We start from the raw sequence: 70,260 nt of genomic DNA, 5'->3' as shown, positions 1-70,260 counted from the left end.
AACCCTCTCGTTCACCATTAGGCCTGAAAATGCCCTCCCCACCCCCCTGCCAAGACACTCTGCTGCTGGGAGGCACCAGCACAGGCCCCAACAAGGGCTTGGACCAGAATGTTCCCTATCTTCCACTGGCAGAGGGCATCGTGCCTCCCTAAGCTCCCAACACTGGAAACATTGCTTTTTCTGAAGGCAGTGGAATCCTTTCCCCCACCGAGAATCCTAAGACAGCTTGGCCTGGGTCAGTTTCTTCTATTTCCTCAAGCAAGATCCACAGGGACATGAGGAAGTCCCAGCAGAAGCATAAAGGAAGCACCATATAGGGGTGCCTGTTGGGCTCAGTCAGCAAAGCATGTGACTCTTGATCTCTGGGTCACAAGTTTGAGCCCCACACCAGGTGAAGAGATTACTTTAAAAACAAAAACAAAAAAACCTACCACATAGGCTATGAAAATCATCTTTTCCTTACAATGACAGCCCACAAGAGTAGCCCAGGACCTGAAGGCCAAATCATACAGGAGGAATTCTTGCTAAAATACAAAGTTTAAATAGAACCCAATGGTTTCTAACATAATGTCCAAAATGTCCAGGACACAATGGAAAATCATCCTTCATACAAGGAACTAGGAGATTGTCAACTTGAATGAGAATCAAGTGACACTAACTCCAAAATTAATCAGATGTCAGAATTATCTGATAAAGCATCCATCATAAAAATAACCATTACATGTTCATACCAGCTTCTTTGTGATAGCCAATGGCTAGAAACAACTCAGATGTCCTTCATTGGGTGACTATTTCAACAAACTGATGTATATCCATAGAGCCATAAAAAGAAATAAATACTGTTACACAGAATAAATTAGAAAAATTGCCAGGGAATTATGCTGAGGGGGGGGGAGCCATTTTTCAAAAGGTTACAGATGATAAGATTCCAGTTATAAAACATTCTGGAAATGACAAAATTACATATAGGGAGAACAGATTGGGGCACCTGGTTGGCTCCGTTGGTTGAGTGGCCAACTCTTCGTATCAACTCAGGTCCTGATCTCAGGGTCCTGGGTTCAGGCCCTGCGTTGGGCTCCTGGGCATGGAGCCTATTTTAAAAAGGGGGGGATGCCGCAGGGGGGAAACAGATTAGTGGTTGCCAGGGGTCAGAGATCAGGGACTGGGTAAAAAGGGTAGATGGGCAGGACACGATGGGGGGTGTGACTCTGTGAAAGAGGGACAGGAAGGATTCTTGCCACGATGAAGGGTTCTCTACCCAGACTGTATTCATGTCAATATCCTGGATTGTGGTAGAGTTTCTGCAAGATGTTACCATTGGTGAAACTCCCTAAAGGGTAAAGGATACCTCTCTACTTTCTTCAATTACATGTCAATCTACAATAATGTCAACATTAAAAGTTTAATTTAAAAGAGGGACGTGCCTAAGAAATTCCTCCTCTTCCAGAAATATCCAAACCACCATTTCTAAGGTCCTTCATTGCAGCTTCCAGAAACTGACTTCAGAAACCCCCTCTTGTTAGCAGCTGTGACCCACCCCACTGGCTTCCGAGAGGCAGCTCCAAAGCCCTCCCCCCCTCCCACCTGCCCATACTATTCCTCACCTGTGTCCTTTACTACTTGTGGCTGCTTCTGGAGCTGAGGCCTCTGTGGCTATTGATGCCCGGGTCCCCCTGCGTGTCCACGCTTCAGCTTGAAGCTCAGCAACTTTCAAACTGTTTCCTGAATCAGAGGCTGCTTTAAAACCATTTTTTGCTCTTGGCCCATTGTTTGTGACCTAAAAGCCAACCTGCCATCACTTATCATAAAAGGGCCCAACGACAGCAAGGGAAATTATTACAAGGATCTGAAGGCAGAGTCCCCCGAACGCCATGGTCAGTCACTCTGGACACAACAAGAGGACAAGAATGGTTTAAACAACAGGGGTGAGTGAAAATGTGTGTATGTGGCTGTGAGTGGAGGGCGTGGGGAGACCCCCTTCCCAGGGCAACCCCCCCATCTGCTGTCCTGCACGCCCTCTTTCCCTCCCCCGCCTTTTCCGGCTGCTCCCCTGCCTCACTGCGAGGTAAGCTGACCTGGGGGCCTGGGGAGCGTGACCTCCAAGCCTCAGGGCCAAACGGTTTTTTCTGACTTCCCCGTTAGCGGAGACCCGGCCCCGCGGGCGAGACCAGACCGCTGCCCCTAACAGAACCGCAGCGAAGGCTGTGTTCGTTCCGGGACGGGTCTCTCTGTGCTGTCCAGGCTGGATGCGGAGGCTGTTCACGGGCAGGGGCCGCTGCCGGTCCCCACGCCAATCTGAACCCGCTCGGTCCCCGACCCGGGCGGCTTCACCCCTGCCCAGGCCACGCGGCGGCCTCCGGCTCCCGGGAGCTTAGCCAGAGCTACGGCGAACTTGCGCGCTTCGCCCGCACACCCGACCAGCGCCGCGCCCGCCGGCCCAGAGCTGCGGGGCTCCCCGGTCCTCCCGCCTCAGCCTCCCGAGGCGCGGGGGCTCCGGGCGCGGCCACCACGCCAGGACGGCCAAGTTGGAAGCACCAGCTACGCACCGGCAGCGTCGTCAAACGTACACGCTGCTCCCCTTTCCGTCCTCAAAACCTCCCCGGAGCCTCTGAGCCACCGGGAAGTGAGGCCCAAGAAGGGGGGGGGGCGCAGTAACCTGCCCAAAGTCCCACCGTCAGGGGCCGCGAGAGCCGGGATCGCGACCCCTGGGCTCCAAGTCCCGCGGACCGCGACGACTGCCGCCGCAACAGCGCCTCCCCGCGGGGACAGGCGCTCTTCGCGCTCCCTCTGCGCCCGGCGCAAATCTGGAGGCTGCAAGTCCCAGATGGAACCACGAAAACCAACTGGCCCAAGTAAGGTCGCCTCGGGGCGATCCAGAAAGCCCGAACCGGGAAGTAGGAGTCCGCGGTGCCTCAGTCTTCGGGACCAACCCAAACCATGGAAAAGCCCGCTCTCGCTGTCTGCCTGCCTGACCGATTCCCTCATCTCGCAAGCTCTCTGCGCCGACCGGGCAGGAGGCACAGCTTTTTCGAGGCTCTGCGGAAGCAGCTTCTGCACCGGACTGTGGATCTCCCGGGACAGGAGGGCCGGGAGCCGCTCGGACCCCAACAGCGCTAAGACCTGCTCCAGGGTGCGCATCTCAGGCCGAAGCCACCGAGCGGTGGCAAAGCTCCAGGAGCCGCCTGACGGTTCCCCGGGGCCCAGGGGCGGAAGCCACAAACGCAGGAGGGAGGCCACCAGGCTGCGCCCTGGGGGTAGGGCTTGGGGGGCAGCTCCTGGTGGCAGGCGCATTCACTCCTGGGGTGTCTCCATCAGGAGCCTTTTGCTCCTGGGAGCCTGGGCCGGACGCCAGGGTCAGGTTCCTGGACCTCCTGACCCCAAAACCAGCTGCGCCCCGGGCTACAATAGCCGGCAGGATCGGCGTGCCCCGGGATCCCCGTCCCCACGGAGCTGTCTCCAGGGCCATGGCCTCTGTGGGCTGCGGGCGGCTGGGCGCCTTCCCCTCGACCCGCTTCGGCCCGGGGTTGGAGGGCAGAATCGCAGGCGGCTCTCTCCTGGGTCCGGGGCCCACCAGGGAAGTCCCAGCACTCAAGTCTGCTGTCCCAACAGCAGCGGCACCAGCTGGGGACCAGTGTGAGGACGACGTGTCCCCAGTGACAGCATCATCTCTGGCCTCACGCCAATTCAACCAGGAGGGAAAATGTGACCCCCAGCGGTGGAGCCAACTGGAAGACAAGAGGCGGGCCGCGGGGGTGACCCAAGCACCCAGGAGCCCTCTAGTGGTGGCCGAGGTTAGGAGAGGAGTGGTCGGGGTAGCAAGGTCGAAGCTGGGGTCTTCGAGAGAGGAAACTAGAAGGGTAACTCTGGCCCAATGTGACCCGCGAGAACGAGACCAGAGTCCTAAGCTTAGGGAAGTTTATTAAAATGTGAATACTCCAGCTCATGCGAGATGCGGTGCGTCAGGAAGGGGCCCATTAATCCGAAGTTTTTCCAGGGCCTCTCCCAAGAAAATTTTCCTGCACTGAGAGGCATGAGAAGCAGTGACCCAGGAGTAAAAGAGTTAAAGGAGTGGGGTTACACCGGGGCGACTGTAAGAGAAGCCCTTGCTAGGATCAGGAACCGGGGACCTCCCACCCAAGCCCCTGGGCTCTGGAAGGGCCTAAGACCAGAAAAGCGAAAGCTCCCAAAGCGGCAGGAGGTCCCAGGAGGCCAAGGAAGTGGCGGCCCCTCTCACGTCAGCAGGCTCGCGGGCCCAGACAGCAGAGCGAGTGCCTCTGGGCCTGATGGGAACCGGAAGCCTGCGCTCTGCGCAGGGGCTCTGAGGCTCCTGGGAAAGTTGTGGGCCCAGACGCAATAAACCCATGGGCCGCCAGAGGGCGCAGCGGTCCCGCCGGGACGGGCGGCGGGGCTCCCATTCTGCAGGGCGACACCTACTGGCCGCCTCCAGCCCTACCCGGTGACCGCGCGTGGAGGAGCGACAGGTGGCGGGCCCCTATCCCGCCCGGGTCCCCGCCGCCGCTCCCTGCGATCCGGCCGGGCCTTTCCGGGGTTATCCCGGGCCAGAGCGCCCGTCGGGGCGCCGGGACATCCTGTGGGGAGCGCGCAGGGACCGTGCCCGCGCCCCGGGCAGCCGATTTGTAACCGGCTTTTAGACGTTCCCGCGACGTGTCCCTCCTCGCTTTTCCGCGAGTGCCCGCTTTGCACACACCCTCTTTATCCGTGGGCCGTGGGAGCGCGGGCTCGCTCGGGCCGGTGTGGGGAGAAGCCGTGAGTCCTGGGGTGCAGCGAGGTTTCCCTGCGGGAGGGCGGGTGGAGGAAAGGCGGGACAGTGAGGGCCCCGCTGGACGCGGTGGAGGGTTTGGGCCCCTCTGGGGAGGGCGGCGGGCTGCGAGGCTGAGCAGGGTCAGGGCGGGTCCACAGCCCAAGCCGGCCCGGGTCCTCGATGCCTTCCAGAGAAGAGGGTTCGGTGCCCAGGCGGGGACGTGGAGGCTTTCTAGGAAAGAGTCGTGGGGAGCAGTAACCTTGCTGGAGCGCTTCCTCTGGGCTAGGCCGGGCCATGCGCGCTGCCTTTGGCTTCCAGGCAGCTGCAGGCAGCACAGGACTTTTTCTGAAGCTGACATTGCAAGGAGAGACCCGGGTGTCCTTGGCGAAACTGGCACAGGGGGGCGCCTGGGAGGCTCAGCCGCTGGAGCTGGTTTCAGCTCAGGTCCTGATCTCAGGGTGGGGAGGTCAGGATGCAGCCCAGCCCCGAGTCCGCTGGACAGTCTCTCTGTCTCCCTCCGCCCCCTCCCCCTCTCTAGGAAACCAGTCCATGTTTCAGGAAAAGACACTTGCCCGGGGATGGGAGGGGAACAGTGCCGTTCTCTGTGACTGGGCCAGCAAGAGTCCTGAGGGTGTTTTCACTTGCTCCCCTGCAGGGAAGAGGCCAGGTCCCCGAGTTGTGGACGGGCAGCTCGAGGGAGAGCGTGAGGGTGGGTACAGGTCTGGAGACCTGTGGAGACTCATGTCACCACTTCTGTCAGCACAAGCATGGCCTCAAACGTTGCACGTAGAGCACTTGGATGTTTGTGGACATGAGCATCACCAGGTCTGTGTATTGTAGCCTCGTCACCGTTTCCCTCTGGCACTGACCGTGGGACCTGGCACAGCTTACTCAGTGCCCGTCAGCCTCCAGCCTCAGTCCCTCCATCTGTACCCAGGACATCGTGCTAGTCCCCACCTGCTCGCTCTGCGTGAGCGTCACGTGACCTGCCGCGTGCGGGAGACTTGGAACAGCACTGGGACATAGCGCCATGAACGTGATCAGTGTCCTTGGTTACTGGTGCAGACCAGTGGCTGGTGGCCTGCCCTGTGGCGGTGTGTTGCTGTCATTAAAAGGCCCCTTGACATGCCATCGCAGGACGAGGGTTAGGCTGATGTGGGCGGAAGTACATGCATGTTGAGTGGAGAAGAATGAAGGGTTGTGGATTGGCAGCCTGTGGAGGTGAGGCTCTAGCTGAGACACCGATGGCTGAAGGTGACCGAGGGTGACTTGGGGCCACATGGACTTTCAGGATTATTTGCCAAAGTTGTTAATATTGCTCCCCCATTTCTTTTGTGGCCTACCTATATTCTGCAACACAAGACAACCCATATTCCGGGCTCCTGGGTGGCTCAGTGGGTTAAGCCTCTGCCTTCGGCTCAGGTCATGATCTCAGGGTCCTGGGATCGAGCCCCTCATCCGGCTCTCTGCTCAGCAGGGGAGCCTGCTCTCCCCCTCTCTCTGCCTGCCTCTCTGCCTACTTGTGATATCTCTCTCTCTCTCTCTCTGTCAAATAAATAAATAAAATCTTTTTTTTGTTTTGTTTTGTTTTAAAAGATTTTATTTATTTATTTGACAGATGGAAATCACAAGCAGGCAGAGAAGCAGGCAGAGAGAGAGGAGGAAGCATGCTCCCTGCCGAGCAGAGAGCTGGATGCAGGGCTCGATCCCAGGACCCTGAGATCATGACCTGAGCCGAAGGCAGAGGCTTTAACCCACTGAGCCACCCAGGTGCCCCATAAATAAAATCTTAAAAAAAAAAGACAACCTATATTGGACTGGGATTGGAATTTCAGGCCACCAGATGTATAGGACTTCATTTAAGGGATGAGGTTCTTAGCCTTGTGCCCATGGATTTTAAAGCCAAGTTGTCCGGTAAACCCTTCTACAATGTTATCTTTGGAGCACTTGAAATGTGGCTAGTTTGAATGAGTAACTGAATGTGCGGTTTCAATGGATTTAAACTGAAACAGCCCCATGTAACCTGTGGCTACCATATCGGGTAGTGGAGCTCTAGAGGGTCCGTGTATGGTCGAGAACATTTTGTGAATTTTTGGAAAATGGATGCAGAATTCGATGTGTCTGTGTGTTTTTCTAGGAAGTGATTCCATGGTCTTCATTAGATTCTCAAAATCACCAACAAAGATTAAGGTCTGCTGCTCTAGGGCATGGTGGAAAGTGAGCAAGTTAAGGGAGCTGAGTATGGCCATTGGTAACCACTGCTGTTCCCCTTTCTCGTTTTGTCCTGTCCTCAGCTATGGGTGGCCCCTCACAATGAACCCCTGTGCTGTTTACTTCTTCGTCTCAGGCTGGGACCATTAGCCCGAACCCCACTGGTGTCACACTCAAACTCTCATACATTCAGTTGTTTTAAATAGTGCCAAAAAACCTATTTTCAACACCTTTTGGAGCCGCCTCATTTACATGCTCTGTAAAACTTCACCATCGCCTGCAAACCACAGGTGAGTCCAGTACTGGGCTGTATAAATGTCCCCAAACTGTTGCTTCTCTTTGGCCTGTCTGACCCGGAGACTCCCCACCAAGCTGCTAAGTGACATTACCCAGACACAAACATTTCCTCTCTCATTTCCCCTCCTTCCCTGAAAATGTCCTTGCTGTATTCCCCATTTAGGGGGTGGTGCCCATGCCTCTGCCTCTGGAAGGTTTCTTGTGGGGAGGAATTTCCCCTCCCAGACAGCCCTGTCCTTGTGCGGCCCAAATAAAGCTTGTTACTGCCTCTCATGGTCCTGTGTCTCCCTCGATCACCTCCCCACCCCAGTTCCTGAACTCACTACAAATCCTTACAAGAGAGAGACAGATGGAGCAGATGTGTAGTAGGAGATATTATTTTGGAAGCCAGTAGTTGGTGTGATGCCAAGAAGGGGTCACGAAGCAAAGAATGTAGGCAGCCTCCAGAAAGTGAAAGAGACAAGGAAATGGAGCCTCGCCTGAAGCCACCAGAAGGAATGACACTCTCTAACAACTTAAGTTTAAATTTCTCACCTCCAGAAGGCTAAGAGAAAAAAATAGTTTTTATTTTAAGCCACTAAATTTGTGATAATTTGTTACAGAAATAATAAGAAACTAACATACCTTGTATATATGCGTATCTATAAATATTTCTACATCTACCCTTCTGTGTCTGTCTGTTAAGATAAATATGACTTCAGACTAGTGTCTCTGGCTCTGATCCATTACCACGTGGATCATTCTAGCCTTCCCTTCCTGCTTATCTATAACTGTGCTCACCTACAGTGGCTCGCAGCATTCAGCACCCAGTATCCATGTAAGGCAGTTTCAGAAATGTTCAGCGATAGCCCCGTGAGAATTTATCACCGTGAAGACAGTGTTTTGCCTTTAGCTTAGCCCCCCTACTTTTATCTTTTATTCATCCCCCAGCTTTTTTTAAAGATTTTATTTATTTATTTGACAGACAGAGATCACAAGTAGGCAGAGAGGCAGGGAGAGAGAGGAGGAAGCAGGCTACGCTGAGCAGAGAGCCCGATGTGGGGCTCCATCCCAGGACCCTGGGATCATGACCTGAGCCGAAGGCAGAGGCTTTACCCCACTGAGCCACCCAGGCGCCCTGCTTGGCAGGGTTTTAGACCTGCTTGACCCTCACCTCTACCTGGTTGCCTCACCCAAGCCCCTGGCCTTCCCAGATCTGGATGACTCCTCTCCTGGTGGCTTTGTGGCTCCTGTCACATCCCTCTTCAACCTCCAGCATCTCCCAGGAGCTTGTCCCCGGGTATACACACTTGTATAATTGTATGCAGTGGCGCTGGAGAGACAAGGCTACGTGCTCAGAGACTTGGAAAAGAAAGGGAGAATATCAGGACAGGGGCGCCTGGGTGGCTCAGTCGATTAAGCATCTGCCTTTGGCTCAGGTCATGATCTTGGAGTCCAGGGATCGAGCCCTGCCCCCAAGTTATTGGGCCCCCTGCTCTGTGGGAAGTCCTCTTCTCCCTCTCCCTCCTCCCCTCCCGTTGCTCTTGCTCTCTCTCTCTCTCTCTCAAATAAATAAATAAAATACTTTGAAAAAGAAGACTGTTTGGAGATTTCAGTACTGATGGATCTTGTGCATTACCCACTGAAGGAGGGCACAGTGTAGAGTTCCCCAGACATCTTGGTCAAGGGAGTGCTTTGCTCACAGAACACTTACTCATCTCATAGATCTAGTACTCCCTGGAAGACTTTGGGAACTATGGCTCTATACTTTAAATTGGTGATCAATGCATCTGGGCCCAGGGCACAGATGGGAGGTGATGGGGATCCCTAACGGATGGACAGTGAGACGCTAAAGAGACTGCCCCTCTCACATCGGCTTTGAGTGCCCCTGGGGTGGTCATGGACTGAATCCCTTCTTGGGTTTTGTCTCACTGGGTCATGCCCCATTGAAGGAAAGTTCTTTCCAAGCTCCCTGAGCTTGTCTTACTGTAAACAGGGATTTTACTGGATCTCTTTTAAAGGGGACAACTCTACTAAAGTTAATTCAGAGGGCAAACAGCTGGGATCTTCCAGGTCCCTAGGGGTCCCCAGTCATTTCCATGATGCCCCCAAAGCTGCAGCCGGAAGTTGTGATAGCTCTAAGGCATTTTGCCAGTAGTAGATGACAGGTGGGATTGGTGACAGAAAGATAGCAAGAAACAGTGGTGCTGGGCACTGAAAGCCTATTCTGAACCACGACAGAGATCCACAATTGGACTCCCGCCAACCTAAAGAAGGCCCTCTGTGGCAACCAGTGGCCATGGTGGCGATGAACTGGACTCACCACCCAGAGGTGCATTTCTGAGAACCCGTGGGGCAGGAGGCACACATGATGGGGATGTCGTGTTAGGTGTGGTCATGGGTGAACCTGGTGGGGAGGAGCAGCCCAAGGGGTGGTCCATTGCTAAACACAGACAGGGTAACAATGGGGATATTGATTTATCTTAAAAATTTAATTTATTTATTTGTCAGAGAGAGAGAGTGAGCACACAAGCAGGGGGAGCAGCAGAGGGAGAGGGAGAAGCAGGCTCCCTGCTGAGCGTGGAGCCCAACATGGGACTCTATCCCAGGACCCTGAGATCATGACCTGAGCCGAAGGCAGACGCTCAACTGACTGAGCCACCCAGGTGTTCCGGATATTTATTTTTTTTATTTTTTATTATTTTTAAATTTTTTTATGATTTTATTTATTTATTTGACAGACAGGGATCACAAGCAGGCTGAGAGGCAGGTGGGGGGCTGGGGGAGGAAGCAGTCTCCCTGCTGAGCAGAGAGCCCAATGTGGGACTCGATCCCAGGAGGCTGGGATCATGACCTGAGCAATGCGGATATTTATCAATCCAGTTCCAGCTGCCATGGGAGACCGGGAAGGGAGGTGCATTGCCCTCTGCATGCTGAGGAACCCCTCCCGTAGGACAGGAGACGCTGCAGCCGGGGCCCGTCTTGACTGGACGCAAGAACACAGCTGCTCACGCCCACAGCCTGAGATCCTTATGAAATCCCAGGGAGAGCCCCGTGCCCCACTGCCTCCCGGGGGTGGGGGCGCATCTTCAGGCAGAGCAGATGGCCACAGTCTTGCTCTCCCTTCCCATGGTGGGAGATTGTAATGCCTACAATGCAAACGTTCTTTAGACATCTGTAAACTTCTCTGAAAACTTTCTGGGACTGGGGCTCCCAAAACCAGATTGAATTATATAATTATAAAGCTGCTTAACAGATTGAGCCAGCCAGGTGACCTGATCACGTATTAAATGTTTAACCAATTAGGGACTCCTGGGTGGCTCAGTCAGTTAAGCGTCCGACTCTTGATTTTGGCTCAGGTCAAGATCGGGGTCCTCTCTCCCTCGCACTCTGTACTGCTTCCCCCCCCTGCCCTGCTCATTCATGCTCTCTAATATAAATAAATGAGTCTTTTTTAAAAATGAGCATATGATCAGCCCTAGAGAAGAAATATAATTATACTTCACTGAAAATTTTACACAGTGGATAGAATATTGACATATTTAAGGAGCAGACAATGCCAAAAAGATTCTGACACTGACTTAATATATTTTGATTCTTGCCCTTCAAAGCCAGCTCCCGCCTCAATACCCACAAGGCTGCTGACTAGTCACCCATGACTCTCGGCCTGAGAACATTTTCTCACTCTTGAAGCATGCTGGACATGACACAAGGCCATCAGAAGGGCCAGAGATTTACTGCCCCTGGAAGCAGCTAGTCCTTCATTAATAACAGTTGGGTATTTCACAGCTACATGCTCCAGGGACCAAACCCCAATGATCTTGTTTCCTGACCCCTCCAAATACCCCAGCCAAATCCATTCTGCGGGGCCCCTTCTTCTCTGTTCCCCATCATCAGCCCCAGGGTCAACCTTGTGACTTTTCTGACCACTATCCGGTAACAGAACATCTTCAGTGAGCTTAGTATGCCACAAGGTCAGTGTCCTGTCCAAGGTAATAACCACAACTCTAATCTATTTTTGGCGCCTGTGCCTCTCCCTTCCCCCAGCTCTGGCTGGCCCCGGGCTGAAGCCTTGGGTAGGAAAGGGGAACAAGGTGTGGTGTGGCCTGGTCCTCCCACTGAGACTTGGCCAGCTCCTGCCTCCCTCCCCTTTTTGCAACCCTTTGTCCCGGAGGGTCTGTTCAGCATGGGAAGGAACAAGAGGTCAGGGTCATGACAGGTCTCCTTTATCTGGATGGATTTTAGCAGCTGTTTAAATCTGACTTCTTCTTCTTTGGTGGGGTCTTTCAAGGCAATTTGGAGACCTCATCTCTGGGTCTCCATACCCCACTTTCCCTGATATATGACCTCCACGTAGAGAGCTGCCCCCAACCCTCCCAGTCACTTTTTAAAGATATTATTAATTTATTTCAGAGAGACAGCCAGAGAGAGCACAAGCAGGGGGAGAAGCAGAGAGAGGGGGAGAATCAGGCCCCCTGCTGAGCAGGGAGCCCACAGCGGGGCTCTATCCCAGGACCCTAGGATCACAACCCTGAGCCACCCATGAACCCCACAATCACTCACTTTTATTTATTTTTTATTCTTTTAAAGATTTTATTTATTTACTCACAAGAGACAGAGAGAGGCTGAGGCAGAAGGAGAAGCAGGCTCCCCACAGAGCAGGGAGCCCGATGTGGGACTCAGATCCCAGGACACTGGAGACCATAACCAGAGCTGAAGGCAGACGCTTAACTGAATGAGCCTCCCAAGTGCCCCAGTCACTCCCTTTTAAAATGTATTTGTGAGGGGCTCCTGGGTGGCTCAGTGGGTTAAAACCTCTGCCTTCAACTCGGGTCATGATCTCTGAGTCCTGGGATTGGGCCCCGCATCGGGCTCTCTGCTCAGCGGGGAGCCTGCTTCCTCCTCTCTCCCTGCCTACTTGTGATCTTTGTCTATCAAATAAATAAATAAAATCTTTTAAAATTTTTTAAAAAGTGTATTTGTGATTTTGACTTGTTCCCACTGTCTCCCTCAAGCTTGGAGGGAGACCAATGGAGGCATCCCAGCGGCCTCCTTGAAGATCCATCCCCTCAGTAAATGTGAGGTGTAAGGTATTTTCCACTTAGAAACTCCACAGCTTTTCCATCCTCTCCCAAGAGGGCCCCTCTCAATTCCAAACCCCCAGACGCTGCCATGTCAGTAAACCTTCTCTAAGGGGGAACTGCCAGCCTTGCCCTGTTTGCGGCCACTGGGTAGCAGACCAGGAGTCACAAGGACAGTGAGCACGTGAGCAAATCACACCCCAAACCACAAGGGACCACGTAACTTCAGTTTTAATGGTGCCCTCAGGGGAAGGATTTGTTGATCCACATCATTTTTTTGGATTTTTCATAATCCCCAAGGATCGTGGGTGAGTAGGTCACATGGCTTTTTGGCAAAGGCCACGTCCACCCTGGTGTTTTCTGTGTCAGCGTCCACAGCCATTCCCTCAGATTCTCGTCATTTCTGTGCCTCCCCAGCTGCCTCCCCAGCAAAAAGCTCAGCACATTTTGAGAGGCCGTGGGTTTTAGGTACTCGTCTGCCTTCTTCCTGATGCTCGGCATGGGTGTGCCGGGACCCACTTCAGAATGTCCTTCCTCCATACCTGGCTGGCACTGCAGATGGCTCCAGGAAGAAGCACAACTGGAAAAAACCTGTGAAAGTGGATAGGATCTAGAATTAGTTATAGGAGAACTAACACGTGCTCCAGAAGTCCCTCTGAACTTCCATCTACTTGCACATGCATGTGCGTGTGTACACACACACCTAACACACACACATACACACATACACTGACTTAGTCATAAGATACCGCCTTGAGGTGGTATCTGCCATGAAATGCCAGCTTTATCATTTATTTGAACCCCACAGATATAATGAAGATACTTCTAGAATCTCTATTTTGTTCCATGGACATGTTTATCTATTCCTGTTTCTATCACTAATCCTATAGAGTATGTTTTAATAGATAAGATGATAACAGATAGATAATAGATATTTAATAGCTATTGGGATAATCCCTCACATTTTCTCTTCAAGATAATTGTATAACCCAGTCACCTAGTTCCAAATACACACTTAAAACTGTGTTGTGATTTCTGACTGGAACTGCACTGAAGTCATAGATTTAGAGGAGAATTGATATCATTTCAAAGATTAGTCTTCCTTCCCCTGCCCAAAAAAATAATTTAAGATATTATTTTAGTGTCCAAACAGGAAGTACATAAAAGGTTCAGGTATATTTTCCATAAGTTTCTTTCAAAGAATTATATTTGTAGGTGTTTCACAATGCTTGTGACTAATAAGAATCAGACATTTTATTTCTATTTTATTTCTTAGAAGAAGTGTATGCAAAATGTACTTTTTATGTGTTTAACTTGTATCAACTGACCTTTCCTGATCTACTTCCTGGGTGACGGCTTTGGTTTTTCTAAGAAGGAAATTCCTTTAGAGAAAGGCAGTTTTGCTTCTTTCTTTTGGTAATATAATGCACTAATAATAGTAATATAATGCACTAATAATAGTTTTTATCCCTTTGTGATGTCTTTTGGACACTGAACACCGTATCTAAGTGTCTTGACATGATTCTACAGGGGGTGGGAGGAAAGTGAGGGAAGGGGTGAGTGGGTCTTCCCTGCCTCTCAAAAAAAAAGGAGTGTGTGACCTGACATTCATTGACCTCAACTGCTTCAAGTGTCACATGAATGAGGATAATAACTGTCCCTCCTCTGGCACCCCTCATCCACTTACTGTTTTCAGCCCTGAACCAGAAGTAACCCAGGTGATAACCGCCAGTGTTCAGATCTGGCATGTGGCCTCAGGTTCTGAGAGCCATTGTGAGTCACCACGACACCTCTGGGGCTTAGCCAATGGGACCTCAAGGAAGAAGAAGAAGACAAGGAGAGAAGAACTTTTCCTCTCACTCCTCTCTCGACCTCTCTTCTGGACGGACCGTCGTCTCTGACCGTCGTCTACAGAAACCTCAGTGGTCTGTGAGGTAAGCCATCCATTTGTAATATGGTTTGGGGCCGTTGCCACACTAACCCACCCGATGAATCCCAGCCCTACTGGGTAGAAGGGGGAGGTTACAGGACTACCATTTGTTCAAACTGGCACGGAGTCGGGACTGTAGAGAAGTGGGGAGGAGCATGGGCTCTAGATCCGGGGCTTTCTAATTCCTTCCTCATCTCTTTTCAGGCTTTCTCCGTTGGGTTCCTTTCGTGAAGGCATCTGCGGTGTCGACCGGTCATGGAGAAAGAAAAGTCTGAAGTCCAGCCCAGCACATCCACACCCAGTGATGAGAAGAAGACAAGTGGCCGCCGCTCAAGACGAAACATGCCAACCAAAAATGTGCTGCACTTCCTGCTGGAAAGGCAGGTGGGCAGGCACAGGAGCGATGTGGATCTGTCCACATGGCTGTGGATGCTGACCTGAGCCACCCGGGGGGGAGGTGGCTGGCCCTTGCTGAAAGAAACAAAAAACAGGGGTCTTAACCTGCTTATGCCTACCCACAATTTTTGGAAAGTGCAAAACAAAAACAAAAAAAAATTGATTTAATCTGACATCCACCTCCCTTATTTCAGATACTACAATAAAAACTGTTTTCACCTCTTTCGGTTTGATATGCTTTTATTGCTCAAAGGGCGTTTTTCGCTTAGTTACCCTTAGTTACGCTTAGTTACGCTTAGTTACGCTTAGTTACGCTGGGGATTCCATGCCTGGTAACGCGGAATGCAGGGGCTCTTCCAGCCTGGGAGGTGGTGAGATCCCACAGCAGGTCCCATCTCGTCCACCTTTAACCCGAAACAAGAGCCAGGGAACAGTGATGCTTCTGCATCACCCTCCGGAACCGAGACTCCTGTCCCTAGGCCCGGCTGTGTCCCCCTGCGAAACCTCGTTGCTACCCTGGTGAAAGACGTTGTTGAAGAACGGGCCACGAGCGGGGTGGGAAGTTTAGGATACTGGTTTTGATTGTTATTCTGCCGCTCATGGGAATATCATTTTAGACACTATAGCATTGTGCCTTTGTTGGTTTTATTTCATATTAAAAAAATCAGGGGCGCCTGGGTGGCTCAATGGGTTGAGCCACGGCCTTCAGCTCAGGTCATGATCTCAGGGTCCTGGGATCAAGTCCCGCGTTGGGCTCTCTGCTCAGAGGGGAGCCTGCTTCCCCCTCTTTCTCTTCCTGCCTCCCTGCCTGCTTGCGACCTCTCTCTGTAAAATAAAATAAAATCTAAAAAAAAAAAAAAATAGAGCACACGACATTTTAATATGGGAACGTCACATCTTCAGGGCCTCCTGAAGGAAAGGGCTCTTCTCGCTGTCCCCCGGGGCCCCCCTCGGCGGGGTGGGGTAAAGCCTGGTGGGCGGCAGCTGGCAGCGGAGAATGTGCGGGGCTGAGTGAGGACGGGGGCGTGCAGAAGCAGGCGGTCGTGCGCCGTGGGGACGCTGCCAGCCCTGGGGGATGGGAGGGGGCGACGACCAGGGCACCCGAGCGAGGGCGGAGCCGTGGGAGCAGCGCAGCCGTGGGCTCACCTGTCCCGGGAGGCGGGGGACGATTCCGGTCCCTGTGCCCCCTGCCGTCCTCCGCCACCCCCACACGCGCCTGCCCGCACCTCCGGGCGCCCGCTCCTCCCTGTCCCTCCCGCCGGCGGTTAAGCGCAACCGCTGCAGCCCTCCACATCCAGTCACCTCCCCGGGCCTGTCCCCTGTGCCGCCGCCGTCTTGGCCTCCGGGGTCGCGGGAGGGGCGGCTTCGCGCACCCGCTGCGGCGCGGCTCGCAGCAAAGGGAGGCGCGACGGGCCAGGCCGCTTGGGATGAGTCCCACAGCCGCCACCTTGAGCGACGGGACACGCGGCGCGGAGGGCCGTGGCCATGGACCTTTTGGTGCCAGGTGGCGTGGGCGCACAACTGTGCGCAAAGGTCCCCGACCTGGAGCAGCGGGTGGCACTCGAGAAGCCCCAGAGCAGCTGGCACCGCCTACAGCTCATCTCCCTGGGGCGCCTGACCCTGGGCGGAGGCCGGTCCCAGGCAGCAACACACGCGGTGGCACCTCCGACCGCAAAACAGCTGAGGGCCGTGTTCATGGGGCAGAGGCGGTGGGGCGGAGGTAGGGGTGGGAGGTTGGAGGTTGGAGAGGCCTCGGCACAGAGCCTCCACCAAGTGCCTATTGATGGATCATGGATCGTACTGGAAGGACGTCCCCCCACCACAAAGTTACGGGGGCGGGGGGATGCATTTCAGTGTCCATGTGCAGGGCTCCATTTGTGTCTCCGGAAGTCAGAAGCACAAATAAGGCATTCAATAGCGCAGCGGCTGGCAGAGACAGAGAGGAAAGGGAGACAGAAAGAGGGAAAGGAAAAGGAAATTGGCCCCAGAGGTTGATCCTGGGCGCTCCCTGCACAGCACTGGCCACGTCCACACCCACCCTCCTTAAGAGCCTTCTGCCTTCTGGTTCGTCTAGGGGCCCACACCCTCTTCTCAGAGGAATCCTTCCCATGGGGCTTGACAGCATCCCTGGAGAACCAGCACCGAAGGTCCAGGGAAGAGGCTCCTTCACTTCCAAAGGCTCCGGAAAAGCGGACACAATGCCGAGCCTTCCTCCGTCTTCCTGGAGTGAGGAAAGGAGCAGGAACAAGAAGTGAAAATGCAACGAGGAAGGGGTGGGCCACCTCTCTTTCTCGACTTTCAGTTGGCTGCCCGCCTCTCCTTCTCTCTCCCCCAAGTCTGAGCCAGCTGGAAGGAAAGGGGAGAAAGAGGCTCCCTCATGTGTGTAAAGGAGTCTGTGCTCTGAGGGCCACCTGAACCCAATTAGTGGAAGGATAAATGGACACGCCGCTGGTGCGTTACATATACGTTTTTTTTTTTTAATTTTATTTAGTTATTTGAGAGAGAGACAGTGAGAGAGAACATGAGCGAGGAGAAGGTCAGAGAGAGAAGCCGACTCCCCGTGGAGCTAGGAGCCCAATGCGGGACTCGATCCTGGGAGTCCAGGATCATGACCCGAGCCGAAGGCAGTCGTCCAACCAACTGAGCCACCCAGGCGTCCCTACATTTTTTTTTAATAAAGATTTTTATTTATTTATTTGACAGAGAGAGATCACAAGTAGGCAGAGAGGCAGGCAGAGAGAGAGAGGGAAGCAGGCTCCCTGCGGAGCAGAGAGCCTGATGCGGGGCTCGATCCCAGGACCCCAGGATCATGACCTGAGCCAAAGGCAGAGGCTTAACCCACTGAGCCACCCAGGTGCCCCTACGTATACATTTTAATTGTAAGGAATCTTTCTAAAGAAAACATACATCTGGGGGCGCCTGGGTGGCTCAGCCTGGGTAAGCTTCTGACTTTGGGTTTCACCTTGGGCCAAGATCTCTGGGTTTTGAGATCAAGCCCCGTTTGGGCTTAGCACTGGGCACACAGTGGGCTTAAGATTCCCCTCTCCCTTGCCGCTTCCCCCCACCCGCCATGTGCTGGGGAGTTCTCTCAATCAATACTTTTTAAAAAAAGATTTTATTTATTTCTTTGACAGAGAGAGACACAGGGAGAGAGGGAACACAAGCAGGGGGAGTGGGAGAGATAGACGCAGGCTTCCCACTGAGCAAGAAGCCTGAAGCGGGGCTCGATCCTATGACCCCGGGATCATGACGTGAGCTGAAGGCAGCCTCTTAATGACTGAGCCACCAAGGCGCCCCAATCAATAATTGTTTTGAAAAAGAAATACATGTGTCTAGGAACAAAAGTTCAGGGGTCCATGGGTGGCTCAGTTAGTTAACTTCCAACTGGTCTGACTTCAGCTTCGTCTTGATCCCAGCGTCTTGGGCTGGAGCCCCATCAGGGGTTCCCTGTCCCATGGGAGCTTGCTTCTTCCTCTCCCTGCTGTTCCTCTTGCTTGTGCTCTCTCTCTCTCTTTCTCTGACAAATAAATATTTTTTTAAAAGTTCTATTAGTGTGGCGCCTGGGTGGCTCAGTGGGTTAAGCCTCTGCCTTCAGCTCAGGTCACGATCTCAGGGTCCTGGGATTGAGCCCCACATCAGGCTCTCTGCTCAGCGGGGAGCCTGCTTCCCCCCCCTCTCTCTGCCTGCTGCTCTGCCTACTTGTGATTTCTCTCTGTGTGTCAAATAAATAAATAAAATCTTAAAAAAAAAGTTCTAGGAACATCTGGGTGGCTCAGTCAGTTGAGCATCTGCCTTCAGCCCAGGTCATAGTCCCAGGCTCCTGGGATCGAGTCCCGCATCAGGTTCCTTGCTCCGCCGGGGACCTGTTTCTTCCTCTGCCTGCTGCTCTCCCTGCTTGTGCTCTCTCTCTCTCCTCCCAACAAATATATAAATAAAATCTTTAAAAAAATAAAAATAAAAAATAAAAAAAAGTTCTATTAGCATCAAGTACAGTCTCTAAGACTGTAACTTCTCTCTGAAGGCAAAATAGCCACTAAATCACTTTGTTCTTTTAGACATGCTTTTCTCTAGGGAGTGGAGCACAGGTCAGTGTGAGGCCGTCCATCCATCCATCAAACAAACAACATAGGCAAAATACTTTTGCCTGCTCATTTTCCCAGACATCACACAGTTATAGAAACGTTTCAAAAATGTGTCTCTTTTCCCTGAAATAATTCAATTATGATTCATGAAATCATGAAGTCACGTTTACTGTCATAACATTTTAGACTCTTGAAAGCTTAGACTGTATTTCCTCTAAACACTTCATGTTATACATAAAATGCTGAGCCGTAAGTAGGGCATAGTGACTTGGAGCTTTCCCCAGTCTCTTGCTCAAACACTGGGACAGAAGCCCTCAGTCCTGTTGCCTAGAACTGTATACTTTGTTTCTCCATGGGACTGCAACAGATATCTTTAGTCTACTCAACTTGATTCCAAGTGGCCTTTTTTTTTGAAGATTTTATTTATTTATTTGACACACAGAGAGAGAGAGAGAGGTCACAAGTAGGCAGAGAGGCAGGAAGAGAGAGGGGGAAGCAGGCTCCCCGCTGAGCAGAGAGCCCGATGCGGGGCCCAATCCCAGGACCCTGAGATCATGACCTGAGTTGAAGGCAGAGGCTTAACCCACTGAGCCACCCAGGTGCCCCCTCCAAGTGGCTTTTTGTAGAATAGACATTAGAAATGCATTGTGATAGCTGTGAACCAAAAATTAAAATATTGGGGATAAAATTCCATTTACAATAATAGGAATAGAATCAGCCACGAACCACATTTAAAGGAAGAATGCAGAGCTCTGACTAGTCTTTTCAGATATTATACAATGTGCAGATCTTATTAAAAGAAGGGGGCGCCCGGCTGGCTCAGTCAGGGGAGCATGCCACTCTTGATCTCAGGATTGTGAGTTTGAGCCCCACGTTAGGTGTAAAAATTACTTAAATAAATATATAAACTTTGTAAAAAAAAAAACTGAACAAAATGAGAGATGAAATTCTGCAGATTGACAAGCAGAAAGGTAGTCAGGGAGCCCAATAGGTTCTAGCTCCAACAAAAGGGGATAAAATCAGAGATGGGAACCACTTAAGAACTACCCTTTTAGCTACCAGTGACCTTCCCTTTGTTCATCCTCCACACCCCTCCCCTCCCCTTTGTTGCTGATCTGTTATTAAGCAACATCTGGCTGAATTAAGGCTGCTGTGATTCAAATCAGGTAATGAGCAGAAGTGTAAATAAAGGAGATGGTGGGTTGATGCTGTTAGGAAAACAAAAGTAAGAAACAAAAGAAATAAGAAGGAGAACAAGGTAACACAACAACAAAATACAAAAGGCAGAGAAAGTATAATTCTAGGAAAAAGAATTACTCCCAGCTAGTGTATGAGAAAGTTAGACATACTCTTTTTTAATAGCACTAAGAAATTTTAAATCATGGGGAAAAATTAAATTAAAGAAGAAATGATTAGATAAAGAAGGAAATAAACAGTGAGAGTGGAAGAAATGGAAGTGTAAGAAGTGGAAGAAATAAAGCCCCTGCTTAAATGAAACCACATTAGAAAATCAGGAATCAGAAATGGAGAGTGCTGAAAAACAGAAAAAAAGAGGGCTGGTACAAGGAAATAGAATAGTAAAGAAAAAAAAAAAACCCAAAGAAATAAAAGCCTCTCAAAGACAGGGGGAGACGTGGAAGGAAGAGAACAGTGCCTTAACCTATGGGCTGTTGTTACCCCTCCATTTGCAACTGGAAAAGTCATTGTTTTAAAAGGGGGACCTAGCATTCTGCTTTTTCTTTTCCTTTTTTTTTAAAAGGCTTTATTTATTTACTGGGTGGAGAGTGAGAGAGAGAGCACAAGCAGGGGGAGTGGCAGGCAGAAGAGGGAGAAACAGGCTCCCTGAAGATCAGGGGGAGCCCTACGTGGGGCTCAATCCCAAGATCCTGAGATCATGACCTGAGCTAAAGGCAATCGCTTAACCAACTGAGCCACCCAGGCGCCCGCACGCTGCTTTTTCTATTCTCTTCTGCGATTTATCATGCCAGAAGTTTTATTAGTTTGCCACAAATTCAGTGGATTAAGCATCAGAAATGTATTGTCTATCAGTTCTGGAGATTAGAAGTCAGAGATCACGTGTGGTTAGTGCTACCCCTTCAGAGGGCTGTGAGGGAGAGTCTGTTCCAGGCCTCTCTAGCTCCTCGTGGTTTGCTGGCAAGATCTGGCATTTTTTTGTGTAGTAGTCAGGGTTCTCTGGAGACAGGGCCAATAGGGCGGATGGATGGATGGATGGACAGACAGACAGATGGATTATAGGTAGATAGAGGCAGATTTATCAAAAAGAATTGTCTGGAGTTATTATGGAGGCTGAGAAGTCCCAAGACCTTCAGTCAGCAAGCTGGAGACCCAAGAGGGCCAATGGTGAAGGTTCTTGTCTGAAAGCCGGCAGGCTTCACACCCAAGGAAAGCCAATGTTTCGATTCAAGATCACTGTCCTCGCTCAATCACGCAGTCCTGCAGCAGGAGTTTCTTCTTATTCATAGGAGGGTCTGTTTTTTTTGTTTTCTTCAGGTCTTCAACTGTTTGAAAGAGGCCCACCCACGTTAGGGGGCAATTTGTTTTACTCAATCTACCAATTCAAATGTTAATCTCATTCAAAACACCCTCCAGACACACCCACAGCAATGTTTGACCTTAGGGCTGAGTACCCAGTGCCTCCAGGACAGTTGATACATAAAATTAACCCTCACGCTTACAGCGTCTGCTTCATCTCCCAGATCTTGGCTTCCCCTTCCTGTGGCAGTCTCCCTGCACACAAGTGTGCCCAAATGTCCCCTTTTTAGGACACCACGCCATACAGAATTGGAGGCCCATCCTAGTTGAGAATAACCTCATCTTAACTAATTGCATCTTCAACGACCCCATTTCCAAATAAACGCACATTCTGAGGTATTGGGGATTAGGACTTCAGCATATGGATTTGTCAGGCACAATTCAATCCATAACGGAAGGCACGTCAGTGATTTTTTCAGAATATTCCATTCTAAGTGAATAGTGCCCCCCCAGGCTTACATAATGGGAATTTGCCTACTTTGGGTAACAGATCTTCTCAGGCATGTGTGGTGTCTAAACAGGGTGTCTCTCTTGATCGGATGGGGGCCCCCAAGTGTGGGTGACAATTGGGTGGAAGCCAGTGGTGTGGGAGCTGAAAAAGATTCACCTGAGGCAGAGCAAAGGGGATAGAAGTTTCTGGAACACAGCTCAAGGGAGCTGTGGGCAGGACAGCAAGGGTGAAGCTTCATGCCAGGAGGCAGGGGGTGGGGGCCATTTTTAAAGGGGGAAGAGGAGGGGCTATGGTGACCTATGGATTTCTCCCATTTTAGGTAACAGTGCCTGGTCCTATGTAGCCCATTGGTCACTTAGGGCCTATGGATATCTTGAGGATGGTGGCCAGGTGGTCCTGCCTGGATTCAGCCAGGGGGTCGCTGTGGGCCCTTTCTACAATCCATCCCTCAAAACTTTGCCTAAAAGCAGCCTCTACAATACGCAGTGACATAAGAAATTTAGGCACCCGTGAGCCCATTTTGCAAAACTGTCTTTAAGGCAAAGTAGAGTCAGTCATGACCTGAATCAAAGGAAATGATTTAGGACTGGATGAACAGGTTAAAAGGAGAGGAGGATCGTGGTTGGAAGTGTGTGGAATAAGAACTACTTTTGCTTTATAAAAGTATATGAAATTCCAATATTTTTATACTAAGCTTGTATTTGTCATCAAACCTGGTTTTTTCAGCATTTTATTTCTTTATGTGTCGGAGAGAGAGTGCGCAAGCAGGGAGAGCAGCAGGCAAAAGAAGAAGCAGGTTCCCTGCTGAGCAAGGAGCTGGATGTGGGACTCCATCCCAGGACCCTGGGATCATGACCTGAGCTGAAGGCAGACACTTAACCCACTGAGCCACTCAGGCATCCCCAAAACATGTTGTTGTTTTTTTTAAAGATTGTATTTATTTATTTGACAGAGATCACAAGCAGGCAGAAAGGCAGGCAGAGAGAGGGGGGGGAAGCTGGCTCCCCGCTGAGCAGGGAGCCCGATGTGGAGCCCGATCCCAGGACCCTGAGACCATGACCCGAGCCGAAGGCACAGGCTTAACCCTCTGAGCGACCCAGGCACCTGAACATGTTTTGTTTTTTTTTTAAAGTCACTTTGTTTAGTTCTCTTTGAGTTAATACTACTAAATACAAGCCTTTCCAAATGAGCACTATCACAGTGTCCTTTGAATAACATATATCATCGTAACAATTTACATTTGTGTATTGCTATAGAATTTTAACAATATCATGTTAATATTCACAGCCACCTAACTACATTGGTGCATGTATGTTAACTCTGTTTTAAATATTTTGCCTCAGATCATTTAGCTACAAATTATGAATTATGAACCATTAATCCATTTAGTATACAGTATACTAAAATGTGTTAAAAATATTTGACTGAATAATGATTGTGAAAGTCTTGACTAAAATAGAGCTAGTCTTGGGGGTGCCTGGGTGGCTCAGTAGGTTAAAGCCTCTGCCTTCAGCTCAGGTCATGATCCCAGGGTCCCGGGATAGAGCCCCACATCGGGCTTTCTGCTCCGTGGGGAGCCTGCTTCCCCCCCCATCACTTGTCTGCCTTTCTGCCTACTTGTGATCTCTGTCTGTCAAATAAATAAATAAATAAATAAATAAATAAATAAAATCTTTAAAAATAAATAAATAAAATAGAGCTAGTCTTGGTAGGAAAGAACACTCAAAAGGAGTTCTTTGAGGTACACAATAATGCTAGATGTGGCTGTGGGTGGACATCAGTATATAAAATTCAGCTTTACATCAGCATCCAAACAAATCCTCTTTTCTGTGAGTCTTTTGCTTGATTAGATTTTACTTTTTTTTTAAACTTCTGCTGAATTGCAAATTTCATTTCAAAAAATGAAATAATTTGAATAAACTCATGTTTGTTAAACAGCTGTCCATCTTTCAAATACAAATAAACTGGCTTTAAATACGAACTCTAGACCATCTTGAATCTATCACTTGCCTTTGAATAACCAAGGACACAAAGCCATAAATGCAGTTTTTAAATTATTATACAATTGTCTGGGGTTTTTTAAATAACAAGATGCAGATGACTGAGGATCCAGATACAAATTAGTGACAAAGAAATGGAAGATTAGCAAACTAGAACTTGGGGCACCTGGGTGGCTCAGTAGGTTAAGCATTTGCCTTTGGCTCGGGTTGTGATTCCAGGGTTCAGGGATCAAGCCCCAAGTCTGGCTCCCTGCTCAGCGAGAAGCCTGCTTCTTCCCTCTTCCACTCCCCCTGCTGGTGTTGCCTCTCTCACTGTGTCAAATAAATAAATAAAATCTTAAAAAAAAAAAAGGAAGAAAAAACTAGACCTTGCTGAGCAGACTAGTGGGCGGGATCGTTCGTGATGAATGTTGAACAATGATGCTGATGGGGAGCTAAATCCACCATCGTGGTGGAAAATTTCGTGCCTCGCTGAAATCTAGTCTTTTCTTTATGAAACTGGCAACCGCTTGGCTTGTGATGTCTCTAATGCATCCTGCTTTGCTTTCTCTTAGACTGCTTGCATGTGAAAGCAGAAACGAAGCTATATTAATTCATTGTCCTTTTTGCCACTGATTCTCCACTACATTTGATTTTTAAAATTTTATTCTTTTTTTTATTTTTTAAAGATTTTATTTATGTATTTGAGAGAGAGTGAGAGAGAGAGATCACGAGTGGGTGGAAGGGTAGAGGGAGAAGCCGACTCCCCGGTGAGCAGGGAGCCCAATTTTGAACTTGATCTCAAGACTCTCAGATCATGACCAGAGCCAAAGGCAGGGGCTTAACTGACTAAACCATCCAGCTGCCCTACATTTGTGATTTTTTTTTAAGCCATGGTGCCGGGAGGGAGAGGAGTAAAATGACTGATACTTCCTGCACTGTTGCCTGGGAAAAGTGACCATCAATATTTGTTTGCCTAGACAATAGTTTGGAAGTACTTTGCAGACAATATAGGAAGGGTCAAATTTGTTTTTTTTTTAATTTGTATTTTTTCTTTAAAAAGTATAAATGGGGCGCCTGGGTGGCTCAGTGGGTTAAGCCTCTGCCTTTGGCTCAGGTCATGATCTCAGGGTCCTGAGATCGAGCCCCACATTGGGCTCTCTGATCAGTGGGGAGCCTGCTTCCTCCCCTCTCTCTCTCTGCCTGCCTCTCTGCCTACTTGTGATCTCTGTCAAATAAATAAATAAAATCTTTTTTAAAAAATTGATGTGCCATTTCCCATGTGCCAGGTTTGTGAAAGAACTATTGTCACCATTTCATAACCGTTTCCAGGAAAAAGTGTTGTGTTGTAAATACATACTCTAGATTTTATGGAAGATCCAATTATCCATGGTTACATAGCAATTTATAACTCAGGATGAAGTCATTCAACCAGTGTCAGTATTTAATTTGATAGTGTTTTGTTAGGTATTTGGGGCTACATTAAAGAAAATCAATTTTCTTTTCTATATTATCACATCAGAATCAGAAAAAGCACCTTTCCTCCCTGCTGTACACCCGTGGTCTCAGCAGGAAATCTCACAGACTAATTACTTAGTCTACTACTAATTACTTAGCAGAACATCGACAGAAGTAAATCAAGTAAATCAGGCTGCATAGCAGTCTCAAACTTGTGCTCAAATGCATGTGCAAGAGAACCTTTAACATATCAAAACATTCTTAATTTTGTCCTGGTAATCTTAAAAAATAAAAGTGCCAGTTATTTTACCAGCAAAATGGGTTTATTTGGGAACAGCAAAGAATTACAACCTGGGATAAGCAAGTTAGGGCAACACCATAGGTAAGTCTAGAGAAAGAAGGAGGAGAAGGCTCTTTAATAAAGGGGACCAGTGGGCAGGGCTGTTGTAAACTAGAAGTCCATTGGAGTAAACTGGGAGTTCTAAGTACAGTGGCTTCTCATTGGCTGAGCTGTTGCCAGGGAGTCTTCCTCCCTCCTCCCTCGCTCCTCCTCCTCCCTCCCTTGCAGTATCCACCTGCAAGGTCCTTCTCTTCATGCTGGGTCTGCGATTGACCTTGAGTGGTAGGTAGGGAGTGAGAGCTGCCCCTGACCACCTCCCAGCTCCATTTTAGTGAGGTTTCCCTTTATTAATTTTCACACCTTCAAACTGTTACCAATAATGTTCCTATATAATATTTTTAACTGACTCAGAAACTTTCAATGACTCCCTACTGCCTAAAGAATCAAGTCCAAGTTTCTAAACACTCAATGATCTGACCTCAACCCACCTTTTTAGTCTCCTGTCTCCCTGTGCAGGCTCCTTAAGTTCAGGTAGACAACTGTGGGATGGTCACAGCTCAGCCAATGAGAAGTCACTATACTTCCAACCCCCAGCTTCCCCCACAAGAGCCTTCCTCTCCTTTGTTCTGTAGACTTGCCTATGGTTTTGTCGCTAACTTCTCCCAGATTGCAATTCTCTGCTATTCTTGAATAAACCCATTTTTGCTGGTAAAGTAATTGGCAGTTTTATTTTTAAGGTTAACAAAGGATATCTTTGTTAAGGGGAAACTATCATGGGCTAGCATTCTCTGAGGAAATCTGCATTTCCCAAGTATCCCAGTTTGGAGCCTATCAGAATGGTCCAGATGAAAGATGGTAAGGGCTGAAATTAGGTTGAAGACTGCGCCCAGCTCAGTTTGAAGATTTAATTTTTCAATTTTTTTTTGACAAGCCTTAGTAATTCGTTAGATGTGAAGGTTTAGAAGGATGTAGATAAAGATTTGGAAATCAATTCGACCTCACTGACTAAAACAGTTGAAATTTTGTTAACTGAAGTAGGGCACAGAAGAGGATAAACAATTTTTGAGTTTAAGGTAATGGATTAAGTTTTAGACAGATAAGGTATTTGGGAGACATCAGTGAGGCAGTGTTTATTAAGCAGTTAAACAAAAGCTACTATTTATAGAGGGTTCACTATGTGTCAGGCATTTTGCTAAGCCCTTGACATGCACTGCTTAAAACTTATCTTAGCCTTATGAGAAAGATTTTCTTATCATCTCTTAGGGACCAAGAAAATGAGCCTTAGAAAAGTTACATAACTTTCTCTAAGCCACATACTTGCTAGTAACTGAACCAAGATTGAAACTGAAGCAATCTTACTTCATGGCCCACTCTATTGGCCACCACCCTGTATTAGCTCCCTAATATGTAAGATTTGGAGCTTGGGAGAGAAATCAGGGCTAACAGAGTACATTTGGAAGTTTATTCCACAAGCCTTTATTGAACTCCTGCCAAGGTCTGAGTACAGTGCTCTGAGTTTCAAGCACAGAAAAGCCATTGGCATGGTCCTCAAAGTGAAAATGGAAATAATAGACTTGAATAAAGGAGTATGAGCAATAGGAAGAGAAGAAGCTAAAGTTAAGAATCCCAATCCCGGGTTGAGGGGCTCCGGGGTGGCTCAGTGGGTTAAGGCCTTTGCCTTCCACTCAGGTCATGATCTCAGGGCCCTGGGATCGAGCCCCGAATCGGGTTCTCTGCTCAGTGGGGAGCCTGCTTCCCTCTCTCTCTGCCTGCCTCTCTGCCTACTTGTGATCTCTGTCTGTCAAATAAATAAAAAAAAAATCTTAAAAAAAAAAAGAATCCTGGGTTGGGTCCATGAGTAGACAACACTCAAGAAGAGGGAAAATTAGGGGCATCTGGGTGGCTGAGTCTGTTAAGCGACTGCCTCTTGGTTTTGGCTCAGGTCATGATCCGGGTCCTGAAATCGAGCCCTGCATCAGGCTCTGCACTCAGCTCAGCGTTGGCTTGTAACTCTCCCTCTGCCCCTCCTTCTGCTTCCCCCCCACCTCTCTCTTAAAGTACATGAAATCTTTTTAAAAACAAACATTATTTTAAAAAGAAGAAGAGGAGGAAAAAATAAGTAGTCAGAGAAAGTGGAAGAAAACTCAATCCAGGTGGCAAGTGAACTAAGGAAAGAGTGGCCAACACTGTCAAGTGCTCCAGAAAATACTTCAATGAAAGAAGATTGAGAGGAGCTGTTAAGTCTTACAGTTTTGGGTGTAATTAATTATCCTCTCAGCAACTGGCCTATCAAGACTTTTTAAGAGAATGTGAAGGACAAATGTGAAGGTATATGTAAACCAATACACAGTTAAGTCCTGAACAACATGGGAGTTAGGAGCTCCCATCCCTCTGTGAAATGGAAAATCCATGTATAACTTTTGCTTCCCCAGAACGTAACTACAAATAGCCGACTGTTGACTTACTGATAACATAAACAGTCAACACATATTTTGTATGTTAGATGTATTATATACTGTGTTCTCACAATAAAGTAAGCTAGAGAAAAGAGCATGTTATTAAGGAAACCACAATAAAGAGAAGATACATTTACAAAACTGCCCTGTAGTTATTGAAAAAAAAAATCCACATATAAGTGGGCCCACACCATTCAAACCCAAATTGTTCAAGGCTCAACTGTACTTCAGAATTTTGAGCATGAAAAGGAAAACAGATACAAGAGGATGGCTTAAGGGAGAAGCCTAAATTGAAGAGAAGGTTCTGTCTTCCGCTTTCTGCCTCACAGGTGTTTCCCTGATTCTAGAGCCTGAGGGAAGGGGATTCTTTACAAAATTGAAGCTCTTTGTTCTTACAAAATCAGAACTGATGGGTAGATGATCAGATAATTGAAAATGCAGATTCAAATGCAAAATCATATAGATAATGATACCTGCATACATTAAGCATCTTATTTTAATATAAAACCTGTAAATATTCATTTACTTAGCAACTTTTTGCTATGCAGCCAAGGCCTTTTCTTTGCACAAAGGCCTGCCAGTTGCATTTCTTCATGGGTTGTCCCAGTCATCACATTCGTATACAGTCTCCCCCCCCCACCCCTCCCAGTTTGGGTCTCTTTATTTGATTTTTGGAAAGATTTCTTTTTTATGTAATCCCCACACCCAATGTGGGGCTCGAACTCACAACCCTGAGACCCAGAGTCTCATGCTCTACCGAGTGAGCCAGCGGGGTGCCCCAGTCTGTGTCTCCTTGAAGGGAAGCAGACCTTAGAGTCCCCTGTGAAGCATCTCAAATACTGAGACCTTCTTGATTTTTTTCAGGAGCCTTTCAATCTTTTGCCATTTTCTTTGTCATCACAATTCAACGATTTTAGATAACGAATTTCCAAAGACTTTCTTTTGTTAGTATTTCTTTTTTTTTAAATTTTAGTTCCAGCATAGTAAACAGACTTTCTGAAGACTTTCAATCTAGTCTTCATAAAAGGATAAACTCTCTTTTCACAGCGATATTTCACCAGTTTATACACTGACTCAAGCCTCCACCAGACCTCCAGACAAGCACCTGGAGAAAGGGGTCCATCGCAGCGGAGTCGGGGGCCACAAGAAGAAAACAATTGCCCTGCATTTGGGACTACAGGGTGAAAAGAGGAATGTCCCCCTGCCCGGGGCCAAATGTGGACTCTTGAGTGAAAGCCTTACTGGGTCATTTGGGAAAAGACCCCAACCAAGAGAACTGCCAGGAGTCCAAAAACCTTTAGCAAAAGAGGCAGGGAGTTGTGGGGGGTGTCTTATGGGAGGAACAGAGGAGAGGTGTTGCCCAGGTTCCACATTGAAGGAGCGGCCTAAGATGTTCCAAGTGGAAGAATCTCAAGGAAATCCATGAAACGCATCCCACAAAGGAAATAATCAACTCTCGACAGCCATATCCAGACCAGATAGCATCACGGCCAAGTCATGACACTACTCTTCAAATAAGACTCTCCTCGCATCCTCAACATTCAACCTTCCTTCATCCTGCCTTGAGCCTGGAGATGTGTGACCCCATTCAGCACTTTACAGGTGTAAGGAAAAAAAAGGATTCCAAGGCAGGAAAATAGAAGCCAACCACATCTCTGCTTTGCTACTAGAAAGTTTCCAACTTAAGTAGGTCCGAACTGGGACAGAAACGTGACGGAATTTTATACAAGTGATAGAAAGAAAAATTCTTTTCTACACTCCAGATCTGTCAGCTGGATTAAGAATTAAATTTAGGGGGTGCCTGGGTGGCTCAGTGGGTTAAGCCTCTGCCTTTAGCTCAGGTCATGATCTCAGGGTCCTGGGATCGAGCCCCATCTCTACTTGGGGTCTCTACTTGGCAGGGAGCCTGCTTCCCCCTCTCTCTCTGCTTGCCTCTCTGCCTATTTGTAATTTCTGTCTGTCAAATAAGTAAATAAAATCTTAAAAAAGAAAGAATTAAATTTAGGGGCGCCTGTCTGTCTCAGTCAAAAGAGCATGTGACTCTTGATGTCAGGGTCATGAATTCAAGCCCCACAGTGGGTGTAGAGATGACTTAAATAAATAAGACTTAAAAAGGAATTAAATTTGTATGAGACAGATTAACAAAAAAAACCCCAAAGTTTTATTATGTGCACACGGAGGCCCAATATTGAATTTGAGACCCCCCAAAATGACCAAGTCTTCCTTTTAGACAAGGAAATAATAAATCTGTGAGGAATTGACAGGACCAAAAAAAAAAAAAAATAAAATAAAACCCCAAAACCCTTAACTTTGGGAGTTTCAGTGAGGAAGGAATTCTAAACAGATTTGGGCCAGGGTCCTACATTAGTTCAAAGTAACTGGGATTGTTTCTACAGGCTTCTCTGCTCTGAATTCCCCACCTCCATCAATAAGGATGTCTCTTTACTTCTTGGTCCTGGAAGGGCACCTTTCACATGGGAAATTTATTTCTTATTTTAGGGGGACACAGGAGGTTCTGGTGGCCTCCGTTCATAGGCTTTCTCTTAAGCAGCTTTTTTATTTAAAGATTTTATTTATTTATTTGACACAGATCACAAGTAGGCAGAGAGGCAGGCAGAGAGAAAGGGGGAAGCAAGCTCCCCGCTGATCAGAGAGCCCGATGTATGTGGGGCTCCATCCCAGGACCCTGAGACCATGACCTGAGCCAAAGGCAGAGGCTTTAACCCACTGAGCCACCCAGGCGCCCCTTAAGCAACTTTTGTTTTAAATAATATGCTAAAGTGGCACATTTTGGGGAATCCCACTTTTCGCCCCTACAGTAGTTTGGGATTTTGACTGTTAAAAGAGACTGGGTATTTTTATTTTAAATTATTTATTTATTTATTTATTTATTTATTTATTTATTTATCAGAGAGAGAGAGAGAGCAAGAACAAGCAGAGGGATCAGCAGGCGGAGGGAGAAGCAGGAGCCTGATGTGGGACTCCATCATACAACCCCGGGATCATGACCTGAGCTGAAGGCAGATGCTTAACTAACTGAGACAGCCAGATTTCCCAATAGTTCTCTCTTTTATTTTTTAAGATTTTATTTATTTATTTGAGAGAGAGAGAGAGAGACTGAGCATGAGTGGAGAGAAAAGCAGAGGCAGAGGGAGAAGCAGGCGCCCCACTGAGCATGGAGCTTGACATCGGGCTCAATCCCAGGACCCTGAGATCATGACCTGAGCTGAAGGCAGATGCTTAACTGACTGAGCCACCCAGGCGTGCTGAGACTGGACAGTTAATTACTGAAATTATCTTATTTTTATGATAAATAGTGACCTTATAACTTTTGACTATTTAAAAGTTATCAAAATAATAATAGTAATCATCATCATTACCTAAGGAGTGGGTACCCAGTTTGGACCCAGAGAAGGTTTAAGTAAATCTGGAGGTGAAGTGCAGTAGGGGAGAATCTGCTTGTACCCTATATAGTTATCCTATTCTATGCAAAATTTACAGTGATCAAGAACGTGTTTTAACTTCCAGAGTATGTTGATTATAAACTGAATGTTACTTTTGCTCTTTTATCTTTTGTACTGTGATAACCGTTGTCAACCTTAAAAATAAAACTACCAATTAGTCTCTCAGCAAAAATAGGTTTATTCAAGAATAGAAGAGAACTGTGATCCAAGTCACAGCAAAACCATAGGTAAGTCTAGAGAAAGAAGGAGGGGAAGGCTCTTTAATAAAGGGGGCCAGTGGGCAGGGCTGTTGTAAACTAGAAGGCCATTGGAGTAAACTGGGAGTTCTAAGTATAGTGGCTTCTCATTGGCTGAGCTGTTGCCGGGGGAAGAGGAAGCCTTCCTCCCTTCTGCTGGGATAGTGAAGCAGTATCGACCTCCAAGGTCCTTTTCTTCATGCTGGGTCTGTGACTGACCGGTGACAGGGCCTAAGAGCCCTCTCCCTGCAGACTTCCAGACTCCATTCTAAATGAGATTTCCTTTTATTAATTTTCACATCATCCTTCAGGATGAGGTAATAGTATAGTCATTTAAATGTAAACATTGGAGCGCCCTGGTGGCTCAGTTGGTTGAGCCTCAGGCGCTTGGTTTTGGCTCAGGTCCTGATCCCGTGGTTTCTGATTTCCAGCCCCACACTGGGCTCCGTGCTCAGCAGGAGTCTCCTTGGATATTCTCCCTCCCTCTGCCCCTTTCCCCACTCTCTCACCTTCTCTCTAGCTCTAAAATAAATAAATATATCTTTTAAAGAATGTGAATATTAAGGGGGCACCTGGCTGGCTCAGTCAGTAGAGCATGTGAGTGTTGATCTCAGGGTTGCAAATTCAAGCCCCACATTGGATGTAGAGCTTACTTTAAAAGAAAGATAAAATCTTGGGGCTCCTGGGTGGCTCACTGGGTTCAGCGTCTGCCCTCAGCTCAGGTCATGGATGGAGATCACCCCCCTCGCCCCCCCCCACCCCCGCCTCCAGCTCCCTCCTCAGCAGGGGGGTCTGCCCCCTCTCCCTCTGCCCCTCCTCCCTGCTTGTGTTCTCTCCCTCTCTCTGACAAATAAATAAATAAAATCTAAAAAAATACTCTCTGGAAAAAAATCAAATAAAATCTTTTTTAAAAATGTAAACGTTGATCTGATATAATTAATTCATGCATGGTTTTCCTTTCTGAGTGCTTTCCATACTGTACTACCCTCCGGATGGCTTCCTTTCCCAGTATCGGGGATCAGAAACCAAGGTTTTACTTAGTTTTAGCTTTTATTATATCTCCTATGTATTGTAATATCCTTATTCATTCCATAAGTAATCATCACAAGGCACATACAAAGATCTTAGTAAGGAGAGTACAGACATGTATAAACAGAAAGGAAAATAATGTCCAATCTAATTGTAAAATGCATGGGTGCCCTCAGCACTCTGTGGTTTGCTTGGAGCCTAAGTGGATGCTCATTGCCTTCTCACTAAGTGGATGCTCATTGCCTGATTCTGTCTTTGTGTGAGGTTAAAGCCGCAGAGAACTCTATCTTTTGAATAAAACAGTATCTGAGGGCACCTGTTTGTGCCATTTGAATCCCTAATGAAGATTCATTTATTTCTTTTTTGAAAGCTTATAACCACCTGGCTGATAGTTCATGAAATTTGTCCAAAATAAAAGCTGAAAGCAAGACTGTAAAGCAATACATGGAAACTCAATAAATTCATCTGCGTGAACGAACCCACACACGCACCAAGTATTGTACGTAGAATGGAAACTCAACATGGCTTGCATACAAATGGACCTTTTTTACATTGTGTAGATGCTGTCATAATTAATAAAATAAAACAATTTAAAAGTATTTTACTTATTTGACAGAGAGAGAGAAAGAGCACAAGCGGGGGAAGGGCAGAGGGAGAGGGAGAAGCAGGCTCCCCGCTGAACAGAGACCCCCCCCCCACTGTGGGACTCAATCCCAGGACCCCAGGATCATGACCTGAGCCGAAGGCAGAGGCTTAAGTGACTACACCACCCAGGCACCCCAAATAAAACCATTTAAAAAGAACAAAAACAGAAGTCACCTGTGACATCTGGGGACAGATGCAACTGACCTTTCAATTGAGGACACTATTCCTAAAACTAAATATGATATCGTAGAAGGAAAGAGTTTATAGTCATAATTTGGTTTTGATGGAGCAGAATATGCAAAGAAACACAGACTTGCAGCTTGCATTAAGCATATAAGGATATCCTTACCTTGTTTGTACACTTGATTTGAAGGAGTTGTGACACGGTGTGCCCTCCCCGCAGACACAGCAGGTGCAGGCTGAATTGGGTGATCACTGAAGGGACATGTGCAAGCTGCACTAAGATCTTCTAACTGCCCACCACCCACCCCCCGTGAATGCTCGGAAATGCTCTTGTGCCAGGATCTGTAGGCTTCCTTATGTTGCTTTACAGTTTCTTCATTGATACTTTCTTTTTTTATTTTTTTAAAGATTTTATTTATTGATTGATTTGACAGACAGAGATCACAAGTAGGCAGAGAGGCGGGCAGAGAGAGAGGGGGGGAGGCAGGCCTCCCGCCGAGCAGAGAGCCTGATGGGGGGCTCGATCCCAGGATCCCCTGGGATCATGACCCAAGCCGAAGGTGGAGGCTTTAACCCACTGAGCCATCCAGGCACCCCTTTTTCTTTTTTTTTTAAGATTTTTATTTATTTATTTGACAGAGAGAGAGATCACAAGTAGGCAGCGTACCAGACAGAGAGATAGAGGGGGAAGCAGGGTCCTTGCCAAGCAGAGAGCCTGATGCAGGCCTCGATCCCAGGACCCCGAGACCTTGACCTGAGCCGAAGGCAGAGGCCTAACCCACTGAGCCAGTCAGGCACCTGATACTATTTCTGAGGTGGGTATAATAATACACATGTCAATTAGCTTTTCATACACTTTGAATATGGTTAAAACTGTTGAGTCCATCCTTGACGCTAAAATACAAATCATACACTTAGGTGTGTGCATTCACTTCCCCAAGACACAACCACTGTATTTCCATTGTGTGGAATGCACTTGACCTCCATACCCCACCACGAAACTCCTACCTGTACTTCAAGGTCCTTTCTTCCATGTTTTCCTTAATAAACGTCTTTGAAGCCTCTGCCTTCGGCTCAGGTCATGATCCCAGGGTCCTGGGATCAAGCCCCAAATCAGGCTCTCTGCTCCCCAGGGAGCCTGCTTCCTCCTCTCTCTCTGTCTGCCTCTCTGCCTACTACTTGTGATCTCTGTCAGATGAGTAAATAAAATCTTTAAAAAGAAAAAAAAAATAAACGTCTTTGAAATTAACTTCTTAGTCTTTCCATAAACACAGTGGAAGAGGCCACAGTGGAAGTGTTATAGGAGTTGAGGCATTTAGAAGATGGATTTAGAAAAGAGGATATATAGAGTCCTACCATTTGCCTACTGCAATCTGTCTCGAGCCCAAACTCAAGTGTCATAAGACCACTGTTCACTGTCCGTGTCTGGAACTATACCTCGGACTCACTGTATTCTGTGTCCTAGTCACTAGGACCAGCTACCTTCATCCAAAGGGACATGAACTACCCTTGCACCTTGTCTGCTGCTTTCCTTGTGCTTTATTGTTGTCGATGCTGTTCACTCTTTTCCAGAATTTCATCTCTATATTCTTTACAATTCCACTGGTGCCTGTAAAAATCCCATTTCAGGCCAAAGGCAAACCTAAATGTGAAAAAGAGGCTTAACCAGAGTATCCATTAGGGAAGTAAGTGCGCATTAGTTCCAAGCTCCATATGATATATTGCCTTCCTACAGTGTCGAAAAGCACTATTTGCACTGCATCAACTAGAAAGTAAGTAGGACGAAGGCTCTAGGAATGCTGGCTATTTGCTATGAGAATGGTACTGGGGCTCTGCTTTCAGCAAAATAGAAAAATGGTCATGAATTTTGACTGCCCAGTATCCTCACGTTGGACTAGCAACTTGGATCCACTACCTCATTTAATCCTCAAAATCATGGTCAAGGTTAAGGAGTCTCTCTGACGCTTTAAAAAAAAAAAGATTTTATTTATTTATTTGACAGTGGGAGAGCAAGAGAGAGAGCACAAGCAGGGGGAGCGGCAGGCAGAGGGAGAAGCCCAATCCTTAATGAGGAGGGAGCCTGATGTGGGAGTGGATCCTAGGACTCTGGGATCATGACCTGAGCCAAAAGCAGCCGCTTAATCGCTTAACTGACTGAGCCACCCAAGCCCCTGGCGCTTTTTGAATTAAGGTTTTATTTTTAAGGATCAAGCCCCATGTCAGGCTTCCTGCTCAGCAGGGAGTCTCCTCTGTCTGAACCCCCCCCCCTGGTGCTCTCTCCCTCTCTCTCTCTCTCTCTCACTCTTCCTCTCAAATAAACAAAATATTTTTTTAAAAGATTTTATTTGTAAGTAATCTCCACACTCAACATGGGGCTTGGACTCACAACCGTGAGATCAAGAGTCGCATGCTTCACTGACTGAGCCAGCCAGGCGCCCCTCATCTGTTAACTTTTTAAAGCATCATTGTTACATGCTCAGCTAATGCTGGTGAAAAAGATGAAAAGGCACAGTTCCTATTTTCACCGGGCTCACGTGTTTGAATCCCTTACGAACCCATTCCTGAGAGCCGAGGGGAAGCTGAAGTAGGAGTCCCCCCAAGATTGACTCTGTCCAGAGAAGTTCTGCTCTGCCCCTGAGACAGTGAGCAGGACACCCAAGAACTCTGTATGTTCCTGGCAAGTACTCCCACCTTTGCCTTACACCCAACACTCCCTGCCTCACCACCACGATCGATCTTGAGACCTTCATGTCAATCGCCACAAAAAGCCCGGGACATCCTGGGATCACACCAGCCCCTGGCACACCTGTTGGGAAGCTCTACTGCAGAACTCCCGGGCCCAGAAACAGGGGGTGTTGGGTCCCTGGGCTTTCAGGCGACTTGTTAAAACCTCGTTGCTAACACAGCCCAGACGGATCCTTCCTGCCCCCTGGTCCTGGCACCATAACATCATCCATTCAGGGAGGCCAGGGTGATGCCCTGACGGGGGCGAGAGAGATGGTCAAAGACCGTGGTGAGCCACCGTCTGTCTCAAGATCACCCTCCCCACAGGTACCCGGTTAGAGAGTACGGGGGTTGGGGGTTGAGGTGGGAGAATCCATGGTCCCTGCATCTGTCCTGTCTGGGGCTGGGCTTCTCAGGGGTTCCCATGGGCTGGTGCTGCTTCAGCAGGATGAGTTTCAGGAGAACCTGGAGCCAACAGTGCTCCCACTTGCCCCATCCTGTCCCGTGACTCCATGGCTCAGGAAGCCTGAACATGAACAGAAGGCATGAAGAGAAGGCAAGTTCAACCAGGGGAAAGGATCTGGGCCTTGCATTCAAGGCTGTAATCCCAGGAGCTAGCACATAGAAGGCAATCACTATTTCTAGAGTGAATCAATGAGTGATACCTAAAATCTAGAAGACACTGACTCCACCTACTGAGCATAATATGGGGGAACTAACCACTACTTGGCTGGGTCATCTCATGGACCTGTAATGCAAACTCAGATTAACAAAAAAAACTTGGGGCGCCTGGGTGGATCAGTGGGTTAGAGGCTCTGCCTTAGGCTCAGGTCATGATCCCAGGGTCCTGGGATCAAGCCCCACATCAGGCTCTCTGCTCTGCGAGGAGTCTGCTTCCTCCTCTCTCTCTGCCTGCCTCTCTGCCTACTTGTGATCTCTGTCTGTCAAATAAATAAATAAAATCTTAAAAAAAAAAAACTTACGGTGGACACCGAGTTTTAAAAATAAAGGTTCTTAGAGGTGCCTGGGCAGCTCACTGGGTTAAGCCTCTGCCTTCAGCTCACCTGGGATCGAGCCCCAAATTGAGGTTTCTGCTCGGCGGGGAGCCTGCTTCCACCCCACCGCCCCCCCCACTGCCTGCCTCTCTGCCTACTTGTGATCTGTCAAATAAATAAATAAATAAAAATCTTTTTAAAAAAGGTAAAGGTTCTTAGGGGTGCCTGGGTGGCTCAGTTGGTTACATGTCTGCTTTCATCTCAGGTCATGATCCTGGGGTCCTGGGATTGAGCCCTGAGTCAGGCTCCTTGCTCACTGGGGAGTCTGCTTCTCCCTCTCCCTCTGCCCCTCCCCACCCCCTACTCATTCTCTCTCTTTCTCAAATAAATAAAGTCTTTAAAAAAATAAACAAAGGATTAAGGTAAAAATGTCTTTAATCAATAATGAAAAATGCTGGCCACTCTCCAGAAGGTACACTCCATTTAACCAGCCCACATGGAACTTGAAAGGCTGTGCTTGAATTAACTGTTGAGGCTTACTAAGCTCTTTTTCACAAAACACATTTAAACCAGGCCTTTTGCTGATAAGAAAAGAGAAGGCACCCAGGGAACACAAATGCTGTTCTCTTATTAGCACCTTTTCACTGGAGTCATAGAAATTGCTCTCCAAGTGTAGCAGGACTGAATGCTCTCCACCACGACAGCATTAACAATATCGGATACATGAGGTGTGTATCCAGCAGGCAGCTTCAGAGATTCCAAGGTGAAAAAGATGCTATCATCTATCACCCCATTTCTTCCATGGAGGCTAGTAATGCAGACCTGTAATTACAGATAATAGAACTGTTGATGTAAAAGCACCGTCCGCTGTAACCTGGCCTGCATCTCCTCGCTCTCACTTTAATCTGTAGGTCACTCCATTCCCAGCCTGGCCGCCATGTTGGAAACACCGGGAACACTTTGTAAAACTACCCATGGCGACCCCTACCTCACAGCCGCTAAGTCAGAAGTCCTGCAGACCTGGCCCCGGTCGAGGATTAGAAACTTTGCACTAGATACACCACATAATGTCCATTAACCTCTCCAGCGAAGGCTGAGGGAGTGAAAGGGGCAGAGTGAGAAAGGAATGTGGTGGCCAACAGAAGGCCATTTCTCTACTTCCTGGGTCACATCCCAAGCACCAACTGTCCCTTTGTACAGACCAACTTTCCCATTCCTTTCCACTCTCTGATACCTAAGTCACACTCAGCATTTACCACAAGCTCTGGTCCCCTTCTTCCCCCCCACAATTCCCTCAACAAGATTTGTTTTCGGTTCAGGTTGCTCTCAGGGTATTTTAATACCTCCCAAGTAGACTGTCTAATTTAGATCTTAATTATATGTGTGTTGTAGAGTATCCTCAGATTGTGTCCATTTAGAAGCATGGTCTGGGGGCACCTGGGTGGCTCAGTGGGTTAAGCCTCTGCCCTCGGCTCAGGTCATGATGTCAGGGTCCTGGGATCGAGCCCCGCATCAGGCTCTCTGCTCAGCAGGGAGCCTACTTCCTCCTCTCTCTCTGCCTGCCTCTCTGCCTACCTGTGATCTTTGTCTGTCAAATAAATACATAAAATCTTAAAAAAAGAAAGAAAGAAGAAGCACGGTCTGCTCAATAAGGAAAGAGACTCTTCCTTGGCAAAGAATGGTTTTGCCAACACATCACATGGAATCCCGGGCAGCAGCAAAGGTCACTCAAGGAAGGAGAAGCAGAACCCAATAACAAGAGCTACACGCCAACGGACTACCTCATGCACATGCTTATGTCTCCGAGGCTTCACCGACAGGGCCCTTCTGTTCAGTGTCTCTGACGGGGTGCAAAACTCAACTTCTACTCGGTCCCCCTGGTAAGGCTCGAAACCTAAAACAGCCACGGAGAGAAATTGAGTTGAAAGGATCTCTCAGTCTTAGTAACGCTCAGTTTCACAGTTACCTCGACATTATGAGACCCTAAAATAATTTCAGTTACATCGAGAGTACATTTTGAACCTTTTAAAACAGGGAACCTTGAAAGTCTTCCTGTCAGAAAGGACGTCTGTAATCCTCTAGACATCGATTCTCTCTCTGGTTTAACTGAGTCTGTTGGGCATCCCAGGCCAAGCTCTTTGGGAGCAGCACGGGATTTATTAAACCACCGTTCAAGTTCGCAATCCCTCTGGAGACGCAGGGAAGTACGTAAGACAGGGCACATGTGTCATTCTGGCTGCCTGGCTTCCAACTACTCGACCTGCAACCTTGGGCAAGTTTCTTAACCTCTTTGTGCCTTGATTCCTTCATCTATAAAATGAGAAGCGAACTGTAGGACTTAGCACAGGGAGTTGAAGGGAGAATTAATCAGTGCATATAAAACTCACAGAACAGTGCCTGGCACATAGTCAGCCCCAAATACACGCCACAGCCTAAAACTGCCAAGATTCTGCCGGGCTATCAAGTCAGGAGGATCGCTGGGAAATGCGAGAAACTCCAGGTTAGCTTTACCCAAAACATTTACAGGCAAACTCAACTCCGATGTCTTGTCATGCAGGGTAGAGATTAGTCTGAATGTCCTTGCTATAATATAAACCTATAACTACTTACTTGTTTAATAATTTGGTAACCCCCCTTTTTTAGTTTTCACTAAACCCTTTTTGGCAGCAATGAGCAGAAGCATGAATGCATGTTTAGGGAAAATGAGTCATGAAATAATTTTCCAGGAAAGTTGATGAATATACGAATTATATGATTCCTCTGGGCTATGGATTGAATGTGTCCCCCTAAAATTCCTGTGTCAAAGCCCTGACCTCCAGGGTGACTGTAATCAGAGATGGGGCCTCTAAGGAAGTAACTAAGATTAAATGAGCTCCTAAGAAGGGGCACCTGGCCAGCTCAGTCAATAGAGCCTGTGACTCTTGATCTTGGGGTCATGAGTTCAAGTCCCATGTTGGGTGTAGACATAAATAAAAAAACAAAGAAAGGGAACCTAATCTGATAGGATTAGTGTCCTTGTAAGAAGGGGCACTGAGGGTTCTGTGCTCTCTCTCTCCCCGCCTCACACACACACCAAGGAAAGGTCATGTGAGGACTCCGTAAGCTGGTTAAGCATCTGCCTTTGGCTCAGGTCATGATCCCAGAGTCCTAGGATCGAGCCCCATGTTGGGCTCCTCTGCCCTTCCCCCTGCTTGTGCTCTCTGTCTCCCTTTCAAATAAATAAAACTTAAAAAAAGAAAAATATACTGACTATTGTAAATGCCCAAACTTAAAACCAATTTGTTAGTTACACATAATAATTTCAAAAGTTGATTTAACTTTAAGCAAGTGTAACACCATTTTTTAGCCCCAAAATGACTCAGATTGGACAAGAGAGGATATGGTCACCCCCTATAGCTATAGCTCTAGGAGCGGGGTGCCCTACACAAGCTTTGGCCTTTGGTAGATGTATAAAGTCATTGCCAACGTGCAGCCTGGCAATGAGGTATCTAGAGGAATAAATACTCCAACATCTCCCGGTCTACTCCAGTCTCCCGAATCCAATCATAAGAATGTCAGCAGCTGAAGAACAGGGTCTTTTAGTGACTGTTGGTCACTACAGAGGCAGACTGAAGCAGGGAGGCTACCTCTGAACTGAGTAAGATGCCATGCAATTGAGTAATTCAAGGCATAAGAGAAAATCCAAAAAGGGATAAGAAGGTTACATGGAGGGAGGCCTGGGTGGCTCAGTTGGTTAAGCCTCTGCCTTTGGCTCAGCTCAGGACCTCAGGGTCCTGGGATCGAGTCCTGCATCGGTCTCCCTGGTCACTGAGGAGCCTGCTTCTCCCTCTGCTTCCGCAGCCCCCCACCCCCGCTTATGCTTGAGCTCTCTTTGATAAGGAAAAATAAAGTCTTAAAAGGTTACATGGAATTTCCTTTTACTCTTTCAAATGGGCACACAAGCCAATAAGTTCTTTAAAAAACAAAAGTGTTACTTATTTACATGAAAGAGAGAGTGTGAGTAGGAGAGGGACAAAGAATCTGAAGCAGGCTCCCCGCTGAGCAGGAAGCCTGACTCAGGGCTTGATCCCAAGACCCCGGAGATCTTGACCTGCGCCAAAGGCACGTGCTTAACCGACTGAGCCTCCCAGGTGACCCTCAAGCCAGTATATTCTGAAAAATAAAGAAAAAAAACCTTATTTGAGACCCCAGGCTTCTAACTCAGACACACTGGTTAGATAAGGATATGTAGGATATTGGGCACCCTAAAAACTAGAGAATGAAATTCCAGCCTTGTGTATTTGGTAGACTCTGCACCCCCGCCCTGAGGCTGAATGCTCTATTCTATTTTAGCATCCTTCACCAAAATGGTTAAGATTTACTGTTTATTTACCTAAAAAAACATAATCTTGGACCCATTCCTGATGTTAACCATTTCCAACAAGCAAACACTCATGAACGTAAACCCTCTCATCCTTGCCTGCAAAATGGGGCAGGTCACCACCATCCTGTGAAGTAGGTCACCACAAATGGGATCTTGGGCTTGGAAGCACCCATTCAAGCACCTCCACTCACATAGTTCTGCACGGAAGAATACACAGGCTCAGCTACTCCCTCTTCTGTGCTCCAGGCCCACACGGTCTCCACAGATTGACTTCCCACTTCTTCCTCAACCCACTGCTAGTTGTTTCCGTCACTATCCCATCCTACCACAACCGACTGCATCCGGGTTACCTCAAAAGGTTCTCAACAGGAGTAAATCTAGTGTAAATTACAAACCTAACACAGGACCACATCGTACCCCATCATCGTACCCCAGGGATCCTCCTGGCACTTACAATCCCATCTCATACCACCCCTCGTTCAGGTCATACCACACATGCCCACCACACTGCCCTGTCCACCCTTCAGTTCCCAAGACAGGCCATGGGTTTTCCCACCGTAGGAATTTTACAGTGACTCTTCCCTGATTTAAGTATTTTCCCCAGCCAAACTCCTCCTTCAGGTCCAAGTCATTTCCTCAATGAGGCCTTCCCTAATCTGCTACCAATAGCAAACCCCACCCCACCCCACCCCACTCCCAGTACTATCACAGCACCTGGTTCAAGTCCTGGAGAGGAGAAAACACTCTGGAACTCTCTCTCTTTTGGCAGGGGTGGGGGGACTCACTCACTTGCTGCCCATCTGAGATCTACCTCATCAGAATGCAAATATTAGGAAAACAGTACCTGGGACAGGGCCAGGCACTCAAATATTCTGTTGCAAGAACATCAACAAGAAAAGAATATACACTGAGTCCCCATCGCGTGGGATGAGAAAATTTAACAATTTTTCCATCTTTTAGATTCCCATTATTTTTTTTAAAGTTTTTATTTATTTATTTGAGAGAGAGAGAGAGAGAAAAAAAGAGAGATTGGGGGCAGGGGCAGATGGAGGGAATCCCAAGCAGACTCCCCACTAACAGTGAAGCCTGAGTCAGGGCTTGATCTCAGGACCCATGAGATCATGACCTGAGCTGAAATCATGAGTTGGACCCTTAACCGACAGAGCCACCCAGACACCTCAATTCCAATTATGTATTTGGTTTTAGATTTATTTACTTATTTTAGAGAGAGGGAGTGGGGGAGGGAGCAGAGGGAGAGGGAGAAAATCTCAAGCAGACTCCCCGCTGAGCAGGGAGCCCTACACAGGCTTGACCCCCACGACCCTGTGATCGTGACCTGAGCCGAAATTAAGAGTTGGGTGTCAGGGGTGGCTGGGTGGCTCAGTGGGTTAAAGCCTCTGCCTTCGACTCCGGTCGTGGTCCCAGGGTCCTGGGATCGAGCCCCGCATCAGGCTCTCTGCTTAGCGAGGAGCCTGCTTCCTCCTCTCTCCCCCTGCCTGCCTCTCTGCCTACTTGTGATCTCTGTCAAATAAATAAAATCTTTAAAAAAAAAGAGTTGGGTGTCAGTCACTTAACCAACTGAGCCCTTCCCATTACATTAAATTGGAATTTATCTTTGGTCTTTTTCCTTAGGTTTCATAATCAGATTAACAGCAGCTCTTCTGACAATGCTAAGTATGACTGATTAGGCGCTCAGGCCTTTCTAATACATTCTTCTTTTCCACTCTTCAGAGGTCTATTATGCTGATTCACTCAATTTAATTTTGCCGCAGTAAAACCTTTCGCCTGTGCTCTGGGTCCAGCCTCTCTTTTATGCCTCAGGGTCCTGGTTCCATCGGTCCTTCCCACTCTTTCCTGCACCTTTCATCACTACCTTTGGCATTAAAAACACTTTCAAGTGTTTCCCATCTTGAGATGAATTCTCCTAGCAAGGGCTACCGTTGGTGGCGCCTTCCTGTTGGCATGGTTACACGGACCGGGAAATTGACTTCGGAGTTTAGCAATCCCAGGGGCCTTTTCTCCTTGAACGAGCTATTTCTAACTAAACGTGTCTTAAAATCCCAGCTGTCACCAATAATCATCTCTGGGGACTTCCACGGTTACCAACTACAGTCAAGTCCTGACTTTTTTTTTAAGATTTTATTTATTCATTTGACAGAGAGAGATCACAAGTAGGCAGAGAGGCAGGCAGAGAGAGAGGAGGTAGCAGGCTCCCTGCTGAGCAGAGAGCCCAACACGGGGCTCAATCCCAGGACCCCAAGATCATGACCTGAGCTGAAGGCAGAGCCTTACCCACTGAGCCACCCAGGTGCCCCAAGTCCTGACTTTTAAATCCCAGAAAAATGAAGTGGAAAGCTGCCTGGTATGGCTGAACCAACTTCCCCCTTTGGTATTCGAGCTACACAACAGCTGGTTGGGCTTAAACAGGTACCAAAGTTTTACTTCTCTTTGTCTTTCCAAAGCTAGCCTGGCAGAGGGTGGCAAGGTATAGAGTCTGGCTGGGAAAGCATCTTACCCAGGCAGCCTTCCCCAAGTCTCCCCACAGCAGGTGGTCATTCTGTCTTCCCTGCTCAATAATGTTGTTTTCATCATGTTCTTTCAATGTACCCACATGTCCTAGGGAACTCGGGTGGCTCAGCTGGCTAAGTGTCTGCCTTTGGCTCAGGTCATGATCCTAGGGTCCTGGGATTGAGTCCCACATGAGGCTCCTTTTTTTTAAGATCTTATTTTTTTTAAAGATTTTATTTATTTATTTGACAGAGAAAGATCACAAGTAGCCAGAAAGGCAGAGAGGCAGGGTTGGGGGTGGTGAAGCAGGCTCCCACTGAGCAGAAAGCCAGATTCGGGGATTGATCCCAGGACCCCGAGATCATGTTCTGAGCCAAAGGCAGAGGCTTAACCCACTGAGCCACCCAGGAGCCCCTTACATCAGGCTCCTTGCTTGGCAGGGAGCCTGCTTCTCTCTCTGCCTGCTGCTCCCTATGCTTGGCTCTTTCTCGCTCTCTGATAAATAAATAAATCAAATCTTTAAATAAATAAATAAATATAATCTTTTTAAAAAAATGTGCCTACACGTCCATCTCTCCCAATTAGACTATGAACCCTTTACACACAGGGTTTAATAAAGTCTTACTTGTCTTGTCTTGCCACTACCAAGCACTATATCATGAGCTGAGTTAAACTCAACTAGCATAAACAAATTAAGAAATAATCGCTTTAGGCATGAAACAACACAGTTAGACCTGATGATTACAAAGAGAATTCAACAATAGTACACACACACACACACACACACACACACACACACACACGGGAAGTGCTAGAGGAGGTCATCAAGAGGATGTGACCACCAGCTGACCCAGGAAGAGGAGCCTGGGAGCTTGGGGGCTCCTAACCCCCTGCCCTGTCCTGGGAATGTATGTTCTGACCCCCAACTCCCGCAGGTGGAAGTCAAAGCCTGTAGAGAGTAAGGTGTGGCAGAGACCATCTGGACCGTATATGTGACTGAACCCAATTAAGGCATCTATGTAAACTTCTAATATTCTGGCAGATGGGTGCAAAGATCTACTCCTTTTGTGTCCCCACCAGACAAGCTTCGTTTGTAAGTTCCCTTGCTTACTACACCAGCCACCTACCAATCAGGAGTGGCCTGCCTCTTTCCTTGGTCTCCCTGGGCCCTCCATGTGTGGTGCTGTGGGCGGGGCAGGGGGGCAGGCAGAGTTTGCAAGTGAACAGAATATAGTTATATATATATATATGTATATATATATATAATTATACTAATATAATATTAGTATAAGGCTAACTCCAAACTTGGTTTTAAAGCATTTGAAATATTTTTTAAAAGACTTTATTTATTTATTTGACAGACAGAAATCACAAGTAGGCAGAGAGGCAGGCAGAGAGAGAGGGGGAAGCAGGCTTCCTCCTGAGCAGAGAGCCTGATGCAGGGCTCAATCCCAGGACACTGAGATCATGACCTGTGCCGAAGGCAGAGGCTTAACCCGCTGAGCCACCCAGGTGCCCCTGAAATAATTTTTAAAAAAACAGTATCCCTGTGCAGCACCTGGGGTGTTCAGTTGGTTGGACATCTGACTCTTGGTTTTGGCTCAGGTTGTGATCTCAGGGTCCTAGGAATGAGCACATGGGGCTCCGCACTCAGTAGGGAGTCTGCTTCAGGATTCTCTCTCCCTCTCCCCCACTTGCACTCTCTCTAAAATAAATAAATAAATCTTTTAAAAATTCAAATAAAAGAACAAGAATATCCCTGTGTACCTGTATTATTTTTCAGTTAGATTAGAAATTCAGTGCCCATATGAATGGAAAAATGACACAAAACTAGCAACCACATCCAATAAATGAAATGTCAACAAATGACAGCCTCAGTTTCTAAGAACATTATGTCATCTTTCCCTTGCTGCACATTATTTTTGATTCCTAAGGCCCACCTCAAGTACCAAAGAGCCTCTGATTGGAGTGGAGGACACTAGAGAAGTAGTTCTAATCCAAAAATCCTCTTGCCAAATGACATGTTCCAAATCTGACCCCGGAAATGGTGCCCGAAACCATCTCCAAAGCCAGTCAATAAAATTAAAAGGCAAAACCGAATTTTAAATGTTGAACCATGTAAACCGTACCTTTACAAACGACATCTAGAGAGAAGTAGGTTGTGTGATCAATGTAGTTAGTGCCTTCCACGACAGTGGAAACACAGCCAAATGAAACTCTGGCATAGGAGTCCCGGGGCCCACTGCCATGGCAACTGTCACAGAGTGCATCCACCTGTGAGAAAAGGAAACCATTCCAGCAAACATAACGCAGTTTGAAAATGCAGAAACATGCTTAAATCACTGTCGTTCCAGAAGTGGTTGAAACAATTATAATAAACAGTGGTGAACAGAGTTCACCTGACAAATTATCACAGGCATGAGATGATGAAAATAATGAATGAGCTTTTTATCTTTTATTACTTTATTTTTTAGAGCAGTTTAGGAGTATTGAGCTGAAATTTCCCATACATTCTGCCCCTCTGTCCTTAGTGTGCCCTATTACTAGCACCTTGCACTGTTGGACTGGTACATCTGTGTAATTGATGAACCGATACTGATACCATATCTTTAAAGTCCACAGTTTATTTTTTTAAGGTTTTATTTATTTATTTGCCAGAGAGAGAGAGAGCACAAGAGAGCACAAGCAGGAGGAACAGCAGGCAGCGAGAGAGGGGGAAGCAGGCTCCCCGCTGAGCAGAGAGCCTGATGTGGGGCTTGATCCCAGGACCCTGAGATCATGACCTGAGCCTGAGGCAGATGCTTAACCCCCAGAGCCACCCAGACGTCCCTAAAGTCTATAGTTTAAATGAAGGTTCACTCTTAGTGTTATCTTTCATATATATTTTTTAAGATTTTATTTATTTTGAGAGTGAGCGAGCTGGAGGAGGGGCAGAGGCAGAGGGAGAGAGAGAATCTTAAGCAGGCTCCACACCCAGTATGGTGCCCAATGTGGGGCTCAATCTCACGACCCTGAAATCATGACCTGAGCCAAAATCCAGAGTCTGATGCTTAACTGACTGAACCACCCAGGCGTCCCTGTTCTGTCATATAGTTTTTAAATGTGTCTGAAAACATACTTTGTGTACCAACCAAGTTCAATGCACTGATAGTACTAGATTCAAAGGTAGGAGATACACTGTTCCTGCCTTCCAGCAAGTCACAATTCAAGGGGAATAAAAGACAAAAATCAGTTATCCAGTGTAAGTTATGACAAATGATAAAACCAAATGCAAATGTAGGCTTCTGGGAATTCCCAGTAGGGAGAGAATTTCAGGTGAAAGAACATAGGACACAGTCTTGGAGAGAGTGGGATCTGACATGGGCTGTGAGAGAAGAGAATGATTTTTACCTGGCAAATGGAGGCAGGGTTAAGGACAGGGATAGGAAGATGGCAGGGGGAGAGACACAACACATTCCAAGTTAGAGGAACAAGGAAGAAAACTAAGATTCCAGATCAGTGCACCCAGAAGGCAAAACATGAAATATACAGTTGGGAAAATAACAGGGGAAGGGAGAAGCTCTAAAACGACAAAGACTTAATTTATCTACAATAGGGAGGCATTCAAAACCTTTATTACTGGAAGTACAGTGCCTTCATTTTGTATTTTGTTTTTCTTCTTTTTTTTTTTTTGAGAGAGAGAGCGCGTGTGTGTATACGTGGTGGGGACGGGAGGCAGAGGGAGAGGGAGAGAGAGACTCTCAAACAGGCCCCTCCCTGAGCACAGAGCCCCACGTGGAGCCTGAAGCGGAGCCTCATGCCGGGCTGGGACCCCACCACCCTGAGATCATGACCCGAGCCGAAATCAAGAGTTGTCCTCTTAAGTGACTGAGCCACCCAGGCATCCCGTTGCTTTTCTAACTGTGCAAATAATACATATTCATTATAGAAATACATGAGACAGAGAAAGAAGCAAAAAACTACACATAATTCACAAAATCTACTACCTACCTAAAGATAAACACTGACCCCATTCTGGTACTGACCCTGCTCCAGATGTCTGTACTATGCATAAATATCTATGCACTTTTTTTTAAGATTTTATTTATTTGACAGAGATCACAAGTAGGCAGAGAGAGAGGAGGAAGCAGGCTCCCTGCTAAGCAGAGAGCCTGATGCAGGGCTCGATCCCAGGACCCTGGGATCATGACCTGAGCCCAAGGCAGAGGCTTCAACCCACTGAACCACCCCATCTATGCACTTTTTTAAAAAAGATTTTATTGATTTATTTGACAGAGAGAGACACAGTGAGAGAGGGAACACAAGCAGAGGGAGTGGGAGGAGAAGCAGGCTTCGCCAAGCAGAGAGCCCGATGTGAACCTCGAGCCCAGGATCCAGGAATTGTGACCTGAGCCGAAGGCAGGCACTTAACGACTGAGCCACCCAGGCGGCACCCTATGCACTATTTTAAGGGAAAATTTAGTATTATATGTATTATTGATTTATTACCAAATGACTGCAAATATGTCGATAGACTGTTGAAACATTATTTTATTTTTTTTAAGATTTTATTTATTTATTTGTTAGAGAGAGGTAGAGGGAGAAACAGACTCCCAGCTGAGCAGAGACCCTGATGCAGGGCTCGATCCTAGGACCCTGGGATCATGACCTGAGCCAAAGGCAGAGGCTTTAACCCACTGAGCCATCCAGGTGCCCTCATGAAGTTTCTAATGGAAACTTGATCCATGGAGGTGTCAATTCATTCTTATGGGGCTTTTGTTTTTGTTTTTAATAGCCTAAGTCACGGCCTATTTCCATTTCTCTGTCTAGGCATTTCCAGCTGCCAAGGCCAATCTCATGGTCAGTTCCCCCTCATTCATTTTCAGCAAGGAATTAAGCACCAGGCTCCCAACTACAGCCCCACCACCACTTCTGTCAATATCCAAATGGATGACCTCGAAGACCCTGTCCTCTCTGTTCCTGACTCTCTACTAACCACCACACGGAGTAAACATGCCTTCTCACAATCTGAACCTAGCTGTCCACACCCCACAACTAGAACACTGGTAGGTTATTTTTTAAATTACAAATAGTTTATGTTCATTAATGCAGAAACAGTGAACACAGATATTTTCTCTGAGCAAATAAAGGCCACTGGACAAGGCCTCCGGTATCAACTTCCTGGCATCTATCCTGGATTTCTCTGCCTTCCCTCATACAACAGTGGAGGGACACCCAAGCGCCTTACCCAAGACCAACCCCCCAGCTGGGCACATGGTACCACTCTGTCTTGTCTCTGTGTCTTCCCTCTATATGAACAGATTTTCCTCTTCTTTTTTTTTATTTTTATTTATTTTTTTAAAGATTTTATTTATTTATTTTATTTTTTTTTAAAGATTTTATTTATTTATTTGACAGACAGAGAACACAAGTAGGCAGAGAAGCAGGCAGAGAGAGAGAGAGAGAAGCAGGCTCTGCACTGAGCAGAGAGCCCGATGCGGGGTTTGATCCCAGGACCCTGGGATCACGACCCGAGCCGAAGGCAGAGGTTTCAACCACTGAGCCACCCAGGCGCCCCTCCTCTTTTTTTTTTTTTAATTTTACTTATTTATTTGACAGAAAGAGACAGAGCGAGAGAGGGAACACAAGCAGGGGGAGTGGGAGAGGGAGAAGCAGGCATCCCGCTGAGCAGGGAGCCCAATGTGGGGCTCGATCCTAGGACCCTGGAATCATGACCTGAGCCATAGGCAGACGCTTAAAGACCACCCAGGCGCCCCAATTTTTCTCTTTCTAATGAATCCATATACAAACATTCTCTAGACCTTCCTCTTTCTTTCTGGTAAGTATCTTTGTTAATTTTATCGCGTTTACCTTAAACTTATAATCAACTCAAAAACCGAAGTTTTTAAATATCCTTTTCATCCAGAAGCAGTCTGGTTTTCCATTCAATCAGTTCTCTTTCTATTGCCATCAGGAATGTTTTGTAGCTGTCTTCATTGTTTTTGTTTTATTTTTATTTTCTTAATTCTAGTACAGGTGATCTACACTGTTTTATGAGCTGCAGGCATACAATACAGTGATACAATTCCATACATTACTCACTGCTCATCATAAGGGTACTCTTAGTCCTTCTTTTAAAAAAAAAAACCTCCCTTGATCCTATTTCTCCTTCAGTCTCATTTCTTTGCTCCTCCTCCCAGCAAAAGACATTTAAACATTCATCTATACTCACCTCCCCATCTCCCATCAGCTCCTCACTGCTCTCCTATCAGGCCTTATATCCCCAATATGCCTCTGAAACTGCTCTTAAAATCACCAGCAAGGTTGCCAAATCCAACAGTCCATTTTCTCCGCTCCCATCACTCAACCTCTTAGCATTTGATCCAACTGGAAAACCTTGCCTGGCTTCGATGTGACCCCCCTCTCCTGGAGAGGCTCCATCTCAGCCTCCTCTGTTAACACTCCCTTCCTGTTTCCTGTCCTTGAGCTGAATACACCAAGTTACAGACATAGTGTCCCGTCAGTATCTCAAGCCCAACATGGACAAAACTTAATATATTCTGAACTTCCCAGAAAAAAAACTGCACTCCCCCCCATCTTCTACAACTCAGAAAATGGCAAGTTCCGCTCACCTGCACAAGATGGGCGCATTCCAGTATATAAAAATTAAGCTGCACGGGCACCTGGGTGGCTCAGTGGGTTAAAGCCTCTGCCTTCGGCTCAGGTCATGACCCCAGAGTCCTGGGATGGAGCCCCATATCCGGCTCTCTGCTCAGCGGGGAGCCTGCTTCCTCCTCTCTCTCTCTCCCTGACTCTCTGCCTACTTGTGATCGCTCTCTGTCAAATAAATAAATAAAATCTTAAAAAAAAATTAAACTGCACAAAGTCAAAAGACAGCCTTGGAGGAAATACTGGCAAAACATTCATATGAGGGGTGCCTGAGTGGCTCAGCTGGTTAAGCATCTGTCTTTGGCTCTGGTCACGATCCCAGGGTCCTGGGATTAAGCTCATGTTGGCGGGGGGGGGGGGGGTTGTCCCTGCTTAGTGGGAAGCCTGCTTCTCCCTCTCCCACTCCCCCTGCTTGAGTTAAAAAATAAAAATTTAAAAAAGCTCATATGAGAAATTTCCCAACAAAACTCTCATTCCCATAACATAAACAGCTCTAATGCTCCTACTGTGGAAATGGCTCTCAGAAGAGAAACGTTGCTGTACTCTCCCCAACACTTACAGAAATGCAAAATAAAATTGTGAGACTGTTTTTTTTTTCAAGATTGGCAAATATTTCAAAGATTGAAATATTTCCATCCTTCTTAATATTGGCACAGGAATTTTCCACAGCCGGCTGTTGACAGTGCTAATTGGTAAAATAAAGCTGAAGCATAATTTGATGATGATATCTATTAAAATGGTAAATATCAGAGCACCTGGGTGACTCAGTGATTAAGCATCTTCCTTCGCCTCAGGGTATGATCCTGGGGTTCTGGGATGGAGCCCCGCATCAGGCTCCTAGCTCAGGGGGAAGCCTGCTTCTCCCTCTCCCACTCCCCCTGCCTGTGTTCCCTCTGTCGCTGTCTCTCTCTCTCTCTGTCAAATAAATAAATAAAATCTTTAAAACATGGTAAATATCTTCACTGAGGTGACAGTTGCATGACTAAATGCAACTGCATTTACTAAAAACATCCAGGAACTATGCCTTTAAAAAATGAGAATCTTGGGGCCCCTGGGTGGCTCAGGGGGTTAAGCATGTCACTCTTGGTCTCAGCTTAGGTCTTGATACCAGGGTTGTGTTCAAGCCCCATGGGGATCCTACTTAAAACAAGTGGAGAATCGGGGGATTTGGAGGGTAGAAAAAGAATAAATGAAACAAGATGGGATCTGGAGGGAGACAAACTATAAGAGACTCTTAATCTCACAAAACAAACTGAGGGTAGCTGAGGGCAGGGGGGTAGGGAGGGGGGGTGGGGTTATGGACATTGGGGGGGTGTGCTATGGTGAGTGCTGTGAAGTGTGTAAACCTGGCGATTCACAGACCTGTACACCTGGGGCTAGTAATACAGTATATGTTTATTAAATAAATAAATAAATAAATAAAAATAAATTTTTAAAAAGTAGAGAATCTTATGGTAAGTGTGTTGTACCTCAATACTGCTCTTTTTTTAATTTTTAGATTTTATTTTTAAAAAATATGGAACGCTTCACGAATTTGCGTGTCATCCTTGTGCAGGGGCCATGCTAATCTTTTCTGTATCGTTCCAATTTTAGTATATGTGCTGCCGAAGCGAGCACAATACTGCTCTTTTTAAAAAGTGGTTAAAATGAGTGGCTCAGTGGGTTAAGCATCTGCCTTTGGCTCAGGTCACGATCTCACAGTCCTGGGATTGAGCCCCACATCGACCCCCCCTTGGGCTCCTTGCTCAGTGGGGAACCTGCTTCTCCCTCTCCCTCTCCGCACCCCCCCCCATTTTCTGTCCCCGTCTCTCTCTCAAATAAATAAATAAAACGTTTAAAAAAACTGGTTAGGGCACCGGGGAAGCTCAGTTGGTTAAGCAACTACCTTCAGCTTAGGTCGTGATCCTGGAGTTCCAGGATCGAGTCCCACATCGGGCTCCCTGCTCAGCAGGGAGTCTGCTTCTCCCTCTGACCCTCTCCCCTCTCATGCTCTCTCTCACACTTTCTCTCAAGTACATAAATAAAATCTTTAAAAAAAATTGGATAAAATGCATGTCTGTTCACCTAGCAATTACAGTTCAACAAAATCAACAATCCTTTACAAGGCTGAAAAAAAGAAGTTGCAGAATAATATAGACTCTAGGGGCACCTGGGTGGCTCAGTGAGTTAAGCCTCTGCTTTTGGCTTGGGTCATGATCTCAGGTCCTGGGATCTGAGCCCACATTGGGCTCTCTGCTCATCAGCAGGGAGCCTGCTTTCCCCTCTCTCTCTGCCTGCCGCTATGCCTACTTGTGATCTCGCTCTCTGTGTCAAATAAATAAATAAAATCTTTTTAAATAGAATAATATAGACTCTAGTAAATTATTATCGCTAACCACATTTTTAAATGCTGAAGAATAGATATACAATTTAAACTTTTGTAAGCAGAAACCACTACAAAGCTAAGACCAAGTATCCCACACAAGGCAGTGAAGTAGACTTCAAATCCCAGTGTCTACTCACCAGACCAGGTCATCTAGAGAGGCCCAATAACCAGAAGCAAGGCTGAAAGTCCCCCAGGGATAAAGCCGGTCCCCAAACTCATACTAATCTTACTTTGATTGCTTTCAATCCATATGTTTTATCTTTTCCCACAATGGCAGTGACTTCTTGTCCAACCTTCAGAGGGACATCGCCAGTCACAACATCACTACTGAAGTAGATCAATTCATCAATCAAACCATAATCACTACAAATATTCGTCACAACTCCTTGCACAGTTTTCAACCTGGTGGCACCTAAAAGATGGGGAAACAAAACATTCCATTAGTTAACGTCCAAAGCGAATTACACATAAGTAAGCCCTACCACAGGAAGTCCTGGTAGACGACGATCTAAATTGAGAAAGAAATTAGATGTAGCTTGAGATACAGAAGACTGTGACAGAGGAACATAGTGATTAAGTGTTTGGGAGGCAGAACACTGACGTTGAAAGGTTGGTGCCACCATTTCTCTGTATGGCACAGCGGCCCAATGCCCTCAGTAGAGGAGCTCTGCTGGAGAAGGCAGAGTCTGGAACCTGCCTGCCTGGGCATGAACACAGCTCTTCCCTTTACCATCTGTGTAACCCTGGGCACATTTCCTAACCTCCCAGAATTTGTTTTCATCTGTAAAACCAGGGCATTACTAATGTCTGCCTAGGAGAGCACATCTTAAATGTTCTCATTGCGCACACACACGTGATAATTACATAAGGTGACGGACGGCTTAATGAACCTTACTGTGCAATCATTTCACAATACATACAAATAACAAGTCATCACCCGCACCTTAAACTTACAGTGTTCTACATAATTATGTCTCAGTAAAGTGGAGGGGGAAAGGGTTGTTTTAATTAGGAACTGACACATCTGTGTCAACAGCTTAAAACGGTGAATCCCTCCCTCTGGTTAGAGCTTACATGTTAGTTGTTGTCATGGTTTCTGCATCTAGAGAGTCTTTAAACAGCCATTATTGTTACTGAATTTTATCCTTATCGACAAGAGCAGCAGAAGCAGGGGGAGATTATGCAAACATCTCACCAGACAAAAGCACATAAAGAGATCTGAGGGTTTAAATCTAGCTCAAATGCACATCCAAAACACTCAGGTTTATTTTTTTTTTTCCTTGAACACAGCTAGCAAGCCATAATTTGGGATCTGAACCTAGAGAGTAAGTCTGCAGAGCCCACAACGAACCACAAAGCTTCGGTGCCTGCCCAAAAATGAGACTGGGAGAAACAGACAAGGAGGCTGGGAGAAACACTGATTATAAATTGATTATGGTTTCAAGAAGCCAAAAAGAAAAATCTGAGAACTTTTATTTAAATATTTTATTTATTTGAGACAGACTGTGCCCACGGATGAGGGACAAGGGCAGAGGCAGAGGGAGAAGCAGACTCTGTGAGCAGGGAGCCCGAGTCGGGGCTCGATTCCAGAACCCCGACCTCACGATCTGAGCTGACGTCAGCCGCTTAACCGACTGAGCCACCCAGGCGCCCCCTGAAACCTCTTTTAAAATGGGTCAAATTCGTCAAGTCAAGTCATAAAACACAAGAAAAGTGAAAGGGCCAAGAGTGACTGACAACTGCCCCTTAGGCTCAAGAAAGTATGTCAGAAACTCTTCTGTATTGCCCCATGTGCAAAAATACGGCAAACGGGCGCCCGAGCGGCTCAGCAGGTTGGGCATCTGCCTTCTGCTGGGGGTCGTGATCCTGGAGTCCTGGGATCGAGCCCCGTGCCGGGCTCCCTGCTCGGCGGGGAGCCTGCTTCTCCCTCTCCCTCTCTCTCTGTTAAATGAATAAAATCTTTAAAATAAGTGTGGCTGACGGATGCAGTGGCGAGAGCTTCCCGGGGGAGAGGAGCTGCTGGCAGATTCAGGCACCTGGCAGGACCGGGCACTGCTGGGGGGGGGGAGGGATGACGCCGACCACAGACGGGACCCTCCTGAGCCTGCCGTGCTCATCCTGCGGAAGGAGGCGGGGGCGGGCGATTGGAGCCACAGGAAGAAATGGCTGCTGGGCCTCGGGGTCTGGGTGACTCCAGCTCGGTGCCCGCTCTCCCCTGGGCATGCGTCCCCTGCCTCCCGCTGTAACCGGGACGTGAGGATGCTCCCACTTCCCTGCAGGGTTTTCCGAGGGCCATGTGACAGTAATGGTCAGACGGCCCTGAGTCTGGTGCTTGGCAGAGACACGGGCTCGGATCATCGGATTCATGCTTCAGGGCAGGACTGCCGCCAACCCTGGCGAAATTATTGGTGTTCACGGGTGCCCCCGATACAGCAATGCCTGCCCTGGTGTCCCCTGAGTCACCACCCCCTCAGTCCCCGACTCTGGGGCAGGATTTCAGGATATAAAGGGCAGCCACTTCCATGTGGCCCCAGGCATGCTTCCAGCGACTGACCTAGAATTTGACCACTTGGCTTCAAATACATGTGTGTTTAAGAAACGAAATTGAATGCACCCTCTAATCTGGGTGATCCACTGCTAGTGGAAATATGAAAAGGAATCGGTTGTACCTTACATGACATATGCACAAGGTTAAGTTCCAAAGGCACGGGGGGAAGTGCAAGGGTGGGGCACGGCTCCCCAGGGGCCTTCTCTGTCTACACCACCATCGATCACTTTGGACAGGAGGGTTCTGGGTATGCTCAGGAACTCGGGGATGCCTCTTCCCACAAGGAGGCGCTGCCACGCCCATGCAGCCCCCTTCTGAGCGCCTGAGGCTCTGAATCAGGGGAGGGGAGCACCCTTAGGTGCAGGCCTCTGAGAGGGAGAAGACGAAAATGAATACCTTCCAAGAGCCTCATATGCTGCTCCCTCTCGGCCTCCGACGAGTCCACCCTCCTCCGGAAGAAGGCAAGAACTCTGGAAATAAACCGAAGCATGGTCGCTTCGTCAGGGCAGCCCAGACCCCTCAGACACAGCGCCAAGCTCGCTTCCGTGGAAGTCTCTGCCACCCGGTCGCTCTCTGATCGCAGCGGCTGGTCAGACACCGTGCCCAGCCCTCCACACCACCGTACGTCTAGCGGAGGGTCTACACGAACCTTGCTGTGGGCAGAAACCCGAGGGCCTCAACCTGCCGCGTGCCCACCACCCAGCCAATGGGGGCGTAGTGTGCTCAGTGGAAGCCACCCAGAGGCTGTGAGCCGATGGGCGGGACTTCGTGGCTCCTCCCACCACAGGCGAGGGCGGAAATGTGGTGGCCCACCGGGAATCACTTCCAATGCGACCTATTTTGCACCTCTTAGAATAGAGGGTCTCTGTGCGCTGCTGCGGGGAAGGCCTGATGCCTGTCTTGGAAGGTGGCCAGGCAACTTACCCCAAAGTTGGAGGCAGGCCCCCAGGCTCTGGCTCCCGGGTGTGGGGCCCCCATTCATCGCTGCATGAATGCTTTTCTCTTCCTTGGCCTCTAAGCCCCCTGCACCACCAGCCCCCATCAGCCCTACCTCCTCACCCCTGCACGCATTCCACGGGGAGGTCAGTGGTCCGCTCTAAGCAAAGGCTTTCAGTTCAGTGTTCAGTGATACCACAGATATGGTGGAAAAGCCGAACTTGCCATCTGCATGGGTCTCAAGCCATAGGCTGTGTCTTGCTCTCCTTGGAAGGGAGCCAACGGTGCCAAAACACTCACTATGGGGCTGACAGCCACTTTTAAGTACAATATGAAGATGAGGATGGCTGAGTCAGGAGGGCCGGGTGATGGAGCATGAGGCAGGGAGTTTGGGTCGCATCACTAGTCTTTTCTTTGGGGGACCAGGCAGACATTACATTAAGAATGTTAGTTGAAAAAAAAAATAAATATTGTAACAGCAAAATGAGTTTATTTGGGAACAGCAGACCAGTTGCAATTCAGGGTGGGTACACGAACCACGGTGAACTTTAAGCCAGTACAGAGTACAACAAAAAGCTTTCTTTGATAGAGGAGAGGAAGTTGGGATGGGTGGTTTTGAAAGAAACTCATTAGGGGAGAGTGAGAATCCAAGGTTGTGATGGCTTCTGGTTGGCTGAAAGGTGGCAGTTTCTCATTGGTGGGGCTGTTGCTGAGCCCGGAGGAAATCTTTCCTCCTCCTGCTGCCATAGTAAAGCAGGCTCCCGCCTGTTGGGGGCTGAAAATGTTGCTGAGAAGTGGTAGTGAGTGAGGGCTCCCATTTAGGGCTTCCCCACTTCTTCTTAAATGAGGTTGCCTTTATTCATTTTTATATTTCCCCTTTGATCAAGATCTTCCCTCAAAAGCATCACTGATCAAGAGTCAGGTTTGCCACATTTAGTGGTTTTGTCCCTCAGTAACAGGGAGGACCTTCCCTCGTTGCCATATCTAACATCAGAGGGCAACCATTGAGATCACACTTAGTAACAAGGAAGGGCAGGAGGGAGAGCTCTCAGGCATTCATGTCTAAAGTGTTTATTTTGGGGAGCCTGGGTGGTTCAGTTGGTTAGGTGGCTGCCTTTAGATTAAGGTCATGATCTTGGGGTCCTGGGATCAAGCCCCACGTAGGGCTCCCTGCTCAGCTGGAAGCCTGCAAGCCTACTTCTCCCTCTCCTCCCTGGTTTGTGCTTTCTGTTGCTATCTCTGTCTCTCTCTCACATAAATAAATAAAATCTTAAAAAAATAATAAACTAAAGTGTGTATCTTATCAGGTTTCTAGGCATTGGAGATTGTCTCAAAATGTTGGGCTAGCATCACCCTGTTAGGCATGTTGTTTCTACAGAGGTTTATCAGTCTCATATACAAAGCTTAAAAATAAAGCAGAATTAAATCACCTTGACAAATCCAGATTGAGCAATTGTTCTAAACCTAGAGCCCCAGCCTGTGGAGTGGAGGTTTAATGGGATGGGCCAATGGGAAGCTTCTGCTTTATTATGGATGTGGACAGGGATGGCTAACCAACCCAATAAACATTGACCTCCAGTTCCCAACTATCTAGTTATATGTCCATGGGGTATGCCATCCACAGCCAGACAAAAATGAAACCAGGCAGAGCTCAGAGTACTCTAGCTGGGGTCTGGGGTCTGGTTATTGATAGATCCATGAGTCAGAATTTCCTGATTGACACTTTCAAGCTGGGAATCAGAGGAGTTGGGATGACGTCCTATGAAAGGCCATCCCATCCTCAAAGAGTCCTTTCTAAAAATCCTGCAAAGAGGAACTAGCTAATTTGTATTTCCTCTGGGTGCAGGGATACAGGACACACTTAGATAAGGAAAAGGGCATGCATGACATGGCGAAGATTATACAATTGGCAAAGATGGAGGGATTTAACTGAACCAGGACAGTTATGGCTAAAGAAAGATGGAGACAAGGTATGGGGACAGTGGGCCATGATAGTGTAACTTGATAGGTAACATCCATAAGTCTGTGGGTATAATTGGAAGTGACATTTGGGACTAAGGACACATTGGTGATGGGTAAGACCAAGGGATCTCTTACACCATGAACAGATCCAGCAGTTTGAAAGCTTTCCCGTTTTTACAATAGATTCGATAAGAGTGTTATTTTCCCAAGAATGAGAGGGAGAAAATAAAGTAAAAAGCAGCAGTAAGAAAATGGTATGTTTTACACATAATATCTGATCATAGCTCACCGACACTGACAATTTAAACCACTTCCAGTGAAGTGTAGAAATCTTGCTTTCATTTAGGTCTATTGAATCTTTTCACTTTTTAAAAAAACCTGTGCACAGGGGTGCCTGGGTGGCTCAGTGGGTTAAAGCCTCTGCCTTCAGCTCAGGTCATGGTCCCAGGGTCATGGGATTGAGCCCCGCATTGGGCTCTCTGCTCAGTGGGGAGCCTGCTTACCCCTCTCTCTCTCTGCCTGCCTCTCTGCCTACTTGTGATCTCTGTCTGTTAAATAAAATCTAAAAAAATAAAAAATAAAAAATAGGGGCGCCTGGGTGGCTCAGTGGGTTAAGCCTCTGACTACGGCTCAGGTCATGATCTCAGGGTCCTGGGATGGAGCCCCGCATCGGGCTCTCTGCTCAACAGGGAGGGTGCTTCCCCTTCTCTCTCTGCCTGCCTCTCCACCTACTTGTGATCTCTCTCTCTCTCTCTCTGTCAAATAAATAAATAAAATCTCTTAAAAAAATAAAAATAAAAAAATAAAAAAATAAACCCTGTGCACATTTTAAAAATATTTTATTTATTTGCTTATTTGAAAGGGCGCTCATAGGGGAATGGCAGAGAGTGATCCTAAGCAGGCTCCATGCCGAGGGCAGAGCCCAATGCAGGGCCAGGTCTCATGACCTGAGCCCAAACCAGAGCCCATTGCTTAACTCACTGAGCCACCCACTCACCCCAATCTTTACACTTTTAAATATAAATGTCAAGTATTTCCTCCACATCAGATAACATAATTTTTGCTTCAACCATCAAAATAATTATAAAAACTCAAGAGGAAGATGGTTTATTATATTTTCTCCTATTTTTATGCATTCCAATTACTCTTTTTCCTTCCTAAATTAGTGCCATCCTCCTTGGGTGATCACTTCCGTTCTGTTTAGGAAACCTCTTAGCTGTTATATTTTTATTTACTTATTTGACACAGAGAGAGAGATCACAAGTAGGCAGAGAGGCAGGCAGGGCAGGGGGGCGGGAAGCAGGCTCCCTTTTGAGCAGAGAGCCCGATGTGGGCTCAGATCCCAGGACCTGAGATCATGACCTGAGCTGAAGGCAGAGGCTTACCCAATGAGCTTCACAGGCGCCCCAGCTGTTATTTTTTTTAAGATTTATTTATTTATTTTGAGAGAGTGTGCACCCACAGCGGGGGAGCGTCAGGGGCCAGAGAATCTCTAGCTGATGAGCGTAGAGCCTGATATGCAGCTCTTGGTCTCTTGACCCCGAGACTCTGACCTGAGCCAAAACAAGAGTTGGTTGCTCAACTGACTGAGCCACCCAGGCACCCCCTCTTAGCCATTCTTTCACGGTATGTCTACTGGTCAAAATTTCTCTTAATTTTCCTTCATCTGAGAATGGCTTTATTTCCGCTTCATTTCAGAAGGATGTATGCTCAGAGATGGAATTTGTGTTCAGGTGGTAAAGTGAACCACTGATTAGTTCTGCTCGTCACCACCTCCTTCTGTTTCTTTGATGCTTCCGGTTTGCCTTTTTCCCCTTGAGCAAGTAGGAAGGAATTGCCAGATCAGTATATATGACTTTGCTGAGTTCCTTAAACAGTTCTGGAGAGCCCCCCGAGATGTTCAAGTGCATTTTCAGAGTCTAAATACTCAAGCCAGCTCTCCCTGTTAAAGGAATCTATTTCTTGCAGACAGCTTTTTTAAAAGTTGTATGTATAAGCAAGCCTGCGTATTTCCACAATTTATTAAATGGTCTTAAAAATGATCAAGCTTGGGGTGCCTGGGTGGCTCAGTGTGTTAAGTGTCTGCCTTCGACTCGGGTCATGATCCCAGGGTCCTGGGAATGAGCCCTGCATCGCACTGGGCTCCCAGCTCAGTGGGGAGCCTGCTTCTCCCTCTCCTTCTGCCTGCTGCTCCTTCTGCTTGTGCTCTCTCTTTCTCTGTCAAATAAATAAAATCTTTAAAAGAATGATCAAGCTTGAGCTGGATTTGGCTTAGAATAAAGATTAGATGAAACCACAGAAGTGCTTCTAAGCACAACAGCAAGAAATGCTATGAACAAAGGCCGACAAAAACATGAGAAGACTCCTTACAGTGTCCAGGGCCAACAATGGGTTAAGAGGAGTCCTTAGAAATGACTATGTGGTTTGAAGGAATTCAGGATATGCCACGCCAAAATATGCCACTTTGGTATATTATTTCGAGCTAAAAAAGCACTCGAAAAACAACAAACACAGGGAGAAGCTTTCTCTGAAACCCCTGTGAAAATTAATAACCTCATCTGAAGTGGAGTCAGGAAGGGCGCCTGAGTGGCTCAGGTGGCTGGGTCTCCACCTTAGGCTTGAGTCATGATCCTGGGGTCCTGGGATTGAGCCCCATGTTAGACACCCTGTTCAGCCGAGAGCCTGCTTCTCCCTCTCCCTCTGCTGCTCTCCCTGCTGGTGCTCTGTCTCTCCCTCTCAAATGCATAAATAAAATCTTAAAAATAAAGAAATAAGTAAAAATTAAGTAGAGTCAGGAGACCAGAAAGGGGAGCTCTTCGGTCCTACCATTCCTTATGCATTGCAGATGCCAACAGAAAAGACATACCTTGCAAATAAGACTGCATTAGCTATTACTATCCCAGCGGGAAAATAAAGGTGTCTTCCCTTCCCTCTCCCCCAACAGCCCAGCCAATGGGAGGCAGTCATATAACTCAAGGCGATGAAAAGCTACTTACTATACTGGAAACCCCGAGCTTACTCTAACGGACTTTTTGTTTCCAACAGCAATCCCAGTCTCCCCCTTTCCTCTATAAAAGGGCCTTCTTGGGGCACCTGGGTGGCTTGGTGAGTTAAGCATCTGCCTTCGGCTCAGGTCATGATCCCAGGATCTTGGGATACAGCTCCAAGTCCGGATCCCTGTTCAGCAGGGGAGTCAGCTACTGCCTCTCCCCCTGACTCTGCTCCTGTGCTCTCTTGCTCACTCTCTCTCAAATAAATAAATAAAATATTTTTTAAAAAGCCTTCCTTTCTTTTGTTCTCCAGATTTCCCTGCCATTAAGCCCTTGTTTCCTTGACCTTCGTTGTAATTCTCTCCTATTCCCACATAAACATATTTTTGCTGGGAAACACTATTTTAAGATTAACATCCCCTTATGGGCCTGAAGATAGATCCTCCAAAAGGAACTCAATTGTCGTAAAACCCCTCCTTAGAAATTTCATCAACCGGGGAAACTGATTCTGACCACAGGCCGGGAAATGAGAATTCCACACCACATCCAAATTCTGTCACAAACTATCATATCTCCTATCTATTCTAACTAAGAACACACTAGTGTTTCCTAAAGGTATTTAGTCTCCCCTAAATTGCCAACATCTCTGTTCTCCCTCCCCTATTCAGATGGTATATAAGCTTTCAGATCTCACTGCCTCTCTAAGTGTTCACTTTTTTTTTTCCCCTGTGATGTCTCCATGCAAGTAATATCAAAAATTAATAGATGTGTATATCTTTTCCGCAGTTAATCTGCCTGTTGTTGATTTCTTTCAAAACCTAGGATGTAGGGGCGCCTGGGTGGCTCAGCGGGTTAAGCCTCTGCCTTCTGCTGGGGTCATGACCTCAGGGTCCTAGGATCCAGCCCCATATCGGGTTCTCCGCTCATCGGGGAGCCTGCTTTCCCTCTCTCTCTGTCTGCTGCTCTGCCTACTTGTGATCTCTCTCCCTCTGTCAAATAAATAAATAAAATCTTTTTAAAAAACACCTAGGATGTGTGTACAAATAGAATCTTAAGAGTATAGAGGGAAAGTTTTCCTCCTTAACAGGTAAAATTAGAACAATGGGATAATTATATACATGACCAGCAAATATACCAAAAAGAAAAAAAAGGGCCATGCTTTCCTGAAACTCTTCAGTGCCGCTGAATTAGCAGTGATCTGCGAATTGAAGAAAGGTACAATGGGTTGCCTGGCCGGGTTTTGTGCGGAGACAGTGGGGAAGGTGGATACAGTAAACAGGCGGGGTGGGGGGCCTTCTCAGTAGGCCCTCTGCTCCGAAAGAGCGTAGTGGTCCAAACACTCCTTCCCCCCTCGCCCTCCCACCCCCCCGCGACCGCTCCGCTCAAGGACACGCCCCAAAAGCGATCCCTGGGGATACCACCTTCCAACCCCTTCCTGGCCTCGGGCTCGGCCCTTGGGCGCCCAGGAGGAGGCGGGGCTCGCTGGCGGGGCAGTCCCGTGGGCGGTCCCAGGCCGGCGGCGCCCGGGAGGGGGCGTGGCCACACGAGGGGCGTGGTTACGCTGGCGGCGGCTGCCCCGGCGGCCGGCGAGGGGCGGGGCTCGCCCTAGGCTGCTCCGGAGGGGCGGCGGCGGAGGCGTGGAGGCAGCGGCGGAGGCTGCATCCCCGACCCAGCCAGGGAAGGAGTGACCGGGGACGGGGCGGGAGGGCACCGGTGGCCGGCGGGGCGCCTCAGGCCTCGCGTCCACCTGCCCGGCCGCACGCTCTCCCCTGGGTCGGCGGGGCCTGCGCCGGCCCGGACCCATGGCGGCGTCGGCGGCTCTGTCGGCGGCGGCGGCGGCGGCGGCCCTGTCGGGCCTGGCGGTGCGGCTGTCGCGCTCGGCGGCGGCCCGCGGCTCGTACGGCGCCTTCTGCAAGGGGCTCACGCGCACGCTGATCACCTTCTTCGACCTGGCCTGGCGGCTGCGCATGAACTTCCCCTACTTCTACGTGGTGGCCTCGGTGATGCTCAACGTCCGCCTGCAGGTGCGGATCGAGTGAGCGGGCGCCGCCGCAGCCCCCGCCGGAGAGTCCCGCGCGCCGGGCCGCGCCGGGCAGGGGCGCCGGCATGGAGGACGGCCGGCGGGACGCGGCGGGGGCAGGAGGCGGGGCGGCCCGGGCCCCCGGGCCCTAGACCTCCGCGGGGGGGGCGCTGGCCACCCGGCCGCCCAGCCACCCGGCCGGGCCCCGGCCACGACCGGCCGCCCGCCCGCGGCGTGGCCGGTGACCTATTGCACAGAAACTCTGCCAACGGGCCCTTACTGTCGGGCTCGAGGGGAAAAAACCAAACAAACCAAAAAACGATTTGAGGGCGGCCGACCTGTTGCCTCACTTTGGCCAGAGCCGGGGAAGCCGCAAGGAAAAATTCTGCAGCAGGGACTTGACTGGCCCCGATCCACAAGGTAGGAGGCCAGAGGCTGGACCCGCGGGCTGGCGGCGGCGCTTGCCATGACGTCTCGGTGGCAGGGGGCAGTGTGGACGGGTCCCCAGGAAGCCAGCCCCTGAGCTGCCCAGGCGGGAGGCCACAGGCTCCCTATACTCTCTGGTCCTCATTCCCGGACGGGGGTGGGGCGGCGGCGGCGGCCGGGGCATCTCGGGGCGTCAGCCCATCCCCGCCGCGCTCTCCCCAGAGGCCCTGATGCTGCCACCTGAACCCCAGGGAATGGAGGGGAATGGGCTGGGGGAGGCGCCGGGGAAGGCTCCAGAAGGAAAAGATGCTGCCGCCCTTCACCCCCTTGGGGAGCCAGACAGGGAGGGGGGTTGTGTTCTTGGCCAAAGCCCTGGTGGGTGCCTCTTGTAAACCCTCAGGCCCCTGGGGTCTGGGCAGCTGCCTCTGGCCCTGTGTTGGGGGCCTGCTCCTTCTGTGCCTGGGGCTCCCCTCCCGTTCTGGGGGCGTCCTCTGGCGCTGGGCACTTGGCCATTTGGAGACCCAGAGGAGTGGGAAGGCCGCTCTGCCCTATCCCTGCCGCCATCCTCCCTCCGGCCCCTAGGTCTGCCCTCCCGGTGCCACCAAAGGCCGCCTCCAGCAGTCCCTGTGTGCCCAGAGGAGCCGGGGAAATGGGGGTCTCCTTGATCCCAGGGCAGCTCACAGGCTGGGGAGCGGAGAGCAGGTGGAGCAGCGGCTTGCAAGGAGGCAGCCCTTGGGGAAAGGCGCCCCACACTCCGTGGGACCACTGTGGAGTCTCCATCTCTCTGTCTTTCAGGAACCAGTGTTCGTAGGTGGTGACCCACCCCTTCCGTGGCCTTGTGGAGAGACTGCAATCCCTGCCCAGGGGCGGCCCCTGGGCCCAGTGCTGCCTGGGGAGCTGCTGGGCAAAGGGCCTAGCCCGGGAGGAGAGGAAGGACCTTCCAGGCAGAGGCACCGGGTGCTGGGGTAGCCGGTGGTCCCGTTCTGGCATGGGGAAGGACGTGACCCTGTCACCTCAGCACTGCATCTCCTAGCGACACTTTGAGGGCGTTCTGTGCTCCCCACCTGATGATTGGAAGAGCTGGCTCTGGGACTGGGAGAGATGTGTCCTTGTCCTACAGATACGAAGGAGTGGGGCTGAATCTGCGCCCCGTCTTTGAGAAAACCTGGCTCTGTGGGGGGGGTGCTCAAGGCCCCCCGGGGGACCTAGGGGGAGAGAACGAGGTCCAGGGTAGGGAATGTGGGGAACTGGCTCTTCTTGGGGTGGTGTGGGAGGCCACAGGGAAGACCGTCAGAGCTGAGATGGACACAGGAGAGAGTCCTAGAATGCCTCGCAGAGCGGAGGGCTTTACCCACAAAGCCGGGCCTCGCCTGCCCCCCACCCCAGGCTGGACCAAGAGCTCCTTGGCAGCTGAGTGGCACGGGCCTCTCGGTTTGGGTGGCGGGGTGGGGCTGGGGTGGTGGCGGGGCCCCTGGGCACAGGCTGGAACCAGGAGGGTGAAGGGATAAACCTGGGATGGGTCCCCAGGCTCGTCACCCCCCAGTCCGGGATCCTGCCGGAGAACGACCTCTGGAGGGGCTTGGATTGGCCCTGAGGCCCCAGATGTGCGGCTCCTTGGCCCACCAGGATGGCCAGGCACGACCCCGAGGGGGCCAGGAAAGACCCCGGTCCCCTAGCCACTCTGTCCCCGGTTGCTCTTGGCCCCCAGGCTCCAAATTCCTGGGACTGAAAACCCAAGCAGCCTGTCCAGCCCCAGGGACAGAGTGGCCCTGTGTCACCCTCCCGCCCTCCTTAGTCGCCGCTCTAGAGGACGGGTCCTGAGTGAAGAGCTCTGCCCACCTCACCCCGGGGACCAGGCGTCCATGTGTGCCCTGCAGCTTCCCACAGACAGGACGTGGTGGCTCTCACCTCGTGCCAAGGGTTCTGCGGTCCCGGGTCCCGGTGGCACCTCCTGTACCCCAATCCTCTCCACCCAGAACCACATCTGGGAGCCTGCCGGCCTGTCGACTCCATCCACAGATGTCTGGGGACAGCGTGCGAGAGCCCCGCGGGGCCTCCCTAGGACGGATCCACAGATGTGCCCTTGCAAGGCCCCGTCTCACCCTCGGGGTGACCCGCTCCCCGGCTGGGGCCTTGGGGCTCAGCTGGCGCTGCCTGGGGCCTGGGACACCTCTTCCCCACAGAGAGAGTGGGAAGCCCCGGGGCCCTGGCCCAAAACGCCTGCCCTGCGGGGCACCCCAGCCCAAGTCAGCCTGCCGCGGGGGCCTGGGAAGTGTCAGCACGGCCCCCGAGGGACTGGGCAGGGGCTGCACTTCTTTGGACTGTGGTCCTGCCCCTGCTCTTCGGACAGGATTGGCCTTGAGTAGGGTTTGGCCTTGAGTAGTTATTGAGCTGCGCCCCCCCCCCCCGCCCCCGCCCGCACTGGGCCCTGGCTGCCTGACAGGCTCTCCATGCACTTTATTTGTAGTCTGTGTTCCAGACAGCAGAGCTTCTGCAAAATCGGAGACTCGGGCCGAAGAAGATGACTGTCCCTTTCCTGTGTGTGATTCACTGTCCTGGTCAGCACGGGCTGCTCAGAGAAACCCTCGCGTTCCTGCTGTTGTCAAATCTTGTCCCGCTAAGTTAAAAAGAAACACCCCTCCCTGAGTTCAATAAAATCCAGTCAAATTGGAGGCCTCCTCTCCTGGTGTGGGGTCCCCTGGGGGGCCGGGAGCAGGGGAAGGAGAGCCAGGGAGGGCTGTAGGATGGAGGCCTGCCCAGAGACACTGGGGGACTGCCTGCATGGCCAGGGCCCCCGGAGGAGAAGGCCACGGCACGGGCCTGTGGCCAGACTGTGGCGATTTGTCTCATTCTCAACCTTTATTTGAATAACCCGAGACCTAGGTGTTCTCTCCGTTTCAGAGCCGGGCCTCAGAAAGTGCTTACTATAGTGGAAGCTTGAGGGTGGGCTCGGGGCGATGGGGTGAAGGAAGCTCCCTGCACATCATTTTGGGTCACCCGGAGGTCCGTCTGCCATAGCAGGTGGCAAGGTGCCCCTGGCTTCCCTGCTGGCGAGGTGGGCGCTCAGTTTTGGAAAAGATAAAACCTTGGGGACCAGAAGCCTGCTGCCCTTGCCCCTGTCTAAGACCCGAACTGTGCCTTCAGAGCCCCAGCCTAGTGAGTCCCCAGAGAAGCCTGGCTATGGGGAGGGTCCCCGGGGGGGCCCAGGGGCTGACTAGAAGAAGGAAAGCCCCCCCCATCCCCACGGGGGAGGGCTCCTGAGGGTGCAGGGTCATGGTCTCCGGAGGTTCACAGCCTGGGGTAAGGGCCTTGGGGGTGCTCTGCCCGCTGGGAACTACCAGGGGCCAAAGCACCCTGACAAAGCAGAGCCTTCGGACACCTGGCACCACAGGAGGGACAGATCCCGGTCCCTGCCAGCGCCCCGAGCTTCCCTCTGCTTAGTGCAGACAGTTCTGTTCAGTCCCTGTTGGTCCCAAACCCAGCCCAAGGGTCACGCAGCCTGGCGCCACCAAGAGGGGAGGGTCAGACCGGAGCTCGGGGGTCCCAGGCACGTTGGGGAGGGAGGACCACCCTTCCCTGCCGTGGAGGAAGGCAGGCAGCTTCCGCTCTGGCTCAGGGTGGCCTTCTGAGCCCAGCTCTTCCTCGGTCTGCTGCGTGGCCACGTGCACTCTCGTGTCGCCAGTAGGGAGACCTCAGGGTGGCCGTGGGCCTTCAGGGAGCCGGTGGCTGCTCAACATCCATTCGGGCCTCACGCGGAGCAGCCTCGTGTGTATGAGGAGAGGAAAGCAAGCGGAGGGAACTGGCAGGTGTGGGGAGCCTGACCAGTCCCTGGGGCCCTGCTGGGGGCTTTCTTCCGGGGTCCTCCCTATCACCCCCACGGCCACGTCTGGAGGAGGTCATGGCGAGGCTGTGGTCCCAGGATGACCCAGGAGCTTGACCCAAGCAACCGGAGGCTCCTCACCTCCTGCCCTGTCCTTGGAGCGGACCTTCCACCCCTCACCCCCCATGAGGAGCGGTTCCCACCCAGGTCGCAGCCTTGAGAGAGTGTGGTGAGGCTGAGCCCACCTGGACAGCACCTGGGACTGACCCCAGTGAGGGCCTCGTGCAGACCCCTGACCCCGGCAGGTGGGTGCGTGGACACGTCCTCACGCGAACGCCGACAAGACAGGCTCGTGGTCAGTTTCCTGGCGCAGTGCACCTGCCTCCCTGTCGTCTGCAGCGCTTGGCCTCCGTGTTGTCTTGTGTCCTCCTCCCCAGTGCTCCCTGCTGCGGCTGCACGCGCAGCTGGGACAGGTCGTCTCCCCGGTGCACAGGCTTTCCCACAATCCACAGCCCCTCTTTGTCCTGCTCCACGTGCGGCTCTTTGGTTTGCTTGGCTGCACATGGGAAATGCCTTTGCTTCCGCCATTCCTGCAAGGTTCCGTGGCCCCCGTGCTCAGAGTTGAGAAGATCTTATTCCCATGTCTGTCACCAGCCATGAGAGGACAGGGTCTGTGTGGTTCCCGTGCCGAGCACAGGGGTCATCCCACCGCCCCTCTGTCTCCACCTGTCCCTGTGTGCAGCTGGCTTCCCCCATGGGGAGCACTCCCGCGGTATCTTCGGTCTCTGGGCTGCTTCCCGCCGTCGTGCTGAGGACCCTCTGTGGCCAGCCCTTGTGGGAGACTCCCGTTCGCTCCTCTCAGGGTCCCAGCTTCCATGGGCCACCTTCACACCCTTTCTGGGCAGGCTTGCAGCCCCCCCTCCCATCTCCCCTCCATGCGCTGCCCCGCCACTCCACCGTAGAGGAAGGGGAGAGAAGAGGGCTAAGCAGCAGTGCTCCACGGCCCACTCCCCTAGACTCGGCCTCCTCTGCGGCCCTCACACTCTGGGGCAGAGGAGCTGCCGGCAGATTCAGGCACCAGGAAGGCCGTTGCTGGGGGGGGGGTGACGCCGACCACAGAGTGGACTCTTTTCTGCTCTGCAGCCTGCCATGTGCTCATCCTGCGGAAGGAGGTGGAGGCCCACAGCAGGCAATGGCTGCTGGGCCTCGGGGTCTGGGTGACTCCACCAGGTGCCCCCTCACTCCTGGGCATGTGTCGCCTGCCCCCGGCTGTAACGGGGACATGACGACACTGCCACCTCCCTGCGGGGTTTTCTGAGGGCCATGTGGCAGTAACGCTTGGACGGCCCTGAGTCCAGTGCTTGGCAGAGACACAGGCTCGGCTCATCGGATCCATGCGTCAGGGTAGGACTGCCGTCTATCCCAGCAAAACTTCTCGGTGTTCATGGGTGCCCCTGACATAGTGATGCCTGCCCTGGTGTCCCCTGAGTCAGCCCCCTTCAGTTCCCAACTCTGGGGCAGGATTTCAGGATACAAAGGGCAGCCACTTCCATGTGGCCCCGGGCCTCCCTCCAGCAACTGACCTAGGACTTGACCACGTGGCGTCAAATACGCGTGTGTTTGGGAAACGAAGTCATATGCACCCTCTAATCAGGGAGACCCAGCATATGGGGACTCAGGAAGGAGTCTGCTGGAGCTGCTGGGGAAATGCAGGGGAGGGAAAGCCCTCCCCCCACAGGCTTCTCTGCCAGCATTGTCAGCACTGGGGTGGGACAGGAGAATCAGAGGCTTAGGGGAATGCAGACCCAGCTGTTGGGGACTGGGGCACAGGCCCCCCCCCATAACCACGAGATGGAGCCACCCTTGTAGCCTGGACCAGGTTAGGGGAGCCCCTCTGGAGAAGATCCTCGAGTGGGGGGCAGAAGGATGGAGATAGTCGCTGGCAGGGCACCGAGCTGCCTTAGGCTGTCGCCCTCTGAGGGTCCACCTTCCCGTGGAGGAAGGCCACAGCCCTGGTCCCAAGGCTGAGCAAGGTCCCAAGGTCACCAGCACCCACGTGGCCCGCCACACGAAACAAAGCAGAAGGCCTGCCTCTCTCACAGTCTCAGCCTTGTGGATGTTCTGTGGTCACAGCCGCCTGTCAGGGCCCGTGCCTCCTGCTTCTGTGCCTCAGCCTCTGTACCCACAAGGATCACTGCTGCCATCGCAGGGGCCCCAAGCTCCAGACCTCTAAGCGCGCCTCCTGCTGGGCCTGCCCCTGCCACCATCCAGGCAGCGGGGAGGCAGCAGACTGGCTCTCGTGGCCACTGAGAGGTGGAGGGCAAGGAGGGTATGTCTCCTCTGCTCCCAGCTGAGACAGCCAATATGGTGGTGTAGAGAAATGGGCTGGGGCCGGTACCCCTGTGTGTGCCTGAGGGGGCCAG

The 70,260-nt window shown here is 49.3% G+C and overlaps 2 protein-coding genes and 1 non-coding gene across 4 annotated transcripts; 1 reads left to right on the top strand and 2 right to left on the bottom strand.

Moving 5' to 3' along the window:
* Positions 1-37,827: 37,827 nt before the first annotated feature.
* Positions 37,828-63,375, bottom strand: CT55 (cancer/testis antigen 55). The gene is made up of 7 exons (XM_032849323.1): positions 62,990-63,375; positions 56,080-56,336; positions 53,366-53,547; positions 49,104-49,135; positions 46,252-46,364; positions 39,033-39,145; positions 37,828-38,073 (listed from the first exon to the last, which is right to left on the bottom strand). The coding sequence occupies exons 1-7, from the start codon at positions 63,373-63,375 to the stop codon at positions 37,882-37,884; spliced, it is 1,275 nt and encodes a 424-aa protein (XP_032705214.1). The 3' UTR covers positions 37,828-37,881.
* LOC116862170 lies at positions 52,281-52,387 on the bottom strand. Its single transcript, XR_004381602.1, has one exon. It is a non-coding gene; the product is annotated as a U6 spliceosomal RNA (small nuclear RNA).
* On the top strand, positions 63,154-66,689 carry SMIM10L2B (small integral membrane protein 10 like 2B). 2 transcript variants are annotated; one of them, XM_032849308.1, is made up of 2 exons: positions 63,154-63,595; positions 66,485-66,689. In XM_032849308.1, exons 1-2 carry the CDS (start codon positions 63,374-63,376, stop codon positions 66,641-66,643), a joined length of 381 nt encoding a protein of 126 aa, XP_032705199.1. In that variant the 5' UTR covers positions 63,154-63,373; the 3' UTR covers positions 66,644-66,689. The 2 variants fall into 2 exon arrangements, with proteins under 2 accessions (XP_032705199.1, XP_032705200.1); XM_032849309.1 differs by lacking the exon at positions 66,485-66,689 and adding an exon at positions 64,813-65,869 and having other exon boundaries at positions 63,154-64,011.
* The last annotated feature ends 3,571 nt before the right edge of the window (positions 66,690-70,260 follow it).

Source organism: Lontra canadensis, unplaced genomic scaffold, assembly GCF_010015895.1.
Source record: "Lontra canadensis isolate GAN:19392208 unplaced genomic scaffold, GSC_riverotter_1.0 scaffold223, whole genome shotgun sequence".
NCBI lineage: Eukaryota > Metazoa > Chordata > Mammalia > Carnivora > Mustelidae > Lontra > Lontra canadensis.
The sequence above is the reverse complement of the archived record's forward strand: the minus strand, read 5'-3'. Positions and strand labels throughout refer to the sequence as shown.

What these genes read in the sequence shown, in the direction of transcription:
- SMIM10L2B (XM_032849308.1), top strand. Translation starts at nt 63,374, where the DNA reads ATGGCGGCGTCGGCGGCTCTGTCGGCGGCGGCGGCGGCGGCGGCCCTG. An exon ending in TGCTCAACGTCCGCCTGCAG is followed by an intron (nt 63,596 to 66,484) that starts GTGCGGATCGAG and finishes CTTTATTTGTAG; the next exon opens with TCTGTGTTCCAGACAGCAGA.
- CT55 (XM_032849323.1), bottom strand. Translation starts at nt 63,375, where the DNA reads ATGGGTCCGGGCCGGCGCAGGCCCCGCCGACCCAGGGGAGAGCGTGCG. An exon ending in ATGGATTGAAAGCAATCAAA is followed by an intron (nt 49,136 to 53,365) that starts GTAAGATTAGTA and finishes GTGGACAGCTAG; the next exon opens with GTTCAGATTGTGAGAAGGCA. An exon ending in TCTAGATGTCGTTTGTAAAG is followed by an intron (nt 39,146 to 46,251) that starts GTACGGTTTACA and finishes TGGCTGTTTTAG; the next exon opens with GTTTCGAGCCTTACCAGGGG.